Raw genomic sequence first — 72,089 nt, 5'->3', positions numbered from 1 at the left:
CCCTCAGTACTCCCACAGTCCTGGGAAGGAATGGTGAGTATTGATCCATTACTCACTGCTCTACTTTGTTCACCGCTGAGTTGCATCTCATGTGCATGTGGAGCAGAGAAAGCATGCTGAGCAGAGCTGTGAGTCATGAACTGATAATCTTCATAGCAGAGAGAGCCTATGGCTTTCTGCTCTAACTGGGGTCCAGGATCAGGTCAAGGCACCTCTTTTCCATGGTTATATGAACTAACAATATTTTAGCAACTGACCCAGCAGAACCAGGGAGACCAGGCTTCATCCCACCTATACTTGTAACTATATGTGAGCAGACAGCTGCTATCAGTAACACATCCAGTTTCGACTGCATTGTGATATCTGATCTAATAGAAGACCATAAATACCATGTCATGTCATATTCACACCATCCTAAAAGTGACTGTGGGAACATATCCATCTCCTCCTATGGGTTCAGAGAAGAAGTTTACATGAATGCAGCAGTGGGGAAAAACTTAGCTTTAATACAAAAATGTATCTCGGCAACAGAGTGATTTCATCATTTTCACCTTAGAAAAGGTTTTTAATAATGTTCCCAGCCACCTCCACATTTGGTAGGGTTCCTATGTCCTCATGTAGAATGTCAACATTCCTGACATTAGTGTGTAAACACTGTGATCCGGCAGATCTAACAACCGTGGAAATCGCCAACAAAGACAAATCAAGAATCTTACAAAATATGTGAAACAAATCAAACAGGAATGAAAGTGAGATAGAAACTTAGAATTCACTTTCTCTGTGATTTCAATTCACGGTTCTTATTTCTGATAACTCGAAGTGACCACCTCCCTTCCTGAAGGTTTCTGAGTAACACAAGTGGACTTCATGCTTGATATGTCCACCACACCCATTATACTACTAGCAAACTGTACCTCTGCTCATCAATAGTCCCTCAGGGTGTCTAGACTGCCACTGCTTTGTATGGGCTACAGGTCATTAGGATCCATGCATGGGCCATAACTAGCAAAGGACTGGGCTCCCCAGCAAACATTTGACTTGGGCCCACCTCCCCATTGCATAGGGCCCCTTTTCTGTCCCCCACACAATATAACGCCCCATTTACTAAAACTATAATGTCCCAAAGTGGCCTATAGACAATATAATGTCCCATAGCAGCCCCTCCATGTGGTATTATGCCCCACAGTGGCTCCTGCACATGGTATTATACTTCACAGTGACCGCTGCACACGGTATTATGTCCCCACAAACTATTATTATACTCTGGAGTCTTTGTAGTCCCCAAAGTATAATGATTGAAGACCCAGGGGAGGTGGAAAACATAAAAACCACTGTTACTTACCTCTCCTCGGCTCCGACACACTCTCTGAGGCTTTCGGCTTTCTTCAACATACCCACAGACATCACGTGGGCCAGGGTGGCATCACGACACATACTGATGCCGGCTTGGCACACATTACGTCTGGGAAGTTACCAAAGAGGCTCGAAGATTGCTGGGAGTCACGCCGGAACCAATGATCCCAGGAGACGTAAGTAACACTAGTTTTAAGTTCTCTCACCTCCCCTGGGTCTCCAATCATTATACACTAGAGTCTGAAAAGACCCCAGAGTAAAATGATAGCGGTACTTTTTGGGGTTGTGGGTGCATAGCCTTACTTAAGGATCCCCTCTCCTGCTCATAGCTGCATCCGCCGTGGGGATCAGTAATTAAATAGCCCATTACCTGTTGGGGTTACTAAAAAAAATCAGGGGTCCATCGTGAATCACCCTGTGAGTATTTAGCACATCATACAACATAGTGCAAGTACATCACAACAAATAAACCATACTATGTCAAGTTGTAATGCACTAACTTTGCTAACACTGCCAGAGGCACTGTTGAGAACAAGGTTTTAACCAGGGGCACACCTCCCATAAGGCAACCTGAGGTGATGGCCTCAGGCAGCGCCTCATGAAATAAACTGGGGGACACCATTTTTTTAATCATCCGCTACTTACTGTGTTATAGCAATAAGCAGCTGCTGATACTTTTTACTCACCTGTCCATTCTACTGTCCAGGCCACTCACTCTTCGCTGTAGCCTCTAGGCAGCGCTACTCTTAAATCACAAAAAGGGTCATATACCAGATGGTGGGGCAAAAAAAAGGGTTGTTATACTATGTTAGGGCCTATATTATATTACTGTGTTTTTTGATCTGCCAATGGAGGGCATGTCCTAATTAGGGGGCCCTATCATACCTAACCAAAGATAGCCGGTGGGTGGGGGCAGGGATCATGTATATGGACAGTCAGTCTTGAGTGTCAGTATTAAGTGATTTAGGTAACTGATGAGGCTTACTGTTTGAAAATGTTAGAGAAAAAGCGCGAACTGCGAATTGTACATCTTCCCATAGTTCCACCTTTTGAGCTCCAGGCTCCATGAAGCTGCATTTCCTTTCTGCCAGCTGTGCTCTATACCAGAAATTTCCATCATCTATTCCCAGAACACAGACTTTATGACACTTATTATTTCACTTTCTGTAATGATCCATGAGCCATAACTCTTGTCAGCAGAGATCAGAACCAATCAGCTTCATTTACAGAAGAGTGGGCGATTTTATACAGGAAATCTGCTGACCACTTGTGCCCGGCATATAACATGTCTGCACGCTTCATATGCTGGTACAGATGGACAGGAACATTTGTGAGGCAGACAGCTTGCTTTACCTTTGTGGCTAGGAGCACCAGTGGACGCTCACTGTCTCCCCAAATTACCATACAGTGTCCATATGAGAGCCCTTATAATGACTGTGTCCATAGATGCTGTAAAATATAAAAAACAAAAAAAACTTTGCAAGTCTTCAGTAGGTGATACCTTTTTTAATGGATAACTCATAATGATGACAGAATATGACGTTTCGAAGCTTTCCTCTGAGCTTCTTCTTCAGATATAACTAAAAGACACTTTCTAGAGGCTGCATATTTATGTACAACAGGACACAGGGCTCCTGTAATTCTAGCCCTGTGTCCTGTTGTACATAAATATGCAGCCTCTAGAAAGTGTCTTTTAGTTATATCTGAAGAAGAAGCTCAGAGGAAAGCTTCGAAACGTCATATTCTGTCATCATTATGAGTTAGCCATTAAAAAAGGTATCACCTACTGAAGACTTGCAAAGTTTTTTTTGTTTTTTATATTTTATAACCACTGGCTAACACGGTACCAAAACAAACATTTTCCTTTTACATAGATGCTGTGTCATAAAGGCTTCTCTGAAGAATCAGAAGAGTCACAGAGGAAAATTGGTTCTGACATTAGAGCAAGAAGAAGTTCAGTAAACAATGGAATATACAGCATTGTCCATGAATATGGCAACAAACAGATTGCACTTGGCCTGATAAGCTGTCACTATACATAGAAAGCAAGCCAGAACATCTGTAAGGTGGGCAACTCTGCTAGTTCCTTGCCCAAGACTGGCCTGTGTTACTGTTTAGTACATTTGTTTGTACTTCATGTAACATGTTGAGCATTGTATAAGGAGTATTGCTCTGTTATTGTCTTGCATATACTGGTGACTTATTGTATACCGTCAGACTGTCTTAGATTTAGTGCGACAGTCTTAGATTTCGGGTAAACTTTTCTAAAGATCTGCTAATCTGTAATATATAACAAGTGTTAGATTGAGGTCATATAACTGTTTTCCTTCATGCTTTGATTCTGAAATCATTCAGCTATTTCTCCCACCCCCGAGACCCTGTAGACAAAAATTGGTACAACTTTCTATGTATTTACATGATATTAACACATCCTGGGATACATCATGTTGTTGAGGCAGATGATGATGCTGATGGGAATGCTGCTGCCTCTGTGCTGCCAGTACAGCAGATGATATTCCCAGATCTCGGATTCCTGTAATACGCTTCTTGTGCTCTGGGAAATCTGACGTTTAACATCTGGACGGATCATGACTATTACCTGAGCACCTCTCCTAGCACTTGCCAAATGCTGTATATTAGCTGAGATTGATAGCCTGTAGCTCACTGAATATACCGATCTGGTATAATGATTTACTAAATAGCTTTTACTATAGGCTACACTATATTTAGTGTATAGACAAATATAGGTAGTATGGAAAAAGGTGGCACTACTGTTCTGTGAACAGACAAAAAAAAATCAGTCTCATGAAGAAAATGGCAGTGGAATCACTTTGATTAGAACATATGGTGGTGCTCGACAGTTCAAAAAGTGTGTATAAAAGATGCATTTTTTGGCATGTTTTTTTTACACGTGTAAAAAAATTTCATTGAAGTCAATGGGAGTCTTATTTTTACACATGTATTCTTTACACATGTATTTTGCCAAAATGAGCGCGCGTTTACTCCGTGTGAATGGACCCTTATAAAGAACTGGGCACCCACAATGAATCGTAGGATAAAAGTAGTCCAAACTTTATGTCAAACTTCATACATGTTAAAAGAATGGGAGGAGGTACGTCTGACCTGTCGCTACATGCAAGATTTTTCTGTCTGCTTGAAAAATCGGACATGGTTGTAAACAGACACTTAAGGACACCCACGGACACTAAAGGTCACAACATAATATTCCATTTAAATTAATGGAAATTGTAAACGGACACAGCTAGTGTCCCTTGCTAAAATCTTGCACGGACATCAGCTATGGACGGAGCTGACCAGTGAACTACATTTGGGTGAGCTAAAGACTTTTTCTTATTATTATATCAGCTATGGACACCAGCTGTCGGTCACCTACGGTAGTGTGAACCCAGCCTAAGGGAAATTAAATTTGTGTGTGTGTGTGTGTGTAGGGGGTCGGGGGGGGGGGGGGGGAGAGCCCAATTTTGAAAAGTTTGAACAAGGGTCCCTAATGTATTAAAACAGCCATGCTAGAAATTGTGAGGAAATTACAGTCACTGGAGAGGTGAGTACTGGTTTGTTATATTTATATGCTCAGTAATAACCCTATTAAATCATAAAAATATGACTTGAACAATCCCTTTATATCTCCTTCCTTTGTGCCTCAGGGATTATTCTTGCACAGGTTATGGCATTAGCAAGAGTGATTGGAGTCACAGATATTCAGATCCTGGGATTTGATAGACAGACTTTTATTTTAGAGCATTTATCCAATTATTTATGACATCAGACCATGAATATAAAGCTGAAAATTGGAATTATGAAAACTTTTTGATGTGATCCTCCATAATCCTTCATGTGTGACCAATGGGCTGCAGATAATAGATCTAAATCCTTCAGTTATATAGTTAATAAAATAATGTCATAATGCAGATCCCAGTGGTGAGCACGCTTTTCATTCATGCCGCACATCTGAGGCTTCTATGAGGTCATCAGATTCTTCAGTCACAATGTGCGCATGAGTGCAACATACTGATGGACATTCCTAGCGGCATCATCTTCCTGGATACAGCAGAGAGACAACTATTTCTGTAATATCTCCATAGACTCTACAATCATAAAGCTCAATCTCTATATTTGTTGTGGAACATTCCTTCTGTCTGTTGTATACAGTGACCTGATCTGGGATCAACTTCTGCTGGACAAGAGGCTTTAAATGAGGGCCAATCAGATTAGCAGATATCTGTATTGCAGATGGGATGTGGATCTGCTGTTCTGCTGGAGGATTTTTAGAAAGAGCAGCTGCAAGATATTTAGTACAATCAGGAATCACAGGCGCCTATACATGGCCACATGGACCATGTATACATGTATGACAACAGAGAAACTCTGCCTCAGGTTCCGGACCAAAAACCGGGTAGCTGAGACTGAAAGCTGGTGCACTGCACTGGCATCCAGCCGTGCACACCACTCCGGATTAGGCCCAATGAATAGGCCTAGTCTGGAGGAGGGAGTTTCTTCAGGACGAATTGCGAGGCGACTCGGCTTGAAGAATGAGCACCTTGCTTCTTTTTTCTGGGAGCCGGAAGAAAGGGCTCCTGGAAAAAAACTCTTGAGCTACTCCCATTGATTTCAATGGGAACCGTCTTTTTGGTCAGGATTTTGAGACGGATACAGCCTCAAAATCCTGACCAAAAATCTCCATCTGAACTTACCCTTAGGGTGAATTCACACTGAGTAAACGCTAGCTTATTCTGAACGTAAAACACGTTCAGAATAATCGGCGTCTAAAGCAGCTCCATTCATTTCTATGGGAGCGGGGATACGAGCGCTCCCCATAGAAATGAATGGGCTGCTTCTTTCACTCCGTGCAGTCCCATTGAAGTGAATGGGGAGTGCCGGCGTATACGGCAAGCTCTGCTCATGCCGGAGCATACACGCCGGCACTCCCCATTCAATTCAATGGGACTGCACGGAGTGAAAGAAGCAGCCCATTCATTTCTATGGGGAGCGCTCGTATCCCCGCTCCCATAGAAATGAATGGAGCTGCTTTAGACGCCGCTTATTCTGAACGTGTTTTACGTTCAGAATAAGCTAGCGTTTACTCAGTGTGAATGCACCCTTAGTCTTCCTGTTCAATTCTTAGGGTGATTTCATACACAGTGATGTTTAGAAACATGCTGCAGTTTTTGTAGCAGTTTTTCATGCAGTTTTTTGAGCCAAAGCCATGTGGATGCACAAGAAAAGGTATAAAATCAAAGATTTATGAGGGCCAATGGAATCAGAAATGATGAGCACTGCCCCCACCATGAATACTGGGATTACGGCAGGGGCCCCACATGGTGTCATCGGGAGTTTGGCCACAGCATGTACAGTACCTGCAAAGTGGATGGGATTCTAGCAAATCCCGTCCACATATTGCAGAAAAATATGTGCAGAGGAAATGCTGTGAATTCCAAAGACTATGCATTTTATAAATTGCAGTATGTCAATTATACCTACGGAAACACTGGCGGTTTCCCTATAGGTATAATTGAAGAAGAAAGTCCGCTGAGGAAAACTCTGAAGACTGTGAAAAGTGCTGTGGAAAAAAACATGAAAAACATGGGGGCTTAGCCTAAATTAGTTTTCTCATCTCAGGATCTCAGCTGCCTCCACTCCCCTCTTCTTCCTTGAGTTTAGCTCATTCTTGACAGAGCTCCTGCTTGCTGTAGACCACAGTGATCTCTGGAATTACCTACACAAATAACAGAAGGCTGCTCAAGAAACTTGTGCTATACCTTGCCTGAAGAAGGGACCTTAGCAGTCCCGAAAGCTTGAATCTGTCATCATTTTTTGTTAGCCATTAAAAAAGGTATCAACTACTGAGGACTCTCAATCTTTACATTTCAAATCCACTGGCTAATACGGTACAAAGATGCATTTTTCTTATACAAGAAACTTATCTAACCCTTATCAGAGCTCAAAACTGAAAGTAGACAGATCTATAGAAGAAGGGACTGAGTCATCTTTCTGACCTGTGGAATAGGTCTGTAACCTAACCTAGCTGTAAATACTGAGGAGGAATTTTTAGTTGCATCTGACAAATGGAACAAGCCCCGTAAGCAACGTATTGGGCTTTAACACTTTAGTTAGCATAGGCTACAAGTTTGGATATGATCCTTGAAATTGGAAAACCCCTTAAGGCTAAGGCCCCACGGGACAACCCGCAGCTATAAAGCGCTGCAGGAAAAAGCACGGCAGGAACTCATCGCAGTTCTTCCAGCAGCGCTTTAAACAGAAAGTTCACAGAGTTTTCCTCCACAAACTTTCTGTTACCATTATATCTATGGGGAAGCCATAGATATAATTGACATGCTGAGATTTCCAAAACCGCACTGGTTTTGGAATTTGCAGCATGTCCACGCTGCGGTTTTTACCGCAAAGTGGGCATGGGATTCACAAGAATCCCTTCCACTTTAGAGTTACTGTAAAACGCCACAATTTTTCCCAATGGCCATTTTGTGGTCACTCTAATGCGCCCATATCCCCTCCTGATCAAACTATCCTTTAAATAACCATAAAAAATAGTGAATATTATAACTGCACATTAAATTTAGAAATCCATTTAACAACATTTTTTTTTTTTTTACAAAAAGGAATTTAAATAATATCCTATTGTTGAGACCCAAATGTCCCAAAGCCTCCTATCTCAATATCCAGTCAGCCTCTCTCCTTAATATTGTTATGTCTATCACCTCCCATGTGGGAATATATCCACATTTTAAAAACCTAAATACTGAACCCTGCATTCACACGACGTGTTTCACCTGTATGTTGGCCGGATTAACATGCCTAAACAGTATGCTGGGAGAGAGACTTTCACCAACATAGTTATCTATGATGCTAGGAGTCCCTTCTCCCAGTGACATACTATCCTGTACTGATTATAGTATGGGGCAATATATCCCATAAACCCCCTAAATCTATCACCCAAACAGGTATGGTCAGGCAGAATGAGGCTCCATTCCCACGGATTAACGCGCCGCTCATTCTGACATGTAAACACGTGTCAGAGCGAGGCGCTTCAAAACAGATCCCATTGACTTCAATGAGTGCCGGCTTACGCGCACTACCTATTGAACTCAATGGGAGTCTTTTTTACCTATTGCTTTCAATGTGATACGCGTGGGAACAGAGCCTAACAGATGCTATGTAACTTCCCTCCAACTGCCTCACAGCCCCTATAGGCAGTCAGTTATATACAGACCCTGAATGACACAGAAATCTATTATACAGTGCAATGGTGGACAGTAGTGGTTTTCATCCAGTGTCTGTTGTCTAAGTAGATCACTAAGAATTGTTAAAAGACACAAGAGGATGATTTTGGGATTGAGATTTTCTCATTCGAGACTCCTATCAAGGAACCAAAAAACAATAAATAATGACACACAAAAATTTGCCAGTGACATGTGTTTCCAATCTGATGGAACGTAACACTAGGGGAAATATTATACTAGAGGCAATCACTGGGAATTTAGAGCTCATTATACCACTGATTGTGACACCGTTGTGAATCTCAGACAAGTGTATGGGAGAATATGGAGACAACATGTGGGGCCACTTGCCATCAATCATCGCCCTGTCAAATCAAACCCTTTTAACTCAGAAACCACTGCCTGTTCCCAGGAATACGTATTAATATGACCATTACAAATCAATGCTGCAGCCTCTCATTTTCCACTTACTGAGCTAAAGAGGATTAATTATTACAATGGCTGTCGGCTCTGATCGTGGAAAAATTGTCTTAAATCCCATAAAATAATAAGTCAAATAAAAGTGAAGGTAAATATTGTGGCAATGTTACAGAAATGTGGTTAATGGTTATACAGCCCAAGAGGTTATCAGGTGACCCTTAGGTCATGTGAACCATCCTTCACTTTTGTTGATGCTTAGGGTAAGGTTGGGTTCGCACTTTGCTGTTTTTAATGAATAAGTGCATGATTTTTTTAGTTGCAGTAATGAGTAGAGATTAGAGATGAGCGAACACTAAAATGTTCGAGGTTCGAAATTCGATTCGAACAGCCGCTCAATGTTCGTGTGTTCGAACGGGTTTCGAACCCCATTATAGTCTATGGGGAACAGATACTCGTTAAGGGGGAAACCCAAATCCGTGTCTGGAGGGTCACCAAGTCCACTATGACACCCCAGGAAATGATGCCAACACCTCTGGAATGACACTGGGACAGCAGGGGAAGCATGTCTGGGGGCATCTAACACACCAAAGACCCTCTATTACCCCAACATCACAGCCTAACAACTACACACTTTCCACATTGAAAAAAACCTCTATCAAAGTGGGAAAATACCTGGAAACCTTCTTTACTCCCCAAATGGATGGACACAAACCCCAATTTAAGCTCAACAAACAGTAACAACCACCCCTTTAAATCACGTTCCCCATGACAACCACGGATGGAATAGACAATGGGAAATCCAAAAGCCCTCACCCTTAACTGTCATTTTGAGTGTGTGTGATGTGGTCAGACCTTCCAAAATTCACTTTTCTAGCCCTTAACATGAGCCCTTCCAAACAAAGTTACAGGACCTTAAGCTGAGCTACCAGCAGAGATTGAGGCCCTTGGCATGAGTAGAGCCTTGCACCAGCAGTGTTTTTGGCACTTAGGGTGAGTTGAGCCTTGTACCAGCGTGTGTCCCTTAACATCAGGCGGGCCCTAAGTTCTGCGCTTTGCACAAAAGTTCCACATTAACTAGGCTGAATGGTACAAAGATTAGTAGGCCCGAGAACCAGGAACAGGTCTTGCAATGGCTGTCGGATAACGCTTAAAGCACATTGTCCACCAGCCCGTCAGCCTCTACCTCCTCTTACCCAACAGTCTTGTCCTCCTTCCACCCAAAATTCCCAATCTTCCCAGAACAATAACCCCAACTGTCCCTGCTCCCCAGAGCTGTTCTCCCTTCCTTTGACTGTACCGCAACCTGCCCCTCCATTTCGCGATTCCACGGACCTAACAGACGAGTATCTGTGTCCAGATGCTCAAACACTAGAGTCTCCTCCATTCCATCTCCGGTCGATTTGGTGGCGGATGACCAGCAACCCACCCTCATCGACGATGATGAGACGCAGTTGCTGTCAGGGCAGCCAGTTGACATGCGCATTGTGCAGGAGGAGGAGGCGAGACAGGAGTTGGAAGAGGAGGTGGTGGACGACGAGGACACCGACCCCACCTGGACAAGGCGGATGTCAAGCTGGGAAAGTAGTGTGGATGTTGAGGCAGGTGCAGCACCAAAAAGGGTAGCTAGAGGCAGAGACATGTCCAGAGGCAGAGGTCAGCTGCTTTGCCGAAGCCAGGCCAGACCCGGAATGTCCGAAGATGTTCCCTTTTGTACCCAGCCCAGAAAAACTCCCCCATCGAGGGCACGTTTCTTGAAGGTGTAGAGTTCTTTCAAGGAATGCGCCGAGGACAGATATAGTGTCGTCTACACAATTTGCCTCTTGAAATCAAGTAGGGGCCCTGAGAAGAGCAACCTGTCCACCACTTCAATGCACCGTCATTTGGAATCCAAGCAATGGAATCAGTGGCAGGCAGCAATGGCAGGACAAACGTTGCCCGCTGTTCATGCCACTGCCTCTGCTCACAGTGCTGGCGATGCACTCCAGAGGACGAGCCAGGACATCACTTCATCTGCCTCCGCCACTTTGTTGACTTCTCCCTCATCCTCCCCTGTTTCTGTCTTATCTCCTTCTCCTGCACCATCAAAGGCACCATCAGGCGCTTCTTTACAACAACCCACCATCTCTCAGACATTGGAGCGCCGGCAGAAATACACCGCTAACCACCCACCAACGCAAGCCTAGAACGCCAACATCGCTAAACTGCTGGCCCAGGAGAGGTTGGCGTTCCGGCTTGTTGAAACTCCCGCCTTCCCGGACCTGATGGCAACTGTGGCACCTCACTATGCCGTCCCTAGCCGTCACAACTTCTCCCGGTGTGGCGTCCCCGCCTTGCACCAGCACGTGTCACTCAACATCAGGTGGGCCCTTAGTTCTGCACTTTGCTGCAAGGTCCACTTGACCACCGACACATGGACAGGCGCCTGTGGTCAGGGATGCTGCAGTGCTTATCTTTAATGACAGGCAGGGTGAATGTGGTGGAGTCTGGTCCCCGGGTGCAAACTGGGGTGGCCTATCTCCTTTCCCAGCCCAAAATTCATGGCAGGAGTAGACTGAAACCCTACGATGCTGCAACCTCCACCCCAGCTACTAGCGGCAAACACTGTAACACTGGCGTGGGGAGATGTCAGCAGGCCGTGCTGAAACTGATCAGCTTGGGGGACAGACAGCACAGTGCCTCCGAGGTCAGGGATGCCATCCTGGCTGAGATGGCATTTTTTTTTCCCTGCTACACCTGGGGCCTGGCATTTTTACGCCTGTGATAATGGCTGGAACCTGGTAGCGGCTCTGGAGCTTGCCAGCCTCCAACACGTTCCATGTTTGGCCCACGTCTAACCTAGTGGTGCAAAGTTTTTTGAAAACATACACAGGCTGTTGTCCGTCATTCACACACGCTGAAACCCTACAATACCATATCTTGAGCAGGGTGTGTGAGCTGCACAGACCTTTGATGGAGTTCCATCTACAAAACCCAAGGGTTCCTCAAAGTCAGCTCCCAAAGTTTCTGCACCATGAGTTTCCAGGGGTGGCAGAGTTATGGCTAGGGGCAGAGGCATGGATAGGGATGATGTCTAGGGGCAAAAGCAGTGTGGATGTGGAGGCAAGCTAAGCAGAAAAAACTGGGGGTACAAGCTAAGGCATGGACTGGGGTGATGTCTAGGGGCAAAAGCAGTGTGGATGTGGAGGCAAGCTAAGCAGCAAAAACTGGGGGTACAAGCTAAGGCATGGACTGGGGTGATGTCTAGGGGCAAAAGCAGTGTGGATTTGGAGGCAAGCTAAGCAGGGAAAAAGGTGGCTAGAGGCAAAGGGATGTCCAGAGGCAGAAGACAGCTGCATGACAGAAGCTAGACCTGAGCCAGCAAGGCCCAAGATGCCCTCTTTTCTAGCTTCCTTAGAAAAATTCCCCCATCGAGGCCACGTTCCTCGCTGGGGGAGATAATTTCTAAATGTATAGGTCGAGGACAAACTGAGTGTGGTTTACACACTTTGCAATGCGACTCCCCATCTCCCAGGCCTTTCATTCCAGGCTAAAGTACAGCACAACCCACCCACATGCCCAAGGCTTCAACGGCCTCATCTCAAAAATTCTGGCCCAGGAGATGTTGGGGTCCCAGCTTGTGGACACTCTGCCCTTTTTGGGCCTGCTGGCTACTGTGCCACCTCACTGTGCCGTCCACACCAGCACTTTTCCCCAAACATGAGGCGGTCCCTAAGTTCAGCGCTTTGCCCAAAAGATCCACGTGACCAGCTACGAATGGACAAGTGCATGCGGATAGGGACGCTACCTTTCAATCTTGGCACAGTGGTTGAATGTACTTGAGGCATGGACCGGGTCGCAAAATGTAGTGGACTGACTTGTCTCCCCACACAACATTCCTGGGAGGAGGGCTGTAACACCATCCTCCTCCTCCGCTGTTAGATTGACCCCAGCTACGAGCTGGAAACGCTGCACCACTGGTGTGGGGAGACGTCAGCAGGCTGGGCTGAAGCTCATCAGCTTGGGAGACGGACAGCACACTGCCTATGAGGTCAGGGATGCCATCCTGGATGAGATGGCAATTTGTTTATCCCCGCTGCCCCTGGGGCCAGGCTTTTTTGTCTTGTTGGAGGGCTCTGGAGCTTGCCAGCCTCCAACACGTTCCATGCCTGGCCCACGTGTTCAATGTAGTGGTGCAATGATTTTTAAAAACATACCCCAAATTAGCTGAGCTAAGGGTGAAAGTGCGGCACTTGGACACCCACTTTCCCAAGTCTACAGTACCTGGAGCTAGCCGCAATACACTACAGCAAGGCCTACATCTGCCTGAAGCACCTACTGTTGTGCGAGGTCACCACACGCTCTAACCCTAGATACCGTATGTTGAGCAGGGTGTGTGAGCAGCAGAGACCTTTGATGGAGTACCAGCTACAAAACCCAAGGGTTCCTCAGAGTCAGCTCCCTCACTTTCTGCACCATGAGTTTCCATGGGTGGCAGACTTATGGCTAGAGGCACAGGCATGGATAGGGGAGATGTGTAGGGGCAAAAGCAGTGTGGATGTGGAGGCAAGCTAAGCAGCAAAAACTGGGGGTACAAGCAGCCGGTGGCATCATCACTGACAAGCACAGCTGTCTGTCAGCTGACAGGCTGACTTTCACCAAAATGAACAGACAATGGATAGACTCATCATATACATGTCAGTTACATGACAAATTTAGTGCAATTTGCAAGTCCAAGATGGGTTGGAGATCTGCAGAGAGGAATCTCACCACCTCTTGCGGGTGCCATCATTTGGAAGGCAAGCCCTGGGCTCAGTGGGTGAGAGCAAGCGCAGGATAATCGTCGTTTGGCCTGGCGGCCACTGCCTCTCCCACTGTTGACAGGGCTGGCGTTGCAGTCTAGACCAGCAGCCAGGACACCTCCACATCTGCCTCTGACACTTTGGGGAGTTCACCCTCATCCTCACCTTTTCCTGCCATTTCTCCTTTTGCCCGCGCCATCATGCGCCTCTTCCCAGCAACTCCCCATCTCCCAAGCCTTTCATTTCATGCTAAAGTACAGCGCAACCCACCCACATGCCCAAGGCTTCAACGGCCTCATCTCAAGAAATCTGGCCCAGGAGATGTTGGAATCCCGGCTGGGGGACACTCTGCCCTTTTTGGGCAGAGTGTCTACTGCGCCACCGCACTGTGCCGTCCACACCAGCACTTTCCCCCAAACATGAGGCGGTCCCTAAATTCAGCGCTTAGCCCTAAAGTTCCACGTGACCAGTTACGAATGGACAAGTGCATGCGGACAGGGACGCTACCTTTCAATTTTGGCACAGTGGTTGAATGTAGTTGAGGCGTGGACCGGGTCGCAAAATGTGGTGGCCTGACTTGTCTCCCCACACAACATTCCTGGGAGGAGGGCTGAAACACCACCCTCCTCCGCTGTTAAATTGACCCCAGCTACGAGCTGGAAACGCTGCAACACTGGTGTGGGGAGACGTCAGCGGGCCGTGCTGAAGCTCATCAGCTTGGGGGCCAGACAGCACACTGCCTACAAAGTGAGTCATGCCATCCTCGATGAGACGGCAATGTGGTTTTTGCCACTGCACCTGGGCCCAGGCATGTTGTCATGTGTGATAATGGCCGTAACCTGGGATCGGCTCTGTAGCTTGGCTGCCTGCAACATATTCCATGCCTGGGCCACGTTTTTAACTCATTGCTGCTAATCATTTTAAAAAGGTACCCCAATGCTCCTGAGCTACTGGTGAAAGTGTGGCGCTTGTGCGGATAGTTTTTAAAGTCTATAGTTGCCGCTGCTAGCCTCTATGCACTCCTACAACGCCTGTACCTGCTGGAACAACGACTGTTGTGCGACGTCTCCACACTGCTGGCACTAAACATATCATGTGTTGAGCAGAGTGTGTGAGCAGCACAGACCTTTGATGTAGTTCCAACTCCAAAACCCTCGGGTTCGTCAAAGTCAAATCCCTCAGTTGCTCAACCATGAGTGGCCATGGGTGGCAGACTTATGAGAAATCCCATCCCATCCATTGCACTGGACACGAAACATTAGCATGCGCTCAGCACAACTTCGGATATGGCAGCTGCGTTAAGCAGGGTGCAGGGTACAACACAGACCAGGCCCGAGCACCAGGAACAGGTGTTAGAAATACTGCAGCATCCGCCATTTCCTTCCAATTTTGGGGTTTTGGACCCACCACCGACTTGTCTGGACCTAAGTGGGGATCATGAGACACAGTTGCCATCAGGGCAAGCTGTGGTCATGTGCGGTTTGCAGTAAGGGGCCAGTGCGCAATTGAAAGAGGAGTTAGTGGATGATGAGGCCACCGACCCCACATGGACAGGGGTGATGTCTAGGGGCTAAAGCAGTGTAGATGTAGAGGGAAGCTAAATCAACAAAAAACCTGGGTAGAAGCAAAGGCATAAACTGGGGTGATGTTTAGGGGCTAAAGCAGTGTAGATGTGGAGGGAAGCTAATTCAACAAAAAAAAAAACAGGGTAGAAGCAAAGGCATAAACTGGGGTGATGTTTAGGGGCTAAAGCAGTGTAGATGTGGAGGGAAGCTAATTCAACAAAAAAAACAGGGTAGAAGCAAAGGCATAAACTGGGGTGATGTTTAGGGGCTAAAGCAGTGTAGATGTGGAGGGAAGCTAATTCAACAAAAAAAACAGGGTAGAAGCAAAGGCATAAACTGGGGTGATGTTTAGGGGTGAAAGCAGTGTAGATGTGGAGGGAAGCTAAGCAGCAAAAACAGTGGGTAGAAGCAAAGGCATGCAAAACTCTACCCTGTTGGAAGACTTATTCCTAGGTCTGGAACACGTTAATGGCCCCCCTGGACAAATTACTGCCACTCAGGGGCCTAGTGTCACCAGGAGGGACAAGTATAGGCGCATGTTGTGGGAATACTTGGCCGACACCAGCTCTGTCCTCTCCGATCCCTCTGTGCTCTACAGCCTACACTTATTTTCTCATCTTTTTTTCTGCACTGCACATCTCTTGCCTGCTTCCTTTGGGATCTTACAAGTGGTGGTCCACTTCCACAGATGGTAACTTCACTAGACAGTGTAACGGGAGTAGCTGAGGGATCGCTGTCTTAACCACTTTTTGGCGCAAAATTAACTTCCAAAGCCAAATATGTTGCAAGTATATGATGCAAGGACACCTACACACCTATCTCTGACACATTGGGGAGTTCACCCTCATGCGCCCTTTTGGCCTGCACCATCATGCGCCTCTTCCCAGCCACTCCACATTTCCCAAGCTTTTCATTGCAGGCAGAAGTACAACACAACCCACCCCCATGCCCAAGCCTTTAACAGCCTCATCGATAAACTGCTGGCCCTGGAGATGTTGGTGTTTGTTTATGCTTCTGGAGACCCAGGCCTTCTGTCAGCAGATGGCAGCTGGGGCACCTCCCTATGCTGGGCCTAGCCGTTACTACTTCTCTTGGTGTGCTGTCCCTGCCTTGCGCCTGCATGTGTCCCATAACATCAGTCGGGCCCAGAGCTCTGCGCTTTGCTGCAAGGTCCACTTGACCACCGACACATGGACAAGCGCCTGTGGTCAGGGATGCTGCAGTGCTTATCTTTAATGACAGGCAGAGTGAATGTGGTGGAGTCTGGTCCCCGGGTGCAAACTGGGGTGGCCTATCTCCTTTCCCAGGCCAAAATTCATGGCAGGAGTAGACTGAAACCCTACGATGCTGCAACCTCCACCCCAGCTACTAGCGGCAAACACTGTAACACTGGCGTGGGGAGATGTCAGCAGGCCGTGCTGAAACTGATCAGCTTGGGGGACAGACAGCACAGTGCCTCCGAGGTCAGGGATGCCATCCTGGCTGAGATGGCATTTTTTTTTCCCTGCTACACCTGGGGCCTGGCATTTTTGCGCCTGTGATAATGGCTGGAACCTGGTAGCAGATCTGGAGCTTGCCAGACTCATACACGGTCCATGCATGGCCCACGTTTTCCAACTTGTTGGTGCCATGTTTCTTTGAAACCTACACCATTGTGCCTGATATACAGGTCAAAGTGGGGCCATTTTCGTAAGTGAGAACTAGCCTCTGCTAGGCAGAAAACATTCAGAGCACACTCCTCTCATCTTCGCACCGTTGGCTGGCGGAGGAAGACGAGGGGGTTGGAGTGGCATCTGATGTCCCTGTCCCACACGAGGCTAGAGGGTGCACTTCAGTGCATCCCATTGCTTCACCACAAATGGTGTGAAGGGGAGTGGAAAATGGAGGAAATGGAGAGTGACGCTTACAGTTGGGGCCAGCAAAGGCATGCCAAGTAACACACTGGCACACATGGCTGACTTCATCTTGGGTTGCTTTTCAACACATATTTCACATCATGAAGAACAAATAATACTGGATTTTTACAAGCCTCGAACCCCGGTCTAGGTCTAATGTCTGTTCCTTTCTTATATTAGGGGAGAGGGAAAAAAAATTACTTCAGTGATACGTTTAGCGTACATAGACTGACTATTAATGTGTATCCCACTTAGTGTTGTTAGGGTTACACACCGTCACAACCTGGCTAAAGCTTCTATAGCTGTTAATAAAGTCAACATAACTTTACGGTATCCAAAAAGACAGCTGGTCCCGACAGAGAGCAAGACAAATGTCAACCAAAGCTGTGAGCTCTGAACACCCACAGTGACTTTGGCGTCATCATCATTATAAGGGAGAGGGTGGTAATAAATAACTTGGCAGTGCCTAAAACCCAAAAAGCTTATACAACTATATTTACATTAAGATACACAAATGACACTTTTTAGTAGCATGTCATGAGACAAGCTGATAAGATCTTCCTTTGTGCAGTGCTATTTGAAAGTTAAACGCTGCCTTTATTTTAATTCTGGAGAAGGTGCAGACATTAGATTTAGAACATGTTGTCTTCATTGTCCAAATCCTCTATATAGGTAACGTGTTTTTCGGGCCGAGCTGTCTGGGAACGAGCTGGTGCAGCACTGACAACCTGGGTGAATATGGCAAGAGCCTGAGATGTAGGGTGAATGAATCCCCAAATTATTTGGGGAATTTCCACTCAGAAACTGGCACTATATACCAGTAGCAAAAATTGTGGGTGCACGTAACCCCAATATATTCTTTGAATTACCAGTCAGACAATGGCACTATATACCAGTAGCAAAAATTGTGGGTGCACATAACCCCAATATATTCTTTGAATTCCCAGTCAGACAATGGCACTATATACCAGTAGCAAAAATTGTGGGTGCACATAACCCCAATATATTCTTTGAATTCCCAGTCAGACAATGGCACTATATAGCAGTAGCAAAAATTGTGGGTGCACGTAACCCCAATATATTCTTTGAATTCCCAGTCAGAAACTGGCACTATATGGCAGTAGCAAGAAATGAGGGTATTTGTAACCCCAATATATTCTTTGAATTCCCAGTGAGACAATGGCACTATATACCAGTAGCAAAAATTGTGGGTGCACATAACCCCAATATATTCTTTGAATTCCCAGTGAGACAATGGCACTATATACCAGTAGCAAAAATTGTGGGTGCACGTAACCCCAATATATTCTTTGAATTCCCAGTCAGACAATGGCACTATATAGCAGTAGCAAAAATTGTGGGTGCACGTAACCCCAATATATTCTTTGAATTCCCAGTCAGAAACTGGCACTATATACCAGTAGCAAAAATTGTGGGTGCACGTAACCCCAATATATTCTTTGAATTCCCAGTCAGAAACTGGCACTATATAGCAGTAGCAAGAAATGAGGGTATTTGTAACCCCAATATATTCTTTGAATTCCCAGTGAGACAATGGCACTATATACCAGTAGCAAAAATTGTGGGTGCACGTAACCCCAATATATTCTTTGAATTCCCAGTGAGACAATGGCACTATATACCAGTAGCAAAAATTGTGGGTGTATATAGCCCCAATTCTATTGCTAGGGGACTTGCAGGGTATTTCTGAGGTGAAGGTGGGGGGGCACACCGTTGGAACGGGGATTTGGGGTGTATATATGGGGTATACGGGAATACACTGTCAGTGTGTTCCATTCAGGATCCTGGGAAAGCTGGGTTGCGGCGATTGAGCCCGTCAGTGCCACGTTACACTGACAAGCTTCTCCCTGGAATTGAAGTGATATGTAACCCCAATATATTCTTTGAATTCCCAGTCAGATAATGGCACTATATGGCAGTAGCAAAAATAGTGGGTGTATATAGCCCCAATTCTATTGCTAGGGGACTTGCAGTGTATTTCTGGGGTGAAGGTGGGGGGGCACACCGTTGGAACAGGTATCGGGGGTATATATCGGGTATACGGGAATACACTGTCAGTGTATTCCATTCAGGATCCTGGGAAAGCTGGGTTGCGGCGATTGAGCCCGTCAGTGCCACGTTACACTGACAAGCTTCTCCCTGGAATTTAGCTCTTATAAGAGCTGTTGGTTGTCTTCTCCTTCCTATCCTAGCCTGTCCCTGCCTACCCAGAATCTAAGCCCTAGCTAGCTGGACGGAAACCTCCGTCCCCGGTGAATTGCAAGCTCAGAATGACGCGAAGCTGGGCGTCGCTGTTCTTTTAAATTAGAGGTCACATGTTTTCGGCAGCCAATGGGTTTTGCCTACTTTTTTCAACGTCACCGGTGTCGTAGTTCCTGTCCCACCTACCCTGCGCTGTTATTGGAGCAAAAAAGGCGCCAGGGAAGGTGGGAGGGGAATCGAGTAATGGCGCACTTTACCATGCGGTGTTCGATTCGATTCGAACATGCCGAACAGCCTAATATCCGATCGAACATGAGTTCGATAGAACACTGTTCGCTCATCTCTAGTAGAGATGAGTGAGTAGTGAAATATTTGAGATTCGATATTCATTTCGAGTAGAGCCTCAATATTCGACTACTCGATGGAATATCGAATCCCATTATAGTCTATGGGAAAAAATGCTCGTTTCAGGGGAAACCACTATTCAACTAAAGGAGAGTCACCAAGTCCACGAGTAGCAGAAGGAGAGTGTTTACGAGGAGTACTGTGCAGTCTCCATTGTGGGCCGATCTTAGACTGCCTCCTCACAGACGAGTCTCCGGCAGAATCAGCGTTGATTGGCCGAATGCTGTACACTGGCTAATCAACGCTGGTCAATGCATTCCTATGAGAAAAAGTAAGCTCCCGCATAAATGCAAGCTGCCAGCTCTCCCGACTAGCAAGGACGATCCTGCTGCAGAAACAACGTTGATTTGCCGAATGCTATATAGCATTCGGCAAATCAACGCTGGTTCTGAATTGAATCTTTACTTCGAATAGTGATAGTATTCAAACGAGTATGAGTATTTCGAATACCTACTCGATCGGATACTACGCGCTCATCTCTAATAATGAGTAATGAGTAGCATATAGAATTCAGAGAAGGAATAGATTTTTACTAGGTAGAAGCCAGAGGCTTTTGATATAATTGCCAATAGTTTAGAACTAAAATGCGTAGTAAAGGCGATACTTGTTACGGAAATTACTAAAAGCATGCAGTACTTATTAAAAAAAAGCAATTTGTAATCCCAGGCGATAGGGTCAGTCATAAAGGTAATCTACTGCAGGTAATAACATCTGCAAACTGTTCTCTTATTCTGCAGCCCAAGAAATTACAAACTAATAAACTGTTACTTGCAGATCCACTGTGCTTGTTCAGATTTTTCCATACAGCTTTTAGGCTGAAATCCCACTTTGCGGAAAGACAGGTTTTTTGTTGTAGATTTTACTGTGGCTTTTTCAGCCAAAGCCTGGAGTGTATTATGCAGAAGGGAGAAGTATAAGCGCTTCTTTTATATTTCCCATTCCCTTTGTAGCCACTACTGGGTTTGGCTTGAAAAACCGCAGCAAAATCTGCAACCAAAAAAATGCAGCTTTTCCGCAATGTGAGCCCTTAGCTTAAATCTATAGATAAAATGCTTACATTTACACATCTAAAATTGACATGCTACGTTTTTCAAAAAGGAATGCAGCTTTTCACAACATTTTTTTTTTTTTTGCAATGTGTGGATGGAATTAGCCAGAATATATATATATATTTTTTTTTTTGCTGGAACTATAAAAGCGTGTTTTTTTTTTCTGTTGTGTTTTTTTGCAATTTGGGCTCTTATCCTTGAAATCAGAACCAATAGTGGCTTGAGAGTCAGAGGAGAAGTAGCACCTATCCTTTATACTTTCACGTTCTTTAAGATTTAATCCCACTTTTGCTTTAAAAAACTACATGTATATGTATCTTAAAGTGGGACACCATAGCGCTGATTATGCTTTCCATCATTGGGGCTTTAGGTGCATTGCTTTCCATCAATGGGCTCTACTATCTGCTGCTGTTAACTGCTGCTCGGCTCTGCTCCGCTCACTAACTATACTGTACTGTGCTGAAGCCAAGCTCCTCCACTTTTGGGTGCAATGTTACATCTTCAGACATGCACATGCACATGCAATGCTGAGCAGCGGTTACCAGCAGCAGATAATGAAGCCCATTGATTGAACGCAACTCCCCAAAATCCATTTGCATATGGATAGGATGATTTTCATAAGAATTTTTATATTGTAAACTGTGCTGAAAGCCCTACAATGTACTGTGATTAGTTTATACTTCAAATTTGTGCTGACAGATGTAGATCTAGATCTTACCAAACTTATTCAGCCTGAAACAAATCATTGGACCGAATCACCTGAACCTGAACAATTCTTCAGAGGATTACCTATCTCTAGTTGATACCTCCTCTATTGCTGCCGCTGTTTTATCCATTGTAATGATCAGGCACATCTTAAGATTTCCTTTCAGTTCACTGGCTCTGTCCCCTACAGGAATGTTGCATTGTGCGGATGATCAGGGTTCTTACATGAATTATACCTCATATGGTGTTGTTTTATATTAGAAGAATGTGGTTGTACTCTGCAGGAGGCAGCTACATATAAAGTTTGCTCTTACATTGTCTCTTGGCATTGACTTGGAAGTATCTCCTTAATTTTCTGCCTTTATATAGTTTAGTCAACTGCTCAATTCACCACCAGAATCTAGTAAACAGAGCTGGGTCACATACTTTGGAGTTGATGTCACCTTTTAGAATTCTTTCATTGTCAGCAGGAATTTTTTATCTTTATTGTTTTCTGTACACAAATAACTGAACCATTTTTGGAAAATCTGTGCATTTAACCTATACTTATAAACTAAAGTCTTTTAACGTGGTAGAACAACTAATAGTAAGTAAACAGTTCAATAACAGAGTCCCAATCTTTAGCTACATGTCTTGTACAAGAGGAATCTCGCTCTCCCTCACACAGAGTGCAATGGTGGAGCCAGTGGTAGTGGGAATGGCGTTTATCTGTGGCACTTCTTGTTGGCTAAGCCCTACAGCTCTCAAGATGACCACTTTACATTGTGTGACTGCCAACAAGCAGGGCCCTCAGTCCCATTGTGTGAAATGACGTTCTTTGTTATGTATCTGTCTGTATTTGAACCCTACAAATTGTATAGTGCTGCAGAATATATTGGCGCTATATAAATATATTATTATTATTGTTACTAGCTATAACCCGCAACTTTGTCCGCTGTCCCCTCACCCTTGCGTGAACCACCTGCAGCGCGGCTTGTGGCCCCCCATGGCACTTACCCTTGCGGTCGGCGTGGGCCCCTCCCACAGCATCGTGGGCCGGGACCACACGGCACCGATGCTGCACCTCCGACCCACCCCTTTCCCCCCACCCACTCCCCCGCCCCCCCCCTTTTGAGATTACAGTCAACTCCTACATCTACTCCTTCCCCCCACCACCCGTGACTCCGGTTACCCTCCCCCCCCCTTTGTACATGTGCAATCTGGCCTCTCTCCCCCCTACTTACCTTCTGCCCTCTGGTGCCAAACCCCACCTCCCCCTCCCTAACCCCCACCACCTCCCCCAAACCACCAAGCCCTCCTCCCCATCACCTGTTGTCCCGCCCCTCCCTTAAATAACCCACCGATCCCTGTTCACGCAGCACTCACCATGTAGATGCTGGGGAGGTGTGTGTCTCATGGCCGCAGCTTCAGCGAGCATGTGTGGTCCTTCCCGATCCGTGTATGTTTCCAGCCGCACAGTTCGCGGGTACGTGCGGCTGGGCTTGTTCGGGCTGGGTGTGCTGCTGCATGCTACACCGACCTGAGGCAATTTGTGGCCGGCCGGCATGTCAGTGGCGTTTGGAACCATGCGGGCAGCCACCATGTTGAGCAAAGGGTCCCCGCGCACTGGCCACGTCCACAATTCAGTGCCAACCTATGGGCTGCTGTGCTGGCTCCTTATCCCGTCCACACACTGCCATGCACCAATAGGAGTGGCATGTAACTACCTGCGCTGACGTCATGCCCGGGCTGACAGCGGAGCAGGAGACAACATTTGAGGGTTGCAGTGGCGTTTTGGGGTTAGTGAGACACTTTTAAAGTAGCCCATTTTTCCTTCCTGGCCAATATCTAGGTGTGTGTGAAATTTCTATGAAATCCATTCAGCCGTTCGGGTGTGATTGAGGAACAAACATCCAAACACACAAACACACAAACATCCAAACACACAAACTTTCACATTTATAATATTAATAGGATTATTATTATTAAAGTACCATTACTCAATCCCAGTGTAAAGGAATTGCTAGCAGAGCAATTCCAAAGTAGCTGCTGGTGAACCCTGGGGGGAGGGGCACAACAAACCCGTGTTTCTCCAAGTACACCGTAAGTTGGTACACCATTCAACCTCGACTACTGAGTCCTCTATCCTGCATATACCATCAATGGTTCGCCATCCAGCATCAGGCTTGGTGGCTGAGAGATACTATTACCATTACTATCTTCTACATGGCAGGCTCTCTCTTCAATGCACCAGCACTGAGAAGTTCTTGAGGGTTGATTGAGCTGACTACGGCCACTTTGAACTGATATATCACTGACTACTAACCCCACCTTCCCTGCTTTCCTTTGCTGGTGTGCTGCATGGTCTATCTCTGCATAAATAAGGATGAACACTTGCAAGTAATGGCATGCAGTGGGCATATGGACCGTTGGCCCGTCCCCAATAGATAACTGATAGTACCCTCCTCACTGCTTGGCTCCTCTTCAGGTCTGCATTAAGTTAGGAGTCTGGTCTGGCAGTTTTTGACATTTCCATCACATACACCCATGTACCAGGGCTGGTTGTCACGCAACATTCAAAGGATTGTGAAGTTCTTGCTACAATTGGTGGCAGGAGTCCAAGAGTCTTCAATGATGAGGAAACCTAATGAATATTAATGAGTGATCCCTCCACATCATCCTGTTACAGCTCTTCCTACATGTCAGAAGTCAGAGAAGTCACAGTGAAAACACCTTCCTGTTTAGCACATAGGGGAATACAGCATAGATGATATTTAATGGGGAAGTGTATGCATATCTCCAACATGAAATTCCCACTATGCCCAGAAAGACTGCAACCCTGCGGATTTATACCATGGAAGTAACACACCTCATTTTAGTGTCATGATGATGAAGGCTGTTATTGTAGTGGTCTGTACCCATTGTCGTGCTCTTTCCTAATAAATGCAGCCTTCAGCTTGCCTCTGGTTTTCTGGCTCTCCGTGCTGCTGTGTACTCCCTTCTGTTGCTGCTTACCTTGGAAAGAGCTCTCCCAGGTTGACATCCCCATTACCTGATGGCAGTCATGGGATCATTGCTAATCTTACAATCCATTAGACCTTAGTCTTGGCAGTTTTCCTTTATGCTTCTCCCCTGTAGGATATACTCCTGCTAAAAATGAGATGAAATTTCTTGCAAAAATTAGTAAGAATGAAAATATCCTGATTATTTAATATTTGATTTTGCACTTTCTGAACCCCTTGACCAGCAGAATAAGCAAACTACCATCCCCATCTTCTTTCCTAGAGCTGTCATTGGTGGGAGTACAGTGTCCCCATCTGCTGATACTTATTCGCTGTGTCCCTGATACTATGAATCCCTTTCCACTGACATCACCATCCAGCAGGGGCCGGGGCTTATTCCCACAATGTTTCTTTTCCTTGTTATCTTGTAATATTATCTATGGTACATGTGGTTCAGTGTGATGTGATAGATATCTCACATGATGAGGTCACGTCATTACTGGTCCCCTCCCAGTACCGACTGGACGCAGCTGTTCCAACATCTGGACCCCACTTCTTCTGTCATTTTTGTTACATTACATGGAACCTTGAAATGAAACAAAATATTTTCATAATAAAACCAAATTTTATCATTTTGATTGAATTACTCAGAATCTCATGCAAATCTGTATAGCAACTGTAACAAAGGTTTTGGGGCGTTAAGAACCAATTAGTTACTTAACTTTAAACTGGCAGAATTTCCTAACAGATGATTTCAAAGTGTGAAGATGCAGAAGTCCATAATCTTTACTATGGTGGTGTTTTGCAGATTGAAGTTGAGAACAGCAACCATTATTGGCAGTGATGATGAATGAGTTGGTTTTGGAGAAGATGGTGTGCGAAGACCCAGGCAAAGTGACAACAGACAGAGTGGACATAAGGTATATCAAGCACAGTAGTTGGCACACATTTCAGTTGACACTCAGACAACAAGGTAAGTGGCAGCAGAGCTTTCTGTGAAGCCAAATGAGGCAGACTTATTTGGAGAAAACCACAGGAGAGGGAGAACCCAAGAAGGCCTGACTGCCTTTAGAGCCTGCAATAATTATTTTGTGCTTCTTTGTTCTTATGTTACTTTCCTCATCCCTTGAAACAGAACCTTTCACAATCTCCACCAACTCCAGTTCTTAGCATCTGTTATTAAGTGCCATTCTACTGATTCCAACACAATTGGATTTTTTTTTCTCCAGCTCCTACAGTTCCCCAGCAAACTGTAAAGTTAGTTTTGGTGCCTGGCATGTTGCATAGGCTCTTAGGCCCATCTGATAGTACACAGCTTAAATAGCACCAAAACTACCAGCACTTATTGCTCGGGACTGGTGGGAGCTAGAGAAAAAAAATTCCACCTGTTAAAGAACATGGGATTATGTAGATAATCTGTTTTCCCTTAGCCCAAACAGCGGCACAATATGGGGTATTCCTGCCCCTGTGTACTGTTTAGGACAGGTGGAAAGAATTTAATAAACTAACGGAGTCCCCTCCCCCTCCCCTATAAGAGGCCAGAAAGACCTCCCCCCCCTCGTGTTAGCAAAAGAGTATAATAATTTCTATAGGCAATCCAACACCTTATCATACATTCAGGGAGGGTAGCTTGTGCCGCTGTTTGGGCTAAGGGAAAACAGATTATCTACATAATCCCATGTTCCCCCTACGCCAAACAGCGGCACAATATGGGGATTTAGCAAGTAAATTATCCACTAGGGAGGGTGATCCTGGCAGACTGAAGACAAGACGGAACGCCCAAATGCCACCACTTCAGAGGTGCGCCAGTCTAGTCTGTAATGTCTTGCAAACGTGGAATGCGAGCTCCAGGAGGCCGCACTGCATATTTGATCTACTGAAAGTGACTGCCTCTCCGCCCAGGAGGCTGCCACTGCCCTTGTTGCATGGGCACGCAAGAACTCAGGGACCGGTAACCCCTGAGCCTGTAGAGAGACAGAGATGGCCTCTCTTATCCATCTGGATAATGTGACTTTGGAAGCTTTAATACCCTTGATGTGACCAAAGATGTTTATAAGCAGATTCTCTGATCTGCGAAAAGCGCTTGTCCGATCCAGATATGTGCGCAAGGCTCTCACCAGATCCAATTTGTGCATCCTTTCTTCATAATCGGAGGATGGGGCTGGAAAAAAAAGCTGGTAGGGATATTACCTGATTAATGTTTCCCGACGTGGGTACCTTGGGTAGGAACCCACGGACAAATCTGAGTTGTACCCTGTCTGGGAAAAATAAAATATAAGGTTCTGAGGCTGCCAGAGCCTGTAATTCCCCGACCCTCTTGGCAGATGTGATAGCCAATAAAAAGGTCACTTTGAGTGAGAGGTATCTCAAGTCCACCTCATCCAGAGGCTCAAAGGGGGGATCACATAGCCCCTGTAGGACCGAGGCTAAGTCCCACTGTGGAACTGGGGCCTGAATTGGAGGGCGGAGCCGAGAGGCCCCTTTCAGAAATTGCTTAACCAGAGGATTCTGAGATAAACGTGTTCCCAGGTGAGCGGATAACGCAGAGACATGCACCCTTAGGGTGGCAGTTGTCAATCCCTTCTCCAGACCACCTTGTAGGAATTCCAGGACCGCCTCAGTGGAGGGACTCTCAATCTGTTTTTCCCTGCACCAGTCCTGAAACACCCGAAAGATTCTCTGATAACTTCGGTTAGTGGAGTCCGCTCTGGAGTTGGCCAAAGTCCTCAAGACGGCCTGTGATAATCCTCTGTCTCCACATACGGTGCGGTCAACCTCCAGGCAGTGAGGTTGAACCGGTTCAGGTCCTGGCAGAGCTGACCATTTAGAGTTACCAGGTTGTGAACTTGTGGAAGCCTCCAGTAGGTCCCTCGACTCATTGACATGAGGTGGGTAAACCATGCCCTTTTTGGCCAGAACGGCATGATCACAATTGCCGAAGTCTGGTCCTGCCTGAATTTCGCCAATACCTTCGGGATCATCGGGATTGGAGGAAATACGTAAGCCAGCTTGAATTTCCATGGTATTGACAGGGCATCGATCGCCAAGGGATTGTCCTCCCGGTAAAGGGAGCAGAATACCTTCACCTTGGCGTTGTATTGGGTGGCCATCAGGTCCACCTCGGGGAGACCCCATCTCTTGGTAAGTTGAAGAAATATCTCTGGGTTCAACGACCATTCTCCTGTCGTCACTAAGCCTCTGCTTAGCTGGTCCGCTAGAATGTTCAGATGACCTCTGATGTGTACAGCCGACAGTTGAGGTATGTTGTCTTCTGCCCAGCTGAAGATCAGATCTGTTACTTCCATGAGCGAGGGGGATCTGGTTCCTCCCTGCTTGTTTATATAGTGTACTGCAGTCAGATTGTCTGACCTTACTCTCACAGCCTTTCCCCTCAGGTTGGGGGCGAGGGCTAAGAGTGCTCAATGTATTGCCGTCAGCTCGCGCCAGTTGGAAGAGTGGGCTCTTTCTAGCGGGTTCCAAGTTCCTTGGACTAGGGTCTCCCCCAGATGCGCTCCCCAGCCTGAGAGGGAGGCATCTGTGGTCAACAGGGTCCAGGAAGTCTGGGCCGTGGACCTCCCGTCTTTGAGAAAAGACCACCAATTCAGCGATCGACGGGTCCTGATGGATAACTGGATTGGCTTCTGTAGTCCCGAGGGACTGTGGTTCCATTCTCTCAGGATCTCGGCCTATAGGGGGCGCATATGCCATAATGCCCACGGTACTGCCTCGATGGTCACGGCCATGAGCCCTAGGACCTTCATCGCCGTTCTTATGGTGACCTTCCGGGTTCGGGTAAGGTGATCTACCGCTCGACCAATCTTCTCCTTGCGAGGAGGGGGCAGGGAGATCATCATGCTGAGAGAATCTAAATTGAACCCCAGAAATTGAATCTGAGTGGAAGGAACCACCACTGACTTTTGCCAGTTTACTAGCCAGCCCAGCTTGGTTAGGAAAGCCACGGTGATGTCCAACTGTGTGGCAAGAGTCTCCCTTGACTGAGCTTTTAGAAGCCAGTCGTCTAGATAAGGAACAATGAATATCCCTTGGAGACGCAGGGCGGCTACGACCGGGGCCACTACCTTGGTGAAGGTGTGGGGGGCCGAGGATATACCGAATGGGAGAGCCGTGAATTGGAAATGAAACAACTTTCCGCTTAGGTATACAGCAATTCTGAGGTACCTTCTGTGAGGGCCATAGATAGGTACATGGAGATAGGCGTCCCTTAGGTCTAGGGTGACGAACAACTCTCCTGGCTGCAGAAAGGGGAGTACCGACCTGATGGTCTCCATACGGAACCGGACTCTGCAGATATACTGGTTTAGATACCTGAGGTCTATGATCATCCGCCAACCTCCGGACGATTTTGGGACCAAGAACACAGGGGAATACACACCCTGACCCTGTTCGTTTATAGGTACCGGTTCCAATGCAGCCTTGTCCACGTACTCCCGTACGGATACTCCGCCGGAAATGAAGGTGTGGAACGAAGGTTCCGCTTCGCCCAGGGAGCCGGACGGAGGGCTCCTAGGAGATGCAGAGGACGCCGCGCGCCCGCAGCAGGGTAGAGAAAGGACGCCTATTCTCCCCAACACCTACCACCCAGGTAGGTAAAAAAAAAAAATACGCAAACTAGGAGGGGAGAGACAGAAAGCTCTCCCCCCCCCCACCTGTCACTGTCCACAGGACAGAAAAAAACACGAGGGGGGGGAGGTCTTTCTGGCCTCTTATAGGGGAGGGGGAGGGGACTCCGTTAGTTTATTAAATTCTTTCCACCTGTCCTAAACAGTACACAGGGGCAGGAATACCCCATATTGTGCCGCTGTTTGGCGTAGGGGGAACCAGTGGAACAGCACCTATTAATGGATGCAAAGAGCTGGATTTGGCAGAAGAGGTGAAATATTCTCTTTAAAATCCACTCCAGAAACTGTAATGTATAAGGCTGGGTTCACATCTGTGTTGGGGGTGTACTCCTACCTACCTTTTCAGATATGTTAAATTATTCACTACAGGTGGAATTGCTTCTCTTCAATGCAAAAAGCATTTTGTTCCTAAAGGCCAAATGTCCACTGGATATGTTCTCCATATTGTTACTTAATTTTGATGAGGTGCTGATAGTCAGGGGTTCTGGCAAGAAGGTTAGCAGAAGTGTGCTCTGAGCTTTTGACCACATCTAGTGAACCTTTATTTATGTCCTGATAAATATTACATCAAAATGACATTATTCTAGTTGTTACTAACCTATTGTCTGCGGAAACATACAAGACTTAGTACAAATGAAATTAATTGTTTCTTGTTATTTGTATAGAATATGGAACCTTTGACTTCAAAAATAAAATCCAGGTCTGATATTTAGGGTTTGAGATGGTTCCAGGGAGGAGAAGGTTCTGTTTCAGGCAGACAGTATTGCTACCTAATATGACCAGTTTAAAGGGGTATTCCCACGTCGCATACTCACCAGTCTTCGCTGCGGTAAAAAAGCCAGCAGCGGCAGGAGCGATGCTGCTATTCCGCTCCTCCGCCCCCCCCCCCCCTCTGTAATAGCAGCATCGCTCCTGCCGCTGCTTGCTTCATGCAGGGCAGGAGCGTAGTGATGCTGCAGGCACCTGTGCCGGCGTCTAACACTCCCCGGCATCCGCCTCTCTATTACAGCGGATGCCGGGTCTGTATTGGCGGCCCCTTCCCCCAACTAAGTGTAAACTACCCCCCCCTCCAGGCTCGCTCCCGTGCTCTTAGCCCCTCCTCCCTCCCACCTCAGAGCAGCAGACACATCACTTGACTTTTGACCAGATAAGTCAAGGGATGTGTCAACAGAGAAATGAATAAAGTAAGATAGTGGACAAACAAAGCAGTTTTGCTGAAGCAGTGTATTTAGGAAAAGTCTTACATTCACATTAACAAGCAGTATAGATAGGATCCTTGTGATGGGACAACCCCTTTAAGGCCGAAAGTGATTTCAATGTGGGGCTTATTTGGATTTTAAAGTGAATTGTCAAGAAATCAGGTGTAGCCACTAGAACGGAGCTACAACTCCTCGATCAAGTATCTTAGAAGTTATCAAAATACTTGGAAATTGTGCCATCTAGAAATATCTAGCAATATATCAAAACTTATTATGATGTCTCCTGTCTCATGTGGCGTAGCCGCTAGCACTAGTAAAGTACTAGCTGCTAGTCTAGTAAATGTGCAGTTACAATATACAGATGTGCAATAGGCCTTGGCTGTCCCCTTGTGGGACAGCAAAAAAAAAAAAAAAAAAAAAAAAAAGTAAAAAAAAATCTAGTTTCCAAACTAAAGAAAAAATAAACATATTAGGTATCATTGTGTGCATGCAAGTCAAAACAATCCAAACTTAATGTTATTTAACCTGTAAAGTGAACATCGTAAGAAAATAAATAATGCAATACACAAAATAATGTCTTTTGTTCACCTCCTACCAAAAAAGAAACAAAAAGTTGATACCTATAAAAACTAAAACTTGTCCCACAAAATAAGAGCTCTAAACAATCCACACTTTTGGTCAGGCTGGAGGGGCATATCTCCTCAATACCCCTGGTTGGTCTATCATGGTTGTTGAGCTCGACTGGGATTATAGTAAATTACCTTCGTTATATTGTAGACAACTTTCTCGCTGTTTGCAAAGATACCTGGGAAAGACCAAGCTGTTTTCATCATCAGTGGCTTACACTGACAGAAAATTGTGCGCCTGTCTGACGCAGATGCAATGATGTTATTTATCAATGCCTTCACAGTGGTGGAAGAAGTGGGTCACCCGACTGTTGTTCATGGGAGTGCAGACAAATACAGGAGCATATTATACTGTTTGGGGGCCACTGTGGAGCATATTGTGCTGTGTGGGGGCCCTTCACTATTTATATCATACAGTATCTGTTTTATAGAAGACGTGATATTATTACAGGCTGTAATAACATTGCATGGTCACTATCAAACAGATCCTGTGTAATGTAAATAGTGAGCATTGTTCAAAAGTATACCAAATGCACACTTTTACTTTTCAGCACAAAGTTGTTTGTATCATTGAAAGCTCTGTAAAGCCCCATTAACACGACTGTATTTGCGGGTCCAGAACTGTCTGCAGTTGTGGATTTGCACAGTATTAAGGTCAAATTGCCATGTTGGCACTTTGCGATAAATTAGTGGCTTTTGTGTAAATGGCAAATTATACTATGTAAGAGCCAGGAAAGGGGGCACTATGCCATTTTTGAGATGCTGAAGGAGATAAATGGTAAATATTCACTAAAATTTCCAAAATTAAGTTCTTCTTTATACTGATTTGCAACGGGACACAACAGGGATTCCCCGTTTCGCATCCTGTTGATGAAACACTTGGCTGTCGCAATTCAGAAGAACCCATATATTCGTGGGATTCGGGACAAAGATGTGCATTACAAAACTGCCCTATACATGGACAATCTTGCCTCATATATATCAACCTTAAAGTTCCTTACTTATGGTGATAAAAGAAGTTGATAGATATCTAAGTAATTTCAAAGTTAAATATTCGAAGACTAAGACCCTAAACATGTCTTTCCCTCTCAAGAAGCTCTATTCCCATTTCACTGGCAGAGGAACGCTTTAAAATATTTGCAAAACAACCTTCCTGAATTATAGGCCCTTGATGGAACGCACCCTGAGCCATCTTGGTCCATACACCATGAAAAACCTGTTCTGGAAAGATAGACATAGTAAAAATAGATACTCTCCTGTGTTTCTATATCTTTTACAGGTGGTGTCTATTGTGCCCCCCTCCATCCCTTTTGGGAACAGGTATTCTTGGCATATTGATTCCTTGAAAAAAGTCCTATGTTTTATTGCTTCATCCCATCAGCACACTTTTCGGAGTGGTATCAAGAACTGGAACTAATGCTGTATGGAGGAGCTCAAACTGTGGGGGAACAAAGCGACAAAACCTCCAGGCTCTGGCAGCTCTGGATAATGTTTACGTACTTGGAGGCCTTCTCTTCCCTTTTTTTTTGTGAGTTAGAGCGATACACTAACACCTGCATCATATCCAGTGTTGGACTGAAGGGCCTAGGCCCCACCAGAGGAACTTGTTCTGGGGGCCCACCCAACAGCTTCATGCTAATAGTCTACATCACGACTCCTTCACTGAAATCTTGCATATGTGCTGACTACACAGCAACCAGTGCTGCACGTTACTGAGTATTTTCCCTCTATTGTCAGCCCTTACAAATTTTGGGGCCTCAGTGTATCTTACAGTTTCCTGTCTTGTGGCCCCCACACAGTATATAAGAGCTACCTGGAGCCCCCCCCCCCCCTAGTTTAATGCTCCACAATGTGTGTTAACCTTACTCAGCTCCCCCTAACGTCTGTTGTTTATGGGGAAAATATTTTTTAAGTTTGTAGACCAAGTGTTTTTGAACGAAGGGATATCTAACGTGTATGGCATATTAAATTTCTCTATTTACTTTTATTTGTACACCCCAAGGGGTCTGATGACTAATACAATGCATTGCAATGTGTAGAAGTATATACCTGTAGGAGAAAAGCTTACGAGTTATAAATAGGCTGCCATCTGTTGTGGCAATAGATCACCATGTGGGAAAATGACCAAGTCTTTAGGAGGATTAAAGTGGTCAATGATCGTTTGCATTGCTGCTGGGTCTCCGCTGTAGGAGCTGAGTGACCGCCATATTTAAATACTCAACATCTGCCGTAATAGAACGGTGGATGTCCGAAAAGGGTTAATTAGCATGAGCATTAGAGATGAGCGAACAGTATTTGAAACAGCCGTTTCAAATAGCACGCTCCCATAGAAATGAATGGACGTAGCCAGCACGCAGACTTTGCCGGCAGCCGGCCGCTTAACCCCCCCTCGTGGTCGGCTGTTTCGAATAGTATTCGCTCATCTCTAATGAGCATAAATATGCCAATTTTGTGGGGCACTGTATGTGCCCCAACTATTGAGCATGTGAAACCCAACTATTATTGCTATCTCTGTTCTTTTCAGACCCTGGAATATAATGATAGGAGGTCCAGAGGATATGAGGGAACATAAAAAACACTGTTACTTAGCTCTTCTGTGCTCCAGCAACCTTCAGGCCTATTTGGTGACGTCCCAGACATCACGTGGGCCAGGCTGGTGTCATAAGGCGTAGCAACGCCGGCCTGGTTCATGTGACGTCTGTATCAACATTGAAGAGGCTCGAAAGTAGCAGGGAGTGTGCCAGAGCACAGGAGATGTAAGTAACAGTGTTTTTTATGTATGTATCCTCTCCTAGGTCGCTGATCATTATATTCTTGCATCTTTCATACCTGAGAGCATAATGATCGGAGACCCAGGGGAGTATGCCAAACTAATGCACTCATCTCTAATAGGTATTTTTATATCTGTTTTCTCCAGCATCATAGATATACTATGCATGTGAAGTAAAATTATGCAAATGCAGCCATAGCTCCTATAGAACAGAGATTATATTATTGGCAATTTATTTCAGCAACCAACTCTGTGTTAGAAGAAAACATAGAATAATATTTTCCCTCATCTACATTAATTTTATATAATGGCAGTCATAAAAGTGCCCCCCATAATTGTGCCAGCCTTATATACCAAATAATGCCCATTATCCATACTGTGTAAGCATAAATACCACACTTACATGTCATTCTCCTACACTTCCCATACACTTGCCGCAGACTGGCTACTGAAACTAGTCCTACACAAAGCTCAGCAGATTCTCTTGGAGACAAACCTGTCCCTTCTAGGGGTGAACCTAGCCTTTTTGCCGTCCCCCCAAATCCCAACCCTCCCCACTGCCGCCCCCCCAATCCCCACCCCCACGGCAAAGAGGCTAGGTTCACCCCTAACTACACAGCATGTAGTCCAAAAATTGTTTCAATTTTTGAACCCCACGCTGTGTAGTGATTAACCCCCTCCCCCACACTGGTGTCCGCTTACCTGCAGCTCCCTGTTCTTCTTTGTCCGGTCTTCAGAGCGCCCCCCCCCTTCCCCGCGCGTAGGACGGGTCGGGCAAACGTTGGGTGCGGGCCTGATTACATGGCCACGTCACCTGGCGTGTGGGGAGGAGGGGGCAGAGCGGAGGGGGCGGCGTTAGCAGGCAGAGAGCAGGCAGGGAGAGGACTTGCTCTCTGCTAAGCGTGAGGGGCAGCCGCTGGAGCAGCGCTGCTAATAGATAAGTTAAAGCAGCGCTGCGTCCACAGGGCCTCCCCAATCCACCGCTCGCTTCCCGTGCCGGGCTGCCGAGACAGTGACGCGAAGGCAGACCAGGACAGCTTGTCCTGGACTGGCTTAGGTCAGTAAAAATACCCCCTCCCCCCCTCCCCCTCCGGGCCCCTGGCATAGCGCCGCCTGAAGCGGTCGCTTCAGGTCGCCTCATGAGAGGTGCGGCGCCAGTCCCTTCCCTTAGATTAGTTGAAAACAGCTCCAGAATTACTTCTGTGTGGCTCCTTCGTCTAAAGCCAAACACAAGAAAGCATTTGTTAAGAATTCAAGCTCAAAATCTTTTATAAAAAGCCAATGAAAAAAAAAATCAGGAAGTGAGTGCACCACGCAAAATTTGCAGGGAACTTAAAACCCAGGTGACACCCAGGAAATTCAGGTAACTTGAGTAAGGAACAGGATGGAGGAGGAGCAACAAACCAAAAACTCCCAATAACTATAGCCCACCTTCTCTATTACTCAAAAGTAGATGGTGCTGAGTGAAGAACTGCCCCTGCAGTTAGTTAAGGCTAGGTTCACACCTGCACCTGATCTACATTTAGGGTTTCTGTCCCCAAATCCATTTAATCAGGACTTTTCTCTCTGTATTCTTCCACTTTTTTCGAGTGGAAACTGGGCTGAAACTGAACAGACCCCATTATAGCCTATGGGGTCCATGGGTTTCTGCAGGTAACCGCTTTTTTAAGCAAATAAGATTTCCATTTTGGGGGTCCCCAAGTGGACCCCACAAACAGAAACCTGAACACAAGTGTGAACGTAGCATAAGATACAAGTTACTATACTTAAACATTCTTTCCATAGTTTGTGTCTGCAGTTATTGTCTGTTCTATAAAGAGCACAAATGAAACTGGTATACTGTATACCATGTACAGCAAATATAAACTGTGAGCCCCTCATGTGTCTTATGTGTGATCTGTGTAGAATGTGTTCCATGTGCCAGTAGCCACAAATTTGCCAACATTGTCCTAAATTTTAGAGACAATCCGGACTAATAAACAAGCATGATTTATGAAAACCCTGGTACTAGGAATGTTGGGGGTTTGCCCGGGATGGCAATAAATGCCTAATTATACAAACAAAAATAACGTCCTATGTATGAGATCTGTATGCATATTTAAGTCCTTGAAACAATTTCTTAGGCTGAGTCTCCACGTTGCAAAAACAGTTTTTTTTATTGCAGATTTTGCTGCAGTTTTTTTAGGCAAAATCGGGAGTGGATTGAGCAGAAAATAGAAGTATAAGAATTTCTTATATAATTTGCATTCCTATTGTACTCATTTTTAGCTTTGGTTTAAAAAACCACAGCAAACTTGGGCAGGGGCCCCATAGTCCAGAAATGCTGTGATTTGGTCGTGGCGGAAAAGCCGCAGTAAAAATCAAGACATTTTACAGTACTTGCAAAGTGGATGGATGCAGCGTGGACAAGCTGCGATCTCCAAAAGCATTGTGGTTTTGAAAATCGCAGCAAGACAATTATATCTATGGAAATGCCAGAGGCTTTCCTGTAGATATAATGGTAAGAGAAAGTCCGTGGAGGAAAACTCTGTGAACTTTCTCTTCCAAGTGCTGCGAGAAAAACCGCAATGCGTTTCCACCATGGTTGTTAAAGTGCTGCGGTTCCGGCCCGTGGGGCCTTAGCCTTAAAGGTAATTCTGCCAGGAATAAGTGTAAAACAGCAAATACCCCAAGTGAACATACATAGGAGATTTGGGGACAATGGACTGCAAATATAGATTATGATGCAGCTAAAGAGATTCCTGACAGAATAAAAGAAGTTCCTCAAAGGACCAACATGACCATTTTTGAAACTGCAACATTTCCGCTACATATTTTTTTCTGCAATGTGTGGATGGGATTAGCCAGAATCCCATCCACTTTGCAGTTAATGTAAAACATGATGCGGGGCGCATGGCTATACAGGAGAAAGGGGCTATGAATACCCTTTGACCAATCCTTAAATCTCCTAGATAGCCATTTAATTAACCCCTGACTAACCATCGGGAGCTGAACTAAAATTCCAGCTACATACCAACAACATCCCATTGTGTCCCCACAGTCAGGGAAGACATCTTTTAAACAGTTCGAAATCTGGGACTTCCCAAAAAACTGTGGAAGCTGTGGAAATGATTAAGTAATCTAAGTAAATTGTTACTAATAGATTCATAAAATGTACTTGTGATGCATTGTACAACACATCACAGGAATATCCCTTAAAGAGATACGATCTGCGGTTTACTGCACGTCTCTGCGTCTGCAGATGGTAATTCCGCATAATATGAAGCAGATTGATAAGATTAACATTCTCAATTTTTTTTTATATAATCAGCTACGTTTTGCACAAGTGATTTTCAGGATATCCCTCACAATTTTCTTGTAACCAAAAATACAGCCGCAGAGTTGCTGTCACTTTAAATCTGCAAACATCTCTGGCTGAAGGCTTTGAAATGTTTGTATGCCGGTGCTGCAGTGATGTCACAGGGTAATTATGTAATCATATTCTACAGGTCAGAGGTTGTGGCCATTAATGTCATGATCAATTTAAAAGGAGCAAATAAAACAGGAATAAAATCCCATTCCAGGACATTTGATACTTTGTGTCCATTTTTTTCATTATGTCTCAGGCTCTGTAACCAATGAGAAGCTTGCACATGGGTGGTTCTGCCTGTAACTGTAGTAACAGCATAAACACAAATACAGCCCAAGCCTTGATACTGTCACAGTAAGTTCTAAATACAATTAATCTTGATGTTCTGTTTCCACATGAGCTGTGTCTCTTTCCTCTTGGTGGAGCGTTATGTGAAGTCGTCGAGCGCTATCGAGAGATGAACGAAAGTCACCCACATTAATGTCAGCAAGCCTCACTGTTTCTTAATTCTCCGTTTCCTAATCTGTTAGCAGAAACTGTCCATATTCTTCACCTCCTGATAGAACATGTAATGTGTTTACATTTGTGACACATTGTAACGAGGCGTCAGATTGCCCAGTCCAGAATAAATCACAATCGCTGCCAGCAACATGAATCATTCCAGTGCGGCTGGATCCAGACTGGGAACCACCAACAAAAATGTTTAATTATGTCCCAGCCGTCCTGTGATTTAGGGATGGCAGCTGTGGGGGAGGAGTTGCCAGCTGTGCGGTTCGCCAGTTGTATACTTTACTATTAGGAACTTTTTGGCTTTATGTATTCTGTTAATTGATTTTAATCTTCATTAAAGTGAAACTCCAGTAATTACAAGTTCCCATGGTACTTACTTATCAGCTCTTCAAGTTTCCTAATAAATGTCATATATGCTGTCTGCTTACCATACAGCACACAACACCCATCCATATACAACTGTTTCTTGGTTCTTGTCCCGCATCAGTCCAGAGCAGGGTACTAGTTGTCTACTGAAAGGCTATTGACATGGGTCAGGAGGGGTACTTTGCCCTATTGAAGAGACTGCCATATCAGTGGAGCAAGACTTAGAAGACATATATACTCCCCTAGGAACTGTGGGTAAAACTATGCAAATTAGTTTTATCTTTTTCTAAATTGGATAACTAGTTTACCTTTTCTTAGAATTCCTAGGGGTTTCTAAGTCTACCTACTCTGATAAGGCAGTATCCGCAATGAGACCCCTCCTGACCAGTGCTAGTCATTTAACTAACCAGTACCCTTCTATGATGAGGGAGAAAAAACAAGAAACAGCTGTACGTTATGTGGATGGGAGTATTTTCTTTTTGGAAGATATTTTCTGGTTTAGTATCCCAAGTCATGTTACAAGACTTTGTTAAAAGTTGACCATTGATTTATAGGGTGCTACCTTCCAATGGGTAACTCTAGAGGCATATTTTTTCTTTAATGAATAAAAAAAAAAGAAGAAAAAATAGACTGTAGCTCACTGTTAATATACAGTAGGAGTCCTAGGGGTGCATGACTCAGTTTCCTCTGAACTTGTGAGGCATGAAGCTTGCTAGAAAACAATGAAGATAGTCCGCACTCCACCATGGCTCCTTAAATTTTTATTTTTTTTTAAATCTCATTTTATTAACCTTTTCAATTTTTTTTTTACAGAGATAAAACATAAAAAAGGAAGTAGCAGTGGTATGAACATTTTGAGCATATAAGCTCAAACAATACAAAGAGGGTCAAACCCTCAATTTATCTGAAAAAGACTGATTAAGTACCATGTATGTAAAGTAAAGTACAGGGCTTCTTATTCTTAAGGATAGGAAATGGGAGAAAAAGTCATAAAAATGAAAAAAGAGAGGGTAATGGGGAGGGCAGGGGATATAAAGGTCTGGTGAAAGGTGAGAGAGGGGTCTGTCAGTCTGTAATAGTCTCGTGAGTGTGGGTCTTTGGTAAAGAACAACCTTTGAAGACGTCTACTTGGTGTCTGCTGAGATACTAATTTGGTTGATTTTAGATCACGGTGACCACGTCTTCAAGAATCGGTTGTGTGAGCCGGTGGACCAGCTAAGCATCTCTTCAAATTTAAAAATTTGCGTCACTTTTTCTCTCCATTCGGCAGTTGAAGGGACGGTAGGTTGGAGCCAATATTTAGGTATGAGGGACTTTGCTGCCTCAAATAAGTGCGTTGTGAGATTAGCTTTGTTTGGCGAATAGTAAGATGTAGGGCATGAGAGAAGGACTGCAGCAGGTGGGTAGATTAGAGTGGACGAGGTGATATGTTGAATCTTTTGTGTTATTTGGGACCAGAAAGCCTTAATCTTTGGGCAGGTCCACCATATGTCATAAGGGGTACCTCTTTCCATTTGGCATCTCCAGCACAAGTCGTCTGACGCCAGTTTGTGAGTGTGTAGCCAATCTGGAGTACAGTGCCATCTCACTAGGAGTTTAAAATGTGATTCCTGAAGCCACACACAGTTTGAGAAGCCATGTGAGGATTGTAAGATGGATGTGATTACATCTTGAGTGAAGGTTGTATCAAGCTCAGCTTCCCATGATAAAAGATATCCAGGCTTGGAATCTGGAATGGTATCTAGCAAAGCTGCTTTACAGTTAGCTAATCTTCTGTTTCTTGGAGATTTAAGGACAACCATTCTCTCGAACTTGGACACTGGTTTGTCAGTTGTAACTGGGTGAGGTAAGGAGGCGATACTGTGTCTGAAATGTTGATAATGCAAGAAAGAGAGTTGTTTATTGCCAATTAGTGTCTGAAGAGTGTCTTTATCTAGAGGTTCCCCATTGACCAGGAGATCTGTCAGTCTCTTATCTTTTAGTAATCTCCACAAATCGTCATATCCACTGGTGGGCTTCTGGAGGAGATGTGGTAAAAGATGAGCAGGGAAATATTTTTCATAAAGCTGAATGAGTTGGGTACTTAATTCACGCCAGATTTGGCATGGTCCTTTCAGAAGGGGATCAAAATAGGGATCTCTTAGTGTGGGGAGGTCTGGGGACCAAAGATGCTTGTCTAGTAATTCACCATGCTGTAGAGCTGCCATCTCTCTTGCCATTGAGTCCTGTGGAGGCACACTCAGGGTAAGCCATCTGGTCAGGAGATTCGCCTTGTAGCAGGTCGTCAAATCAGGTAAGGAAAGTCCGGCCCTGGCTTTGCTCAGAGTAAGCAGTCTAAAGGGTAGTCGTGTTGCTTTATTTTTCCAAAGAAACTTGATAAAGAGAGTTCTTAGAGAGGCAAGGAACGAGTGATGAAGGGGGATAGGCAGCATTCTAATTGTGTACAGTAGCTTAGGTAGGACATAGGTTTGGAGGATATTCTTTCTCCCGAACCATGAGACGTAGTTTATGTCATAGGAGTGTATCAAAGTTTTCACTTCCTTGAGTAGAGGAGAGAAGTTAGCCGAGAATAGTTTCTGTAAATCACTAGTCAGTTTAATGCCTAGGTAGGAGATGTGGTCTGACTTCCATACAAAAGCTGAGTCCTTTTTCAACAATTTCTCCAAAGCTGTGGGTAGTGAAATAATAACTAGTATTTCTGATTTGGAGAGATTTGGTTTGAAGTTGGACATCTTGCCATAGTCATGAAGGAGGTTCGTAAGAGCAGGTAGTCCTCTTTCAGGATTCGCAAGGAAGATGCACCTATGGGGACTCCCTCGATCTCAGGGTGTATGCGAAATGCCTGCAGGAGAGTCTCTATTGTTAAGATAAACAATGAAGGTGAGAGGGGACACCCCTTCCTCGTCCCATTAGAGATGTTGAAGAATGGCAACAATGTTCCATTTATTTTAAGTCTTGCATGGGGTTGGGCATAGAGGGAGAAGATCGCAGAGATGAAAGAAGACGGGAAACCAAAAATCTGTGTCGTGCATAAAATCCCAGCTCACCCGATCAAATGCCTTCTCGGCATCTATGCCGAGAAGGACCAGCTTGTCTCTCAACTTGCGGGACAGGGATATTGCATGTAATAATTTGTGGGAGTTATCTTTCCCCTTTCTATTCTTGATGAAGCCAGATTGTTCTTCATTGATGAGGGAAGGTAGGAGAGGTTGAAGCCTGGCAGCCAACAGTTTGGTCCAAATTTTTAGATCCAAATTAAGTAGGGAAATCGGGCAATAGCTCCCGCAGTCGGTAGGATCTTTGCCGCTTTTAGCAATGAGCGTTATATGGGCTTCTTGCATCTGTCTGGGGAGAGGGGAACCTTTAAGTAGGGAGTTACAAAGTTCTGCAAGTCTGGGTAGTAGGACATTTTCAAATTTTCTATACTATAAGACAGTAAGTCCATCTGGGCCTGGGCTCTTGCCAAGTGAGAAACTTTGTATAATCGTTTTGAGTTCCGCGTGGGAGATTGGGTCCAATAGCTTATTTGCTGCTTCATCCGACAGATTTGGTAGGTTTAAAGAGGCCAGAAAGTTGGAAGTGGCTTCTTTGGCATCATTCACTACGGGTGCATCACAGGGAGGGGAGATGTTGTAAAGTTTGGAATAAAATTTCTGGAAAGCATTAGCTATTTTGTCGGCGTCTGTAACAATGTTGCCTTTGTCATCTTTGATTTTGTCTATGTGAGTTTTTGCCTGATCTTTCTTGATCATCTGTGACATCATTTCCCCACCTTTGTCTCCATGTGCGTAGAGGCAAAATTTAAAGAGAAAGTGGTTTTTGGCAGTTTGCATATGGAACAGCTTTTTAAGCTTCTTCCTCAGTGCTGAAAGATCAGACAAAGTGGAGGCAAGTCTCGTGATTTTATGTGTCCTTTCAAGTGCTCTAATCTGGGCAAGTAGAGAGTCAACTTCTTTTTGTCTTTGTTTTTTGATGAGACTTGCTTTTGAGATAAGAAGGCCTCTCATATAGGCCTTATGCGCTTCCATGTCGTAGTTACAGAGACATCAGGGGTAGAATTAATCGAGAAATATTCTTCGAGACTTTTAGAGATATCTGAAAGCAAAGAATTATCATTTAGGAGACCGTCGTTTAACCTCCAGGACTACTGGTGGGGGGATATCTCTCGGATGAGGAAGGAAGCCGTGACAGGTGCATGGACCGATATCGTAGCACAATAAATATCTGTGGACTGAGAGAAAGGCAGCAAAGTTTGGGAACAGAATAGGTAATCAAGTCTCTGGTGCGAATTGTATTTTGGTGAGAAATGGGAGAAGTCCCTCTCAGAGGGGTGGAGAGCTCTCCAAACATCTGTCAGCTGTAAATCCTGGAGGACTTTGAGAAGGGAGCTGATGGCCAACTGGGAGATCGCTGATTTGCCTGATGACGAGTCTAGTAGTGGATTCATTGTGACATTCAAGTCGCCACCCAGAATGATGTCTCCTACCGCAAATTGGCGTAACTCCTGGAGTGCCGATTTTATCCACAGGACTTGACCTTGATTAGGTGCTTGGAGTTAGCAATTGTCACTGGTCTCGAGGCCATTACCCCTCTCAAAAAGATTAACCTACCGTCTGCATCAAAGTGTTGTTGGTGGAGAGTGAAGGGTGTCTCACGATTAATAGCTATAGCGACACCCTTGGAGGATGAGGAAGTGTTACAGTTGAAGTACCACCGATCATATGGGCGTTTTGGGAAAGACGGTATCTTTGAGGCTTTCAGGTGTGTCTCCTGGAGTAGGAGAATGTCAGTTTTCAGTTTCTTGATCAATCTCAGCATTCCATGCCTCTTCCGTGGTGAATTTAAACCGTTTGAGTTAAACGTGGTGAATGTTACTGTTGTCATAATAGGGTAGAACAATAAGCAAGAAGGATATCTCGTTCTGTCAGTGGAGGTCTAGAGTTCTGTCGGTTTGATGGGTTGTTTTAGCAGACGAGCAATATGTCGATATGTCGGTAGGGGAAGAAGAAGGGAGTGAACAGGGATGGTGAACAAGGAACAAGGTAGGGGGGTGTAAGACAAGAATCTAATACAGAGGAAAAAACATGAAGTTATACAGTTATAACCTGACAAATTCACAAGAAATAAGTATGAGTAACACTATAACAATGAGCTCTTATTGGAACTAGTTAGTAACCTGATCCGAGAACTAGCCACAACATACTCCCGCATAAAATGAGAGTGGATTAATGGTGTCAGTATAGCTTAGTCAAGAGTAAATATGGTTAACTAGGAGTGAAAGGATAACTGCTAGAAAGTAAATAATAATCAGTATTATAATGTAGACTGGAGGACCTAACCAACAATCGCGCATGACATTACAGAATAGTCAAGGATAGTTGATTGTGTCCATAAAAATCTGCTGAACTGCAGTGTGAGTGACTGCTTAACAACCAAATAAGTAACATAATAAATCAGTTGGGAGTTAACTCAATCAGTTCACCTAGTAGCGGGTCCAAGCTAAACTTATAGCTAGGGCGAATAAGATATTTAACCAGAAAACTAGGTGGAAAGTATTCATAAAAGTCCCAACAAATAACAGTGAGTCACTCACAGTCCGTTGAGTCCTAACTCTGCGGGTTTTCAAGGTGGTTTAGAGGATCTGGATCTCGCTAGAGATTTCTTAGCTCTTGGAGACTTGAAGCGATGACTCTGTTGCCATGAGTCTACCTCAGGTAGCTCAGGCAGGTCAGGTAGTGGTGGAGTGGGTGACCAGGAGGGGATGTCCATTGGTGGTATGTTCAATTGGGCCCACAGGGTGGTAAGATCATTCTGAGAGTTAATGGTGATTCGTCTTCCTTTATGCATAATTGCAAGGCCAAAGGGGTATAACCATGCGTACTTGATATCTTTTGCACGAAGTACTTCTAGGAGGGGCTTGAGTATGCGTCTTTTCGCTAGAATGGACGGGGCGACATCTAGGTATATCGATATCTCTGCATCGCCAATTTGAATTTCTGACTTTTCACGAGCTGCAGAAAGAATGGCTGCGACATCAGGGTAAGAGAGTAAACCACAAATGATATCCTGTGGTTCATCTCCTTGTAGCGGTTGCGGGCAAACAACTCTATGGATTCTTTCAATAACAATTTTCTCAGCCCTCTCCTGGCCTGGAAGATCAGAGAAAAGTGTGGTGGCCCTTTTGTTTAAGTCTTCTTGTGTGTTACTTTCAGGGAGACCTTTAATTCTTATATTCTTCCTCTTGCTACGATTCTCTTGATCTTCGATCTAAACAAGTGAACGATCTATGTAATCTTTGTAGAATGCAAGTCTGGAGGAGACCGATGAAGCATGGTTAGTTAAGGCTGCACAGCTGGTTTCAAGAGTATTCACTCTATGTCCCATGTCATTAACCTGGGATTCAATGTTTGAAAGCTTAGTCATGACCGGAGTAAATGCAGCGGCTAGAACCTTTTGGAAAAAAGATTTTGAAACTGTAGCTAGGGCATCATCAGAATGGTCATATCCTCCCATACTCTCCTGGTCAGAGTCCTTTCCTGTCTCTATTTCTTGCCTAGTAGAAGGCACCATTTAAAGAGAATGAGCTGGAGAGTATAAATTTTTCTTTTTGAGAAATTTTTGTAGATCTCCTTGTTGTTTCCCTTGATGTGAAGTATCTGGGGCCTCAGCGGCTCTGTCCTTTCCTGTTTTCCCCATTGTAAGCTGAAAAAATCAATTAGGAGCAGGTTGTGGCTATGTGAGACGAAGTCTTACAGTTAAACTTCCATCTCCGTACGTGGTCAGGTTTTGTTCCTGGCGGGGAGGTCGTGGAATATCACATGTAAGTGGGGGAAGGTGAGGAACTCCTCCTGATGTTGGGGTAGGGGCTCTGCACTCCCTTCACCCCACTACCACTTCTGCCAGGAGGAGTTTCCTAAGTGTCCCTTAAAGGATCTGAAGGTAAGTAGGAGGTTAACAGATACAGTCCACAGTGTAGACTGTCCAGAGGCGGGTGGGGGGTAATGTGTGGGGTAATGAACAGGGAGTAAGTAGCACAAAAAATTATATAGTTAGCAAGATGGAGGCTCTCTGTGCCTAGGGTTGGTACAGCCGGTGCAGGCATCAGGCACAGCTAAGAGGTCAGGCAAGTCTGTAGTCTTTTGCCTTACCCCTCCTTTGATGGATATAGGCCGAGGGTGTCTGCCTCTTGCTTGAATGACTCCACTTCTAGCTGGAGGTGTTAAATATTTAGAAGAGCATGTAGGCTGTGCTCCTGAAGTGTGGAATAGTACTAAGCCTTAAAATGTCTCTCACCTGGGTCCCGGTGTAGGCTGTAGGGGCCTCTGAAACTTTCTCCCCTGTGCTAGGTTCGGTCTTGTAGACTCCGCTGTGCTGTGCATGAATCTGTCTGTAGGCCGCAGCAAGATGTCGGGCAGTTCTGCAGGGCTGAAGGCCTCGTTCTGTACAAATCAGAGTGGATACGTCTCCACCTGAGCACTGGGGTCTGGAGCCGAGGAAGTAGTAGTCCGGGGACCTCAGGAGCCGGCGACAGGCTGGAGATGAGCTGCTTGGGGACTATGACTGGGCCGCAGGTAGGTGGACGGGCACTGAAGGGCCTTAAAGGTTGGAGAGCCGCCTCTGTCAGGCACACTGGGGTCTGGGGGATACCCCGGAGGCAGGTTGGTATCGTTTGTTGCTCTCAAATCAAGTGGATGCCAAGAGATAGTAGAGATGATCAGGAGAGCTTACTGAAGTATGTCCTGCTGCAGTGCTGGTAAACCACGCCCCCCCTTAAAATTTAACCTTTAATTTGCCATCTTTGAGATACAGTTACAAAAAAAATACAAAAAGTTATAGTAGGAAAAACATACATAGTGATTAAAAACCTCTGACGCGTTTCGAGGTGCTCTACCTCTTAGTCATAGGTGCTCTACCGTTTCACCTCGCGATTCAGCCTGAAGACACTCCCTCCTCCCGACTAGGCCCATTTATTGGGCCCAATCCTGAGCGGAGTGCGCGACTGGGTTCTGGTGCAATGCAGCGGGATCAAGTCGCAGCTACACGTTTCTAGACCAAAAAACCCTGTGTGAACCCAGCCTTAGGTGGTACAAAGGTGGTTATTAGAGATGAGTGAGTATTGTTCAGATCAGCCGATCCGAACAGCATGCTCGCATAGAAATGAATAGACGTAGCCGACACGCGGGGGGTTAAGCGGCCGGCTGCCGTCAAAGCGGAAGTACCAGGTGCATCCATTCATTTCTATGGAGCGTGATGTTCGGATCGGCTGATCCGAACAGTACTCGCTCATCTCTAGTGGTTATTTAAATTGTGAGTGGACATGAGGGGGTGGTTGTTACTGTTTTGGGGGTAGATAGGGGCGCTATTAAAGGGTCTGTTACCCGGTTTTTGGTCCAGAACCTGAGGCAGCCTGCGCCTCAGGTTCCAGACCAAAAAAACCCGTCTGAACTTACTCTTAGGCTGTTTCCACAGATTCCTTAATAGACTCAAGTCTATGATGCATCCATGAAACAGGAGTGATCATGGATGTAGATTCTAAAACCTACTCTTTTTTTTTTTTTTTTTATAGCTGAGCATGGGACCTTGTGTGTGAATAAGCTCTAAAGCCGCAGGACTGTGTCATCATGAGAAGAGTCCACTGAGGGAGAAGTAGCTGGAAATATCAGGATATCATCTATTTATATTTATGTAGCTTGGAGTCTGCAATCACTTTACTGCATGTCAGGTTCATGTTTATGTCACATAACAAGAACATGAAGGTTGTACACACCCAACCCAGATCTGACCCCTCCCCCACCCAGCTCACCCACCATCAATACTATTTGCAGGGAACCTTTCCAAAATTCATAAATGCTATAATCATCTGTGTCCCTCAGGGGTAATTCCATCTTCAGGAAAAATGATTAGAAAAATACACAAAATCAAAGTCTAAAATAATGATTTCCAAAGATCAAAACAAAGAAACAGCCATGAAAAAGTAGCAAACTCCAGAAATAGAGTGGATTCTTTGTTTCGTATTTATCATAGTCACTTATATAATGAACACAGGAGATGAAGATCTGATTATTGTCTATGTCCATTATAATCAGATAATTGACTCCTTGTGTAATTCTAATCAAAACTGATATAAGGCCCTATTCACATCATGTTTTTACATCCATGTAATGGATGCAAAAACCAGATGCAAAAGAGAATGCAAACGGATGGCCACCCATACTATACTTTTGCGTCCATCCAAAAAAAACAGACAGCAACAGATACGAGTTTTTTTTTTTTTTTTTTAAACATTGATGATTATTTCAACAAATAGCAGGGCCAGTTTTAGATTAACTATCGCCCAGGGCATAATTAAAAGTGGGGCCCCAAATATTAATATACCATCAACACCATCATATTTCCAGTGATAGATCCTTTAATAGCGCCCCCTTTCTACCCCCAAAACAGTAACAACTACCCCCCTCATGTCCACACACAATTTAAATAGCCACCTTTGTTCCGGACCAAAGAACGGGTAGCTGCAACTTGATGCCGGCACCGGCATCCAGTCGTGTACTGCGCTCCGGATTAGGCCCAATGAATGGGCTTAGTCGGGAGGAGGGAGTGTCTTCAGGCAGACTCCAGAGCAAATGGATCCCAGAAAAAAGAACTGAATGGCTCCCATTTATTTCTAGTGCCTGTTATTGCCTCGTGCTTGCTGGCGTTTTCTCTTGCTGTTTTGTTACTTGTATTCTTAATCCTGACCTTGGCTTTTCCTACTGACTATTCTTTTGGACTTCGATTTGGCACTGCATTGCTCGACTGTTACCGAACCCTGGCTAGCAGACCTCCCTTTGTTGTTGTTTGTCTGCATTTTGTGTGTCACATATATAGGAAGGGATCGTCTCCAAGTTGCCGCCGATAGGATAGGGCCTGGCAAGAGGAAGGGACAGTGGGGGGCTTCAGCTTAGGGCTCACTGTCTCTTGTGCCCCTTCCTCCAGGGTTCTCCAGCAGCTACTGGGGAATTGTAATCTAGCAGTTCCCTAACAAGTTATTGGTAAATAGTGACTCAATGTAATTTGTTATATGTTGTTCATCTGAGGTTGTATTTCCCTAAACTTAAAACCTTCTAAGGCCCAGATTTTTTTATTATTATTATGCCTTAATATGTAAAGCCATAGGATTCAAATAGGTTGTACTTTGGTTGCCTCATGACTGTATATATTTAAGTTCCTAACTAGTACTGGATTGTGGATTCCATGGACTTCCATCATTGCCCTTTCTCTTTGTAACATAGGAGGACATATCCTAATACTGAGAACAGGTTGAGAAATGACATCAATCACAATAGCTAAAGTCACTCAGTAAATGTAGATGGAGCCATCTCCAAAATAAGTCCAGATGTGATAATTAAAGGTCTCCCAGCCTAGAAGCTGCAGCTATTTATAAGCTCAGAGGTTCTGCCCATGGAGCCTGGGAATTCAGTTTATACTCTGTGAATCTAATTCTAGCATTCTCACGGCTGAAACCATTTCTATGTATAATACAGAAATGTGAATCCTAGGGTTGGGGTTAAACATCAAATGCAGAGTGATATCTATCCCCTCCTTCTTTCATAATACTCAGTGGGTCAGATTTACTAATAGTGTCTACATTTTAGACAGTGCAACTTTAGACTAGGCCGTGCCAGATTTATCAAAAATGTCTGTTGCTGTTTGTACTTTTTTTCCATGTTATATTTAGTTTGTTTAGTAACATAAGGATATGACTTATATCAAAGGTAGTCGAGAAAGATCTGTTGCAGGACCTGAGGGTAAGTTCACACAGGGTTTTTTGGTCAGGATTTTGAGGCCGTATCCGCCTCAAAATCGTGGCCAAAAAGATGGCTCCCATTGAAATCAATGGGAGCCGCTCAGGTCTTTTTTCTAGGAAGTTTGTTCTAGCTCCCGGAAAAAGAAGCGACATGCTCATTCTTGAGGCCGATTCTCCTCGCAATTCAGCCTGAGGACACTCCCTCCTCCCGTCTAAGCGCATTCATTGGGCCTAATTCGGAGTGGAGTGTGCGACTGGATGCCGATTAAAAAATGGCATTCAGTCGTGGCTACCCGTTTTTTGGTCTGGAACCTGAGGTGGCCTGAAGACCTGAATGACAGAGACCCAAACGCTATTGTGAACCTATTGTTTGTTACTTATCCCAGCAATGCACAAAAAACGTACCTACGTGAAAACCTGATAAGAGTCATTACAAGTTTCAAGTAACAGAATCAGAACATAAAGAACCTGAGGGTTCGTCCTAGAATTAACAACTGCTCACAAACCCCGAGATCTGAGAAAGCTGGAAGACGTTCTCATAATTGCAGTGAAAATAAGGGATCCCTTGTCTTACAAAACAACCAGCAAGATCTTTGTACACAAGTCAATGTGGAAATATAAAGCCAGCTTCAAAATATAATGGTGGAAAAGGCGAGTATTCCATGGCTCATTTATAGGGCTCCAGGGAGCATGCTGGGATGTATAGAAAATGCAGAAACGCCTCACAGTAATGTGGAGAGCTTTATAAGCCAATTTATAAGCCAAGTACAATGATAACAAGTGTGAACAGGGGGTTGAGGTCTGGAAGCTGGCTTGATGCCTTGCAGCATCCACCCCCCCACTTCCCTCACCACTCCACCCTTTACCGTTTCTGACATCTTTGCTGTAAGTTTCTTTTCTGTAACTCCTAAGTTATGAATGGCCTTAGCACTGGCTTTAGGTTCTGACAGTTTTAGGTTAAGGCCCCATGTAGTGAACCACTGTTTAAAAAAAAAAACCCTGTAAAAACGTATCACTTTTCTGCAGTGTTTCTCATTGTGTTTTGCTGTATTTATTTCTGTGGATCTTCTTCCCATAAATCTATAGGTAAAATGCTTGCATTGCAATTGGTAAAATTGACAACGCAACTTTTCTCCAGTGTTTTTTATTTCTGTATTTTTTTGGAAGAGATTAATCAAAATCTCATTCACTTTGATGGTACTGTAAAACACAACATTTTTTTCCGCTTGCGTTTCCACAACGTGGGGCTTTAGCCTCAGAGTATCATATGGTGGCTCACTGGGTGACTGCAGAGACCACAATTACCCACATACCAATTATGGCCCTCCTGCTCCCTATTACATAACATACAGATTTTAGTTAAAATTCAACCATTAAAACTCTAAGACTGGAGCCCCACGAGACGTAAACGCTGCGACATAAATCGCGGCGTTTTAAAGTGCAAGCAAAGGGGATGGGATTCATGCAAATCCCATGCCCACTTTGCGGAAGAAATCGCAGCGCGGACACGCTGTGATTTGCAAAGCCGTTGCGGCTTTGCAAATCGCAGCATGTCAATTATATCTATGGAAACGCCGGCAGCTTTCCCGTAGATATAATGTTAAGAGAAAGTCTGCAGAGGAAAACTCAGTGAACTGTTTCTTAGAAGCGCTGCGGAAAGAACCGCAATGCGTTCACGCTGCGGCTCTTTCTACAGCGCTTTAGTCTAAAGCTGGGTTTACACTGGGTTTTTTGGTCAGGACTTTGACGTGGCATCTGCATCAAATTCCGGCTCAAAAAACCGCCTCCCATTGAATGCAATGAGCTCCTTTTGCCGTGGGGCTGAATCTGCGGCTGAATTAGCTGTGGACGTCCGTGGTGCGACACTCCCTCCCGACTAGGGATGTCACTTCTGTGTGCACTGCACCAGCATTCAGTCGTGGCTAGCCGTTTTTTGGACTGGATTCTGCGGCTCCGCCGCAAAATCCAGTCCAAAAACTCCCCGTGTGTACCCAGCCTTAGCAAATCATATAAATCACAGAAGCTGAAGTGGTATGTCAGCCAGTGGACTCCTAGTGGACAAGTCCACCTTCACCTCCACCAGTTTTTCTCCGTAATAACCATTAACCTCCAGCTGTGACTTGTCATAAAGAAGCGTCAAAGAAAATAAAGAATAATAAGATCAAATATATAATACTGAGAGATAAACAGTCCTCCATTGGGCAAGAAGTTCCAAAAGAAGGCAACTAGAGAGAAGCTACATAAAGTAGCTTTAGTAAATGGGGATATAAACCAGGAAATCAATGGGTCTGTAGGGGCATGTGTGACATATAGATATCATCCATGAGCATTCCACGCTGTTTTACCACAGACTCCATATATGAATACAGTCATGTGCATGTAGATTAACTATTATTAAATCCGGGCCTTTGATTTCTATTCACATGTCAATTTTTTGTAGGTCCTATTTTTTCTTGTTTTCAAAGACTCATGAGGGAATATTAGCAACTAGAGATGAGCGAACACTAAAATGTTCGAGGTTCGAAATTCGATTCGAACAGCCGCTCAATGTTCGTGTGTTCGAACGGGTTTCGAACCCCATTATAGTCTATGGGGAACAGATACTCGTTAAGGGGGAAACCCAAATCCGTGTCTGGAGGGTCACCAAGTCCACTATGACACCCCAGGAAATGATGCCAACACCTCTGGAATGACACTGGGACAGCAGGGGAAGCATGTCTGGGGGCATCTAACACACCAAAGACCCTCTATTACCCCAACATCACAGCCTAACAACTACACACTTTACACACTCAATACCACCTCTCTGACAGTAGGAAAACACCTTGAAACATGTGTATTTGGCACTTGCAGTGAGGAGAGCTTGTCACCAGCAGTGAATTTGGCCCTTGTAGTAAGTTGAGGTTGGCACCAACATTTGTTTTGAAAATCAGGGTGGATTGAGCCTCTAACCAGCAGAGTTTGGGCAAATTCATGGTGGAGGGAGCCTCTAAAAACCCGTTTGGACCAATTCATGGTGGAGGGAGCCTCTAAAAACCCCAGTTTGGACCAATTCATGGTGGAGGGAGCCTCTAAACAGCCCAGTTTGGGCAAATTCATGGTGGAGGGAGCCTCTAAACAGCCCAGTTTGGGCAAATTCATGGTGGAGGGAGCCTCTAAAAACCCCAGTTTGGACCAATTCATGGTGGAGGGAGCCTCTAAAAACCCCAGTTTGGACCAATTAATGGTGGAGGGAGCCTCTAAAAACCCCAGTTTGGACCAATTCATGGTGGAGGGAGCCTCTAAACAGCCCAGTTTGGGCAAATTCATGGTGGAGGGAGCCTCTAAACAGCCCAGTTTGGGCAAATTCATGGTGGAGGGAGCCTCTAAAAACCCCAGTTTGGACCAATTCATGGTGGAGGGAGCCTCTAAAAACCCCAGTTTGGACCAATTCATGGTGGAAGGAGCCTCTAAACAGCCCAGTTTGGACCAATTCATGGTGGAGGGAGCCTCTAACCAGCAGAGTTGGTGGAAATCAGGGTGGAGGGAGCCTCTAACCAGCAGAGTTGTGGGAAAGCAGGGTGGAGGGAGCCTCTAACCAGCAGAGTTGGTGGAAATCAGGGTGGAGGGAGCCTCTAACCAGCAGAGTTGTGGGAAAGCAGGGTGGAGGGAGCCTCTAACCAGCAGAGTTGTGGGAAAGCAGGGTGGAGGGAGCCTCTAACCAGCAGAGTTGGTGGAAATCAGGGTGGAGGGAGCCTCTAACCAGCAGAGTTGATGGAAATCAGGGTGGAGGGAGCCTCTAACCAGCAGAGTTGGGGGAAATCAGGGTGGGGGGAGCCTAGTATTAGCAGAATTGTGCAACGCTTATGGTGGATGAGTATGAGGATGCGGAGGAATTGGAGAGGTTGAGTACAGACATGGAGTTTCATGTTGGGGTGCTTTACACAGGTGGGCACAAAAATGAAGGCTCTATCCAGTGGTGGTTCATTTTTATCAAAGTGAGCCGATCGGCACTCTCAGCTGACAGACGGGTGCGCTTGTCAGTGATGATGCCACCGGCTGCACTGAACACCCTCTCAGATAGGACGCTGGCGGCAGGACAGCACCTCCAAGGCATATAGGGCAAGTTCAAGCCACAGGTCCAACTTCGACACCCAATACGTGTACGGCGCAGAAGGGTCGGAGAGGACAGGGCTGTGGTCGGAAAGGTATTCCCGCAACATGCGCCTATACTTCTCACGCCTGGTGACACTAGGACCCTCCGTGGCGGCACTTTGGCGAGGGGGTGCCATCAAGGTGTCCCAGACCTTAGACAGTGTGCCCCTCGTTTGTGTGGACCGGTGAGAACTTGGTTGCCTACTGGAGGAACTGCCCTCCCTGCCGCCAACGTCACATGCTGGAAACATCTCCATCATATTCTGCACCAATTGCCTGTGGCAAGCATTGATGCGATTGGCCCTCCCCTCTACCGGAATAAAAGACGAGATGTTGTTTTTATACCGGGGGTCAAGGATAGCAAAGAGCCAGTACTGGTTGTCCTCCATGATTTTGACAATACGCTTGTCGGTTGTAAAGCACCCCAACATGAACTCAGCCATGTCTGCCACAGTGTTAGTTGGCATGACTCCTCTGGCCCCACCGGAAAGTTCAATCTCCATTTCCTCCTCATCCTCTATGTCTACCCATCCGCGCTGCAACAATGGGACGATTCGAAGTTGCCCGGAAGCCTCCTGTATCACCATCACATCATCGGACAACTCTTCTTCCTCCTCCTCCTCCTCCTCCTCCTCCTCCTCCTCCATTAAACGCAGTGAAGCGGACAGATGTGTGGACCTACTCTCCAGCTGTGACGGATCGGATGCTATCCCTAACTCCTCTGTGTGATCTGAGTTATCCCTGATGTCAATCAGGGATTCTCTCAGAACACACAAGAGCGGGATTGTAAGGCTCACCATCGCATCCTCAGAGCTCACCCTCCTTGTGGACTCCTCAAAGACCCGTAGGATGTCACAAAGGTCTCTCATCCATGGCCACTCATGGATGTGAAACTGAGGCAGCTGACTTTGTGGCACCCTAGGGTTTTGTAGCTGGTATTCCATCAAAGGTCTCTGCTGCTCAACCACTCTATTCAACATCTGAAACGTTGAGTTCCAGCGTGTGGGGACGTCGCACAAAAGCCGGTGTTGTGGCACATGCAGGCGTTGCTGGAGAGATTTTAAGCTAGCAGCGGCTACTGTCGACTTGCGAAAGTGGGCGCACATGCGCCGCACTTTCACCAGTAGCTCTGGAACATTGGGGTAGCTCTTTAGGAAACGTTGCACCACTAGGTTGAAGATGTGGGCCAGGCATGGAACATGTTGGAGTCCGGCAAGCTCCAGAGCTGCTACCAGGTTCCGGCCGTTATCACAAACGACCATGCCTGGGCCCAGGTGCAGCGGCTCAAACCATATTGCCGTCTCATCGAGGAGGGCATCCCTCACCTCGGAGGCAGTGTGCTGTCTGTCCCCCAAGCTGATCAGCTTCAGCACAGCCTGCTGACGTCTACCAACGCCAGTGCTGCAACGTTTCCAACTCGGGGTCAATCTAACAGTGGAAGAGGAGGCGGTGGCGGAGGAGGAGGCGGTGGCGGAGGAGGAGGCGGTAGAGGAGGAGGAGGAGGGGGGTGTTCTTCTCGTGTCCCTGCCAGGAATGTTAGGCGGGGAGACGAGGTACACCGGGCCAGTTTGGGAAGCAGTCCCAGCCTCAACTACATTCACCCAGTGTGCCGTCAGTGAAATGTAGCGTCCCTGTCCGCATGCACTTGTCCACGCGTCGGTGGTCAAGTGGACCTTTGTGCAAAGCGAGGAACTAAGGGCCCGCCTGATGTTGAGTGACACGTGCTGGTGCAAGGCGGGGACGGCACACCGGGAGAAGTAGTGACGGCTAGGGACGGCATAGCGAGGTGCCTCAGTTGCCATCAGGTCCAGGAAGGCGGGATTTTCAACAAGCCGGAACGCCAACATCTCCTGGGCCAGCAGTTTAGCGATGTTGGCGTTCAAGGCTTGCGCGTGTGGGTGGTTAGCAGTATATTTCTGCCGCCGCTCCAATGTCTGAGAGATGGTGGGTTGTTGTAAAGAAGCGCCTGATGGTGCCTTTGATGGTGCAGGAGAAGGAGATAAGACAGGAACAGGGGAGGATGTGGGAGAAGTCAACAAAGTGGCGGAGGCAGATGAAGTGGTGTCCTGGCTCGTCCTCTGGAGTGCATCGCCAGCACAGTCAGCAGTGGCAGCGGCAGAGGCAGAGGCAGTGGCAGAGGCAGTGGCAGTGGCGTGAACGGCAGGCGGCCTTTGTCCTGCCGTTGCTGCCTGCCACTGATTCCAGTGCTTGGATTCCAAATGACGGCACATTGAAGTGGTGGACAGGTTGGTCTTCTCAGAGCCCCTAATCAATTTCGAGAGGCAAATTGTGCAGACAACACTATATCTGTCCTCGGCGCATTCCTTGAAAAAACTCCACACCTTCGAGAAACGTGCCCTCGAGGTGGGAGTTTTTCGGGGCTGGGTACGAACTGGAACATCTTGGGAGATTCCGGGTGTGGCCTGGCTTCGCCTAAGCTGCTGACCTCTGCCTCTGCCTCTAGCTACCCTTTTTGGTGCTGCACCTGCCTCAACATCCACACTACTTTCCCCGCTTGACATCCCCCCTGTCCAGGTCGGGTCAGTGTCCTCATCATCCACCACTTCCTCTTCCAACTCCTGTCTCATCTCCTCCTCCCGCACAATGCGCCGGTCAACTGGATGCCCTGACGGCAACTGCGTCACATCATCGTCGATGAGGGTGGGTTGCTGGTCATCCACCACCAAATCGAACGGAGATGGAGGAGACTCTAGTGTTTGAGCATCTGGACACAGATGCTCCTCTGTTAGGTTCGTGGAATCGTGACGTGGAGAGGCAGGTTGAGGGACAATGAAAGGAGCGGAGAACAGCTCTGGGGAGCAGGGACAGTTGGGGTTATTGTTCTGTGAAGCTTGGGAATTTTGGGAGGAAGGAGGACAAGACTGTTGGGTAATAGGAGGAGAGGAGGCAGAGTCTGACTGGCTGCTGGACAATGTGCTGTAAGCGTTCTCTGACAGCCATTGCAAGACCTGTTCCTGGTTCTCGGGCCTACTAAGGTTTGTACCCTGCAGTTTAGTTAATGTGGCAAGCAACCCTGGCACTGTGGAGTGGCGCAATGCTTGCTGCCCCACAGGAGTAGGCACGGGACGCCCTATGGCTTCACTGCTACCTTGCTCCCCAGAACCATTCCCCCGACCTCGCCCACGGCCTCGTCCACGTCCCATTCCGGGAGCCTTGCGCATTTTGAATTCCCAGTTAGAAATTGGCACTATATACTAGTAGCAAAAATTGTGGGTGCACGTAACCCCAATATATTCTTTGAATTCCCAGTCAGACAATGGCACTATATACCAGTAGCAAAAATTGTGGGTGCACGTAACCCCAATATATTCTTTGAATTCCCAGTCAGACAATGGCACTATATACCAGTAGCAAGAAATGAGGGTATTTGTAACCCCAATATATTCTTTGAATTCCCAGTCAGACAATGGCACTATATACCAGTAGCAAGAAATGAGGGTATTTATAACCCCAATATATTCTTTGAATTACCAGTCAGAAACTGGCACTATATGGCAGTAGCAAGAAATGAGGGTATTTGTAACCCCAATATATTCTTTGAATTCCCAGTCAGACAATGGCACTATATACCAGTAGCAAAAATTGTGGGTGCACGTAACCCCAATATATTCTTTGAATTCCCAGTCAGACAATGGCACTATATACCAGTAGCAAAAATTGTGGGTGCACGTAACCCCAATATATTCTTTGAATTCCCAGTCAGACAATGGCACTATATACCAGTAGCAAAAATTGTGGGTGCACGTAACCCCAATATATTCTTTGAATTCCCAGTCAGACAATGGCACTATATACCAGTAGCAAAAATTGTGGGTGCACGTAACCCCAATATATTCTTTGAATTACCAGTCAGAAACTGGCACTATATGGCAGTAGCAAGAAATGAGGGTATTTGTAACCCCAATATATTCTTTGAATTCCCAGTCAGACAATGGCACTATATACCAGTAGCAAGAAATGAGGGTATTTATAACCCCAATATATTCTTTGAATTCCCAGTCAGACAATGGCACTATATACCAGTAGCAAGAAATAAGGGTATTTATAACCCCAATATATTCTTTGAATTACCAGTCAGAAACTGGCACTATATGGCAGTAGCAAGAAATGAGGGTATTTGTAACCCCAATATATTCTTTGAATTCCCAGTCAGACAATGGCACTATATACCAGTAGCAAGAAATGAGGGTATTTATAACCCCAATATATTCTTTGAATTACCAATCAGAAACTGGCACTATATGGCAGTAGCAAGAAATGAGGGTATTTGTAACCCCAATATATTCTTTGAATTCCCAGTCAGACAATGGCACTATATACCAGTAGCAAGAAATGAGGGTATTTATAACCCCAATATATTCTTTGAATTCCCAGTCAGACAATGGCACTATATACCAGTAGCAAAAATTGTGGGTGCACGTAACCCCAATATATTCTTTGAATTCCCAGTCAGACAATGGCACTATATACCTGTAGCAAAAATTGTGGGTGCACGTAACCCCAATATATTCTTTGAATTACCAGTCAGAAACTGGCACTATATGGCAGTAGCAAGAAATGAGGGTATTTGTAATCCCAATATATTCTTTGAATTCCCAGTCAGACAATGGCACTATATACCAGTAGCAAAAATTGTGGGTGCACGTAACCCCAATATATTCTTTGAATTACCAGTCAGAAACTGGCACTATATGGCAGTAGCAAGAAATGAGGGTATTTGTAACCCCAATATATTCTTTGAATTCCCAGTCAGACAATGGCACTATATACCAGTAGCAAGAAATGAGGGTATTTATAACCCCAATATATTCTTTGAATTCCCAGTCAGACAATGGCACTATACACCAGTAGCAAGAAATGAGGGTATTTGTAACCCCAATATATTCTTTGAATTCCCAGTCAGACAATGGCACTATATACCAGTAGCAAAAATTGTGGGTGCACGTAACCCCAATATATTCTTTGAATTCCCAGTCAGACAATGGCACTATATACCAGTAGCAAAAATTGTGGGTGCACGTAACCCCAATATATTCTTTGAATTACCAGTCAGAAACTGGCACTATATGGCAGTAGCAAGAAATGAGGGTATTTGTAACCCCAATATATTCTTTGAATTCCCAGTCAGACAATGGCACTATATACCAGTAGCAAGAAATGAGGGTATTTATAACCCCAATATATTCTTTGAATTCCCAGTCAGACAATGGCACTATATACCAGTAGCAAGAAATGAGGGTATTTGTAACCCCAATATATTCTTTGAATTCCCAGTCAGACAATGGCACTATATACCAGTAGCAAGAAATGAGGGTATTTATAACCCCAATATATTCTTTGAATTCCCAGTCAGACAATGACACTATATACCAGTAGTAAAAATTGTGGGTGCACGTAACCCCAATATATTCTTTGAATTCCCAGTCAGACAATGGCACTATATACCAGTAGCAAAAATTGTGGGTGCACGTAACCCCAATATATTCTTTGAATTCCCAGTCAGACAATGGCACTATATACCAGTAGCAAAAATTGTGGGTGCACGTAACCCCAATATATTCTTTGAATTACCAGTCAGACAATGGCACTATATGGCAGTAGCAAGAAATGAGGGTATTTGTAACCCCAATATATTCTTTGAATTCCCAGTCAGACAATGGCACTATATACCAGTAGCAAGAAATGAGGGTATTTATAACCCCAATATATTCTTTGAATTCCCAGTCAGACAATGGCACTATATACCAGTAGCAAGAAATAAGGGTATTTATAACCCCAATATATTCTTTGAATTACCAGTCAGAAACTGGCACTATATGGCAGTAGCAAGAAATGAGGGTATTTGTAACCCCAATATATTCTTTGAATTCCCAGTCAGACAATGGCACTATATACCAGTAGCAAGAAATGAGGGTATTTATAACCCCAATATATTCTTTGAATTACCAATCAGAAACTGGCACTATATGGCAGTAGCAAGAAATGAGGGTATTTGTAACCCCAATATATTCTTTGAATTCCCAGTCAGACAATGGCACTATATACCAGTAGCAAGAAATGAGGGTATTTATAACCCCAATATATTCTTTGAATTCCCAGTCAGACAATGGCACTATATACCAGTAGCAAAAATTGTGGGTGCACGTAACCCCAATATATTCTTTGAATTACCAGTCAGAAACTGGCACTATATGGCAGTAGCAAGAAATGAGGGTATTTGTAACCCCAATATATTCTTTGAATTCCCAGTCAGACAATGGCACTATATACCAGTAGCAAAAATTGTGGGTGCACGTAACCCCAATATATTCTTTGAATTACCAGTCAGAAACTGGCACTATATGGCAGTAGCAAGAAATGAGGGTATTTGTAACCCCAATATATTCTTTGAATTCCCAGTCAGACAATGGCACTATATACCAGTAGCAAGAAATGAGGGTATTTATAACCCCAATATATTCTTTGAATTCCCAGTCAGACAATGGCACTATATACCAGTAGCAAGAAATGAGGGTATTTGTAACCCCAATATATTCTTTGAATTCCCAGTCAGACAATGGCACTATATACCAGTAGCAAAAATTGTGGGTGCACGTAACCCCAATATATTCTTTGAATTCCCAGTCAGACAATGGCACTATATACCAGTAGCAAAAATTGTGGCTGCACGTAACCCCAATATATTCTTTGAATTACCAGTCAGAAACTGGCACTATATGGCAGTAGCAAGAAATGAGGGTATTTGTAACCCCAATATATTCTTTGAATTCCCAGTCAGACAATGGCACTATATACCAGTAGCAAGAAATGAGGGTATTTATAACCCCAATATATTCTTTGAATTCCCAGTCAGACAATGGTACTATATACCAGTAGCAAGAAATGAGGGTATTTGTAACCCCAATATATTCTTTGAATTCCCAGTCAGACAATGGCACTATATACCAGTAGCAAGAAATGAGGGTATTTATAACCCCAATATATTCTTTGAATTCCCAGTCAGACAATGACACTATATACCAGTAGCAAAAATTGTGGGTGCACGTAACCCCAATATATTCTTTGAATTCCCAGTCAGACAATGGCACTATATACCAGTAGCAAAAATTGTGGGTGCACGTAACCCCAATATATTCTTTGAATTACCAGTCAGAAACTGGCACTATATGGCAGTAGCAAGAAATGAGGGTATTTGTAACCCCAATATATTCTTTGAATTCCCAGTCAGACAATGGCACTATATACCAGTAGCAAAAATTGTGGGTGCACGTAACCCCAATATATTCTTTGAATTACCAGTCAGAAACTGGCACTATATGGCAGTAGCAAGAAATGAGGGTATTTGTAACCCCAATATATTCTTTGAATTCCCAGTCAGACATTGGCGCTATATACCAGTAGCAAAAATTTTGGGTGCACGTAACCCCAATATATTCTTTGAATTACCAGTCAGAAACTGGCACTATATGGCAGTAGCAAGAAATGAGGGTATTTGTAACCCCAATATATTCTTTGAATTCCCAGTCAGACAATGGCACTATATACCAGTAGCAAGAAATGAGGGTATTTATAACCCCAATATATTCTTTGAATTCCCAGTCAGACAATGGCACTATATACCAGTAGCAAGAAATGAGGGTATTTGTAACCCCAATATATTCTTTGAATTCCCAGTCAGACAATGGCACTATATACCAGTAGCAAGAAATGAGGGTATTTATAACCCCAATATATTCTTTGAATTCCCAGTCAGACAATGGCACTATATACCAGTAGCAAAAATTGTGGGTGCACGTAACCCCAATATATTCTTTGAATTCCCAGTCAGACAATGGCACTATATACCAGTAGCAAAAATTTTGGGTGCACGTAACCCCAATATATTCTTTGAATTACCAGTCAGAAACTGGCACTATATGGCAGTAGCAAGAAATGAGGGTATTTGTAACCCCAATATATTTTTTGAATTCCCAGTCAGACAATGGCACTATATACCAGTAGCAAGAAATGAGGGTATTTATAACCCCAATATATTCTTTGAATTCCCAGTCAGACAATGGCACTATATACCAGTAGCAAAAATTGTGGGTGCACGTAACCCCAATATATTCTTTGAATTCCCAGTCAGACAATGGCACTATATACCAGTAGCAAAAATTGTGGGTGCACGTAACCCCAATATATTCTTTGAATTCCCAGTCAGACAATGGCACTATATACCAGTAGCAAAAATTGTGGGTGCACGTAACCCCAATATATTCTTTGAATTACCAGTCAGAAACTGGCACTATATGGCAGTAGCAAGAAATGAGGGTATTTGTAACCCCAATATATTCTTTGAATTCCCAGTCAGACAATGGCACTATATACCAGTAGCAAAAATTGTGGGTGCACGTAACCCCAAAATATTCTTTGAATTCCCAGTCAGACAATGGCACTATATACCAGTAGCAAAAATTGTGGGTGCACGTAACCCCAATATATTCTTTGAATTACCAGTCAGAAACTGGCACTATATGGCAGTAGTAAGAAATGAGGGTATTTGTAACCCCAATATATTCTTTGAATTCCCAGTCAGACAATGGCACTATATACCAGTAGCAAAAATTGTGGGTGCACGTAACCCCAATATATTCTTTGAATTCCCAGTCAGACAATGGCACTATATACCAGTAGCAAAAATTGTGGGTGCACGTAACCCCAATATATTCTTTGAATTCCCAGTCAGACAATGGCACTATATACCAGTAGCAAAAATTGTGGGTGCACGTAACCCCAATATATTCTTTGAATTACCAGTCAGAAACTGGCACTATATGGCAGTAGCAAGAAATGAGGGTATTTGTAACCCCAATATATTCTTTGAATTCCCAGTCAGACAATGGCACTATATACCAGTAGCAAAAATTGTGGGTGCACGTAACCCCAATATATTCTTTGAATTCCCAGTCAGACAATGGCACTATATACCAGTAGCAAGAAATGAGGGTATTTATAACCCCAATATATTCTTTGAATTCCCAGTCAGACAATGGCACTATATACCAGTAGCAAGAAATGAGGGTATTTATAACCCCAATATATTCCTTGAATTCCCAGTCAGACAATGGCACTATATACCAGTAGCAAGAAATAAGGGTATTTATAACCCCAATATATTCTTTGAATTACCAGTCAGAAACTGGCACTATATGGCAGTAGCAAGAAATGAGGGTATTTGTAACCCCAATATATTCTTTGAATTCCCAGTCAGACAATGGCACTATATACCAGTAGCAAGAAATGAGGGTATTTATAACCCCAATATATTCTTTGAATTCCCAGTCAGACAATGGCACTATACACCAGTAGCAAGAAATGAGGGTATTTGTAACCCCAATATATTCTTTGAATTCCCAGTCAGACAATGGCACTATATACCAGTAGCAAAAATTGTGGGTGCACGTAACCCCAATATATTCTTTGAATTCCCAGTCAGACAATGGCACTATATACCAGTAGCAAAAATTGTGGGTGCACGTAACCCCAATATATTCTTTGAATTACCAGTCAGAAACTGGCACTATATGGCAGTAGCAAGAAATGAGAGTATTTGTAACCCCAATATATTCTTTGAATTCCCAGTCAGACAATGGCACTATATACCAGTAGCAAGAAATGAGGGTATTTATAACCCCAATATATTCTTTGAATTCCCAGTCAGACAATGGCACTATATACCAGTAGCAAGAAATGAGGGTATTTGTAACCCCAATATATTCTTTGAATTCCCAGTCAGACAATGGCACTATATACCAGTAGCAAGAAATGAGGGTATTTATAACCCCAATATATTCTTTGAATTCCCAGTCAGACAATGACACTATATACCAGTAGCAAAAATTGTGGGTGCACGTAACCCCAATATATTCTTTGAATTCCCAGTCAGACAATGGCACTATATACCAGTAGCAAAAATTGTGGGTGCACGTAACCCCAATATATTCTTTGAATTCCCAGTCAGACAATGGCACTATATACCAGTAGCAAAAATTGTGGGTGCACGTAACCCCAATATATTCTTTGAATTACCAGTCAGAAACTGGCACTATATGGCAGTAGCAAGAAATGAGGGTATTTGTAACCCCAATATATTCTTTGAATTCCCAGTCAGACAATGGCACTATATACCAGTAGCAAGAAATGAGGGTATTTATAACCCCAATATATTCTTTGAATTCCCAGTCAGACAATGGCACTATATACCAGTAGCAAGAAATAAGGGTATTTATAACCCCAATATATTCTTTGAATTACCAGTCAGAAACTGGCACTATATGGCAGTAGCAAGAAATGAGGGTATTTGTAACCCCAATATATTTTTTGAATTCCCAGTCAGACAATGGCACTATATACCAGTAGCAAGAAATGAGGGTATTTATAACCCCAATATATTCTTTGAATTACCAATCAGAAACTGGCACTATATGGCAGTAGCAAGAAATGAGGGTATTTGTAATCCCAATATATTCTTTGAATTCCCAGTCAGACAATGGCACTATATACCAGTAGCAAGAAATGAGGGTATTTATAACCCCAATATATTCTTTGAATTCCCAGTCAGACAATGGCACTATATACCAGTAGCAAAAATTGTGGGTGCACGTAACCCCAATATATTCTTTGAATTCCCAGTCAGACAATGGCACTATATACCAGTAGCAAAAATTGTGGGTGCACGTAACCCCAATATATTCTTTGAATTACCAGTCAGAAACTGGCACTATATGGCAGTAGCAAGAAATGAGGGTATTTGTAACCCCAATATATTCTTTAAATTCCCAGTCAGACAATGGCACTATATACCAGTAGCAAAAATTGTGGGTGCACGTAACCCCAATATATTCTTTGAATTACCAGTCAGAAACTGGCACTATATGGCAGTAGCAAGAAATGAGGGTATTTGTAACCCCAATATATTCTTTGAATTCCCAGTCAGACAATGGCACTATATACCAGTAGCAAAAATTGTGGGTGCACGTAACCCCAATATATTCTTTGAATTCCCAGTCAGACAATGGCACTATATACCAGTAGCAAAAATTGTGGGTGCACGTAACCCCAATATATTCTTTGAATTACCAGTCAGAAACTGGCACTATATGGCAATAGCAAGAAATGAGGGTATTTGTAACCCCAATATATTCTTTGAATTCCCAGTCAGACAATGGCACTATATACCAGTAGCAAGAAATGAGGGTATTTATAACCCCAATATATTCTTTGAATTCCCAGTCAGACAATGGCACTATATACCAGTAGCAAGAAATGAGGGTATTTGTAACCCCAATATATTCTTTGAATTCCCAGTCAGACAATGGCACTATATACCAGTAGCAAGAAATGAGGGTATTTATAACCCCAATATATTCTTTGAATTCCCAGTCAGACAATGACACTATATACCAGTAGCAAAAATTGTGGGTGCACGTAACCCCAATATATTCTTTGAATTCCCAGTCAGACAATGGCACTATATACCAGTAGCAAAAATTGTGGGTGCACGTAACCCCAATATATTCTTTGAATTACCAGTCAGAAACTGGCACTATATGGCAGTAGCAAGAAATGAGGGTATTTGTAACCCCAATATATTCTTTGAATTCCCAGTCAGACAATGGCACTATATACCAGTAGCAAAAATTGTGGGTGCACGTAACCCCAATATATTCTTTGAATTACCAGTCAGAAACTGGCACTATATGGCAGTAGCAAGAAATGAGGGTATTTGTAACCCCAATATATTCTTTGAATTCCCAGTCAGACATTGGCGCTATATACCAGTAGCAAAAATTGTGGGTGCACGTAACCCCAATATATTCTTTGAATTACCAGTCAGAAACTGGCACTATATGGCAGTAGCAAGAAATGAGGGTATTTGTAACCCCAATATATTCTTTGAATTCCCAGTCAGACAATGGCACTATATACCAGTAGCAAGAAATGAGGGTATTTATAACCCCAATATATTCTTTGAATTCCCAGTCAGACAATGGCACTATATACCAGTAGCAAAAATTGTGGGTGCACGTAACCCCAATATATTCTTTGAATTCCCAGTCAGACAATGGCACTATATACCAGTAGCAAAAATTGTGGGTGCACGTAACCCCAATATATTCTTTGAATTACCAGTCAGAAACTGGCACTATATGGCAGTAGCAAGAAATGAGGGTATTTGTAACCCCAATATATTTTTTGAATTCCCAGTCAGACAATGGCACTATATACCAGTAGCAAGAAATGAGGGTATTTATAACCCCAATATATTCTTTGAATTCCCAGTCAGACAATGGCACTATATACCAGTAGCAAAAATTGTGGGTGCACGTAACCCCAATATATTCTTCGAATTCCCAGTCAGACAATGGCACTATATACCAGTAGCAAAAATTGTGGGTGCACGTAACCCCAATATATTCTTTGAATTCCCAGTCAGACAATGGCACTATATACCAGTAGCAAAAATTGTGGGTGCACGTAACCCCAATATATTCTTTGAATTACCAGTCAGAAACTGGCACTATATGGCAGTAGCAAGAAATGAGGGTATTTGTAACCCCAATATATTCTTTGAATTCCCAGTCAGACAATGGCACTATATACCAGTAGCAAAAATTGTGGGTGCACGTAACCCCAAAATATTCTTTGAATTCCCAGTCAGACAATGGCACTATATACCAGTAGCAAAAATTGTGGGTGCACGTAACCCCAATATATTCTTTGAATTACCAGTCAGAAACTGGCACTATATGGCAGTAGCAAGAAATGAGGGTATTTGTAACCCCAATATATTCTTTGAATTCCCAGTCAGACAATGGCACTATATACCAGTAGCAAAAATTGTGGGTGCACGTAACCCCAATATATTCTTTGAATTCCCAGTCAGACAATGGCAGTATATACCAGTAGCAAAAATTGTGGGTGCACGTAACCCCAATATATTCTTTGAATTCCCAGTCAGACAATGGCACTATATACCAGTAGCAAAAATTGTGGGTGCACGTAACCCCAATATATTCTTTGAATTACCAGTCAGAAACTGGCACTATATGGCAGTAGCAACAAATGAGGGTATTTGTAACCCCAATATATTCTTTGAATTCCCAGTCAGACAATGGCACTATATACCAGTAGCAAGAAATGAGGGTATTTATAACCCCAATATATTCTTTGAATTCCCAGTCAGACAATGACACTATATACCAGTAGCAAAAATTGTGGGTGCACGTAACCCCAATATATTCTTTGAATTCCCAGTCAGACAATGGCACTATATACCAGTAGCAAAAATTGTGGGTGCACGTAACCCCAATATATTCTTTGAATTACCAGTCAGAAACTGGCACTATATGGCAGTAGCAAGAAATGAGGGTATTTGTAACCCCAATATATTCTTTGAATTCCCAGTCAGACAATGGCACTATATACCAGTAGCAAGAAATGAGGGTATTTATAACCCCAATATATTCTTTGAATTCCCAGTCAGACAATGGCACTATATACCAGTAGCAAGAAATGAGGGTATTTGTAACCCCAATATATTCTTTGAATTCCCAGTCAGACAATGGCACTATATACCAGTAGCAAAAATTGTGGGTGCACGTAACCCCAATATATTCTTTGAATTCCTAGTCAGACAATGGCACTATATACCAGTAGCAAAAATTGTGGGTGCACGTAACCCCAATATATTCTTTGAATTACCAGTCAGAAACTGGCACTATATGGCAGTAGCAAGAAATGAGGGTATTTGTAACCCCAATATATTCTTTGAATTCCCAGTCAGACAATGGCACTATATACCAGTAGCAAGAAATGAGGGTATTTATAACCCCAATATATTCTTTGAATTCCCAGTCAGACAATGGCACTATATACCAGTAGCAAGAAATGAGGGTATTTGTAACCCCAATATATTCTTTGAATTCCCAGTCAGACAATGGCACTATATACCAGTAGCAAGAAATGAGGGTATTTATAACCCCAATATATTCTTTGAATTCCCAGTCAGACAATGACACTATATACCAGTAGCAAAAATTGTGGGTGCACGTAACCCCAATATATTCTTTGAATTCCCAGTCAGACAATGGCACTATATACCAGTAGCAAAAATTGTGGGTGCACGTAACCCCAATATATTCTTTGAATTACCAGTCAGAAACTGGCACTATATGGCAGTAGCAAGAAATGAGGGTATTTGTAACCCCAATATATTCTTTGAATTCCCAGTCAGACAATGGCACTATATACCAGTAGCAAAAATTGTGGGTGCACGTAACCCCAATATATTCTTTGAATTACCAGTCAGAAACTGGCACTATATGGCAGTAGCAAGAAATGAGGGTATTTGTAACCCCAATATATTCTTTGAATTCCCAGTCAGACATTGGCGCTATATACCAGTAGCAAAAATTGTGGGTGCACGTAACCCCAATATATTCTTTGAATTACGAGTCAGAAACTGGCACTATATGGCAGTAGCAAGAAATGAGGGTATTTGTAACCCCAATATATTCTTTGAATTCCCAGTCAGACAATGGCCCTATATACCAGTAGCAAGAAATGAGGGTATTTATAACCCCAATATATTCTTTGAATTCCCAGTCAGACAATGGCACTATATACCAGTAGCAAGAAATGAGGGTATTTGTAACCCCAATATATTCTTTGAATTCCCAGTCAGACAATGGCACTATATACCAGTAGCAAGAAATGAGGGTATTTATAACCCCAATATATTCTTTGAATTCCCAGTCAGACAATGGCAATATATACCAGTAGCAAAAATTGTGGGTGCACGTAACCCCAATATATTCTTTGAATTCCCAGTCAGACAATGGCACTATATACCAGTAGCAAAAATTGTGGGTGCACGTAACCCCAATATATTCTTTGAATTACCAGTCAGAAACTGGCACTATATGGCAGTAGCAAGAAATGAGGGTATTTGTAACCCCAATATATTTTTTGAATTCCCAGTCAGACAATGGCACTATATACCAGTAGCAAGAAATGAGGGTATTTATAACCCCAATATATTCTTTGAATTCCCAGTCAGACAATGGCACTATATACCAGTAGCAAAAATTGTGGGTGCACGTAACCCCAATATATTCTTTGAATTCCCAGTCAGACAATGGCACTATATACCAGTAGCAAAAATTGTGGGTGCACGTAACCCCAATATATTCTTTGAATTCCCAGTCAGACAATGGCACTATATACCAGTAGCAAAAATTGTGGGTGCACGTAACCCCAATATATTCTTTGAATTACCAGTCAGAAACGGGCACTATATGGCAGTAGCAAGAAATGAGGGTATTTGTAACCCCAATATATTCTTTGAATTCCCAGTCAGACAATGGCACTATATACCAGTAGCAAAAATTGTGGGTGCACGTAACCCCAATATATTCTTTGAATTCCCAGTCAGACAATGGCACTATATACCAGTAGCAAAAATTGTGGGTGCACGTAACCCCAATATATTCTTTGAATTACCAGTCAGAAACGGGCACTATATGGCAGTAGCAAGAAATGAGGGTATTTGTAACCCCAAAATATTCTTTGAATTCCCAGTCAGACAATGGCACTATATACCAGTAGCAAAAATTGTGGGTGCACGTAACCCCAATATATTCTTTGAATTACCAGTCAGAAACTGGCACTATATGGCAGTAGCAAGAAATTAGGGTATTTGTAACCCCAATATATTCTTTGAATTCCCAGTCAGACAATGGCACTATATACCAGTAGCAAAAATTGTGGGTGCACGTAACCCCAATATATTCTTTGAATTACCAGTCAGACAATGGCACTATATACCAGTAGCAAAAACTGTGGGTGCACGTAACCCCAATATATTCTTTGAATTCCCAGTCAGACAATGGCACTATATACCAGTAGCAAAAATTGTGGGTGCACGTAACCCCAATATATTCTTTGAATTACCAGTCAGAAACTGGCACTATATGGCAGTAGCAAGAAATGAGGGTATTTGTAACCCCAATATATTCTTTGAATTCCCAGTCAGACAATGGCACTATATACCAGTAGCAAGAAATGAGGGTATTTATAACCCCAATATATTCTTTGAATTCCCAGTCAGACAATGACACTATATACCAGTAGCAAAAATTGTGGGTGCACGTAACCCCAATATATTCTTTGAATTCCCAGTCAGACAATGGCACTATATACCAGTAGCAAAAATTGTGGGTGCACGTAACCCCAATATATTCTTTGAATTACCAGTCAGAAACTGGCACTATATGGCAGTAGCAAGAAATGAGGGTATTTGTAACCCCAATATATTCTTTGAATTCCCAGTCAGACAATGGCACTATATACCAGTTGCAAAAATTGTGGGTGCACGTAACCCCAATATATTCTTTGAATTACCAGTCAGAAACTGGCACTATATGGCAGTAGCAAGAAATGAGGGTATTTGTAACCCCAATATATTCTTTGAATTCCCAGTCAGACAATGGCACTATATACCAGTAGCAAGAAATGAGGGTATTTATAACCTCAATATATTCTTTGAATTCCCAGTCAGACAATGGCACTATATACCAGTAGCAAGAAATGAGGGTATTTGTAACCCCAATATATTCTTTGAATTCCCAGTCAGACAATGGCACTATATACCAGTAGCAAAAATTGTGGGTGCACGTAACCCCAATATATTCTTTGAATTCCCAGTCAGACAATGGCACTATATACCAGTAGCAAAAATTGTGGGTGCACGTAACCCCAATATATTCTTTGAATTACCAGTCAGAAACTGGCACTATATGGCAGTAGCAAGAAATGAGGGTATTTGTAACCCCAATATATTCTTTGAATTCCCAGTCAGACAATGGCACTATATACCAGTAGCAAGAAATGAGGGTATTTATAACCCCAATATATTCTTTGAATTCCCAGTCAGACAATGGCACTATATACCAGTAGCAAGAAATGAGGGTATTTGTAACCCCAATATATTCTTTGAATTCCCAGTCAGACAATGGCACTATATACCAGTAGCAAGAAATGAGGGTATTTATAACCCCAATATATTCTTTGAATTCCCAGTCAGACAATGGCACTATATACCAGTAGCAAGAAATAAGGGTATTTATAACCCCAATATATTCTTTGAATTACCAGTCAGAAACTGGCACTATATGGCAGTAGCAAGAAATGAGGGTATTTGTAACCCCAATATATTTTTTGAATTCCCAGTCAGACAATGGCACTATATACCAGTAGCAAGAAATGAGGGTATTTATAACCCCAATATATTCTTTGAATTACCAATCAGAAACTGGCACTATATGGCAGTAGCAAGAAATGAGGGTATTTGTAATCCCAATATATTCTTTGAATTCCCAGTCAGACAATGGCACTATATACCAGTAGCAAGAAATGAGGGTATTTATAACCCCAATATATTCTTTGAATTCCCAGTCAGACAATGGCACTATATACCAGTAGCAAAAATTGTGGGTGCACGTAACCCCAATATATTCTTTGAATTCCCAGTCAGACAATGGCACTATATACCAGTAGCAAAAATTGTGGGTGCACGTAACCCCAATATATTCTTTGAATTACCAGTCAGAAACTGGCACTATATGGCAGTAGCAAGAAATGAGGGTATTTGTAACCCCAATATATTCTTTAAATTCCCAGTCAGACAATGGCACTATATACCAGTAGCAAAAATTGTGGGTGCACGTAACCCCAATATATTCTTTGAATTACCAGTCAGAAACTGGCACTATATGGCAGTAGCAAGAAATGAGGGTATTTGTAACCCCAATATATTCTTTGAATTCCCAGTCAGACAATGGCACTATATACCAGTAGCAAAAATTGTGGGTGCACGTAACCCCAATATATTCTTTGAATTCCCAGTCAGACAATGGCACTATATACCAGTAGCAAAAATTGTGGGTGCACGTAACCCCAATATATTCTTTGAATTACCAGTCAGAAACTGGCACTATATGGCAATAGCAAGAAATGAGGGTATTTGTAACCCCAATATATTCTTTGAATTCCCAGTCAGACAATGGCACTATATACCAGTAGCAAGAAATGAGGGTATTTATAACCCCAATATATTCTTTGAATTCCCAGTCAGACAATGGCACTATATACCAGTAGCAAGAAATGAGGGTATTTGTAACCCCAATATATTCTTTGAATTCCCAGTCAGACAATGGCACTATATACCAGTAGCAAGAAATGAGGGTATTTATAACCCCAATATATTCTTTGAATTCCCAGTCAGACAATGACACTATATACCAGTAGCAAAAATTGTGGGTGCACGTAACCCCAATATATTCTTTGAATTCCCAGTCAGACAATGGCACTATATACCAGTAGCAAAAATTGTGGGTGCACGTAACCCCAATATATTCTTTGAATTACCAGTCAGAAACTGGCACTATATGGCAGTAGCAAGAAATGAGGGTATTTGTAACCCCAATATATTCTTTGAATTCCCAGTCAGACAATGGCACTATATACCAGTAGCAAAAATTGTGGGTGCACGTAACCCCAATATATTCTTTGAATTACCAGTCAGAAACTGGCACTATATGGCAGTAGCAAGAAATGAGGGTATTTGTAACCCCAATATATTCTTTGAATTCCCAGTCAGACATTGGCGCTATATACCAGTAGCAAAAATTGTGGGTGCACGTAACCCCAATATATTCTTTGAATTACCAGTCAGAAACTGGCACTATATGGCAGTAGCAAGAAATGAGGGTATTTGTAACCCCAATATATTCTTTGAATTCCCAGTCAGACAATGGCACTATATACCAGTAGCAAGAAATGAGGGTATTTATAACCCCAATATATTCTTTGAATTCCCAGTCAGACAATGGCACTATATACCAGTAGCAAAAATTGTGGGTGCACGTAACCCCAATATATTCTTTGAATTCCCAGTCAGACAATGGCACTATATACCAGTAGCAAAAATTGTGGGTGCACGTAACCCCAATATATTC

Source organism: Leptodactylus fuscus, chromosome 6, assembly GCF_031893055.1.
Source record: "Leptodactylus fuscus isolate aLepFus1 chromosome 6, aLepFus1.hap2, whole genome shotgun sequence".
Taxonomy (NCBI): Eukaryota; Metazoa; Chordata; class Amphibia; order Anura; family Leptodactylidae; genus Leptodactylus; species Leptodactylus fuscus.
The sequence above is the reverse complement of the archived record's forward strand: the minus strand, read 5'-3'. Positions refer to the sequence as shown.